The sequence below is a fragment of the Lycorma delicatula genome, chromosome 10 (assembly GCF_047948215.1).
Source record: "Lycorma delicatula isolate Av1 chromosome 10, ASM4794821v1, whole genome shotgun sequence".
NCBI lineage: Eukaryota > Metazoa > Arthropoda > Insecta > Hemiptera > Fulgoridae > Lycorma > Lycorma delicatula.
In genome coordinates, this window is record NC_134464.1 from 108757615 (window position 1) to 108811102 (window position 53488).

Sequence of the window (53488 nt, forward strand, 5' to 3'; positions counted from 1 at the left end):
TGTTTAACTGAACATTTTCATAATCATTCACTAAAAATCAACTAGATGATGTTTATATTATAATGTTTATTCTATTTAAATTCTTTTTTGTCTAAATTGAATAATGCAAATCAAATGTTTTGCTGAATCTGTGTTTACATAGCAATCAGGATCCATTTGGAAAATCATCAAAACTATTACTATTCCAAGGAACTTTCAACGTCAAAAAATAAACTAGGCCAATAAAACAGTTTACTTTAATTGAAACCACCCATATTCAGTATACCAATTATTTTTAAAACGACATTTAAAAACTTGTCAGAAGGTCAACTTATATGACTACATAATTTGGTTGAGTAGGATAAAAATTGTTGTTTAATATATCTTTTATTTCTTCTTCTTTCCAATGATTAAACAGTGTTTCTATCAAATATTAAACTAAATAATTTGGAACATCTATTGTGAACTTCATAAGCTGCAAATTATAAAATACACTCTGAAATATTATATAAAACATAAATAATACAGAATATAAAACTATTAAAAAACATTAACAGTATACAATAAAAACAAAAAAACCAGAAACATAATGCCCCAAAACTTAACAATGCTGTCACAACACAAACTGTCATGACAGATTAAATTAACAGGCAAATTCTTACATACTGACAATTGCCTGATCATCATGCCCCTTCCAACTCCTACCAGAAACATAGCATTGGAGCACTGGACTTGGTTGTCATGACAACAAAGCAAACTGGCTTGTCAACTCCACATATTGATAAGATGTGATGGAACAGAACAAACATTATGATTTTTTCACTTATACCAATCCTGGGCAATTATACAGCACGCAAAAGATGCTCTCACAAGTTACAATTCTAACTTATTTTATTTAAAATTTGTGCTTATGAAATTTTTATCAAGGAATATAAATTTCAAAATTATATATTATAAGTGGACTGTAGAAGAACTACATCTAACGAGCCAAGACTTGAAGAATTTTTTATTTTTTCATACTTATTAAATGCTCAGGAAATCATTACTAATGTACTGTCATGGAAGTGGGCACAGGCTAAGATAATATAACAAGGAATTAACTTTACATCTTTATAGAAAAATCCAAGTTTCTCAAACACTATGTATGAATATTCTTTACTCTCTGGTTGGTCCTTGTGTATCAAATCCTTTAGTAATGATTCAACCAGTATGCACATGGAATATGGATGCCAATCACAAATATAATATAATAATAAAAAAATAGATAATAAATATAATTAAAATCAACAAAATTATAAATCATAATCAATAACAATAGATAAAATCTATATTAAAAATCATAAAAATAAATAATAAGTTAAAAATATATACACATTAAGAAAAAAAATTACTGCAAATTAAATGACCAGAAATTCAGGCATAAAATTACGAGTATAAACCAACAAACAAAATAAAATTTTCAAATTGCCTACCTTGTATTTTTACAGGGGCTAAACCATCCAGTCATTCCAATATATAATTATAGTTCTTACTATTATTCTACACATGAACAATTTATAAACAAGACTGCAGTACAAATTTTACAACTGTAACCGTAACATAATTTAATAACCATTATTAAAGGCATAGTGCGACGGACAATCTTAAATTAAGATTTATTTTACCTGTTCTACTGCTTAAAACCAATCTCTCAAATACAATAATTTAATTTTTTTATGCTAATTTTTTCTTGGCTTAGATAGGATTTTTATGGCCCTTTCTGATACTAATAACAAACATCCTCATCAAATGAATAATCATCATCTGTTTATTAATCACACTTGATTAATAAACTTAAGGATATCAATAAGTTATTATATTAAGAAGATTAAGTTCAGTTAACAGTTAACTAAATAGCAACTTCAGAGCTACACAATTAACTGAACTTCAAAATACATGTTGAAAAATATTATTTTTTCATTCAACCCTCTGTGAGTGGGTGACTGTAACATACTCCCCCCACATACTCAGATCATGACAAATGGTAGTTCATTAAGACTAGATACACATTATCAATTTCTCTTCTGTACTGTAGTTATAAATTAAACTTTAATTAATATAGTTATGTTTATTATAACTATCATTTATATTAAACAGATCTGAGTAATATTACAGATGAACACTCTTTATAAAGAAGCAAAATAGAATTCATCTTACTTTGTCGTAAAATAAATATCACAGAGCAATATTTTTCTAATATGTAAGAATGGGTTAAATAATTTTAAACAGAACAGCTAAGAATGTCTCATACAGTACTAAACAATGTCCTATTTTTTTGTAAATTAAAATTACGTTTTAGATGTTAAACTAGTAAATTTTCCAGCTAGAAAATGTTATCATGCATATCCGACCTAAATAAAAAAGAACTATGCTCTTTATTTGTTATTCTTTTTTTTTAAACATGACATACTGTAATAATTTATTTATTAATTCTGGTACTTGAACAGATCCTGATGATTGTGAAAAATACCACACCTTACTGTCTCTAAAGAAGTTCTATTATACAGCACTACAAGAAATGTAGTAAATACAATTTATGGTTTTTGTTTTTTACATTAAATCTGTGCCACTAAATCTTTTGTAAATTAATGACTTAAAATTAAAAAGAAAAAATACTCTAGCTAATTTCTTTGTATATAAAATGGTTAAAATAACTACAAAAAAAAATGTTGAATGTAAAATATAAGCAAAGTTGCATAAATTAAAATTTCTATCTCTTTTTGAAGCAAACAAATTTTTAAATTTTGAAAAAAGGACCACTTATTTACAAGTGCATGTGGTTTTTCAGATTTTATGGTTACTGTTAATAATGCATAAATGATGAGAACAATGAACAGATAAAAGAGCTGAATAACTGGATTTTCTATCTGTTATTTGCCAAGAATTAATTTTTTTCTACTCTCACAGATTCTCAGATATTGGAGTTAACTAAAGATAAATTGTTCAAAATAGCATTGAATACAAATCCTAATTATTACAGCAATTTTATAATTTTCACCAGAGAGATGTATAATAACCCATTAAATAACTGGTTCATAATTTTGCTACCTAAAGAAGAATTACAATCAAAAGAAAAGATAAATCAGAGTTATACTATTGTTTACACAATGTGTAAATGTAAAAAGTCAATTGATTATCATTAAATTAAATATACATGCAATGTACATTGAATAAGTGCAAGTGAATAGATTAATGGGAAATAAAAACTGCCATGTGACAATCATGTGAAGCCAATAGCAATCGGCTATTTATAACTGCTGGAGCAAAATACAGTTGCCAGAAGCACTAAATAAGTAAAAACCCATGTACTTAAAAAAAATCTAGAAAAAGGGTTGCTGGATACTGAAACAGATCAAAACTTTTCCATCATTGTTTTTGTCTTTTTGATTCACCTATCATTTTGCATGAATACTCCATTGTATGTATAACTCTGTAACCAAAACTTATGTCCAGTTGGAGAGATTTTTTGCATGTTCATTATAAGCAACATACTTTTCATAAAAAAAAATATGTTTGAACTACTATATCACATAATGAAATGAACAAAAATTTTAAACAACTTCTTGTTTAATAGACAAAGTTTCTTTTTCTTTTTTAATTATAGCAGAATCTTTAAAATGAGTTCTTTTATGTTGTATTAAATTACATTTATAAGTAAAAGCATGATTACATAATTCGCAAACAAACTTCTTTTCACCGCTATGAATTTTAAAATGGCTACGCAAATGACTACGTTCGGTAAATTCTTTGTTACATACAGTGCATTTATAATCTTTTTGTCCGGTATGTATTTTATAATGATTACTTAGTGTTTTTTTATCTATAAAACCTTTACTACATATGTCACAAATATAATCTTTAATACCTTTATGACCTTTAATATGATTTAAATAAATGTTTTTATACATAAATTCCTTGTTACAAATTTCACATAAAAAATCTTTTTGACCAGAATGCATTTTCATATGAATTTCTAGACTACTTTTTTGTGTAAAAAACTTATTGCATATATTACATATATAATTTGTCATACCAGTATGAATTTTAACGTGACGATTTAGTAAACGTTGTTCGCTAAACTTTTTAAAACATACATCGCATTCAAATTTTTTATTATCATCATTATTGCCAATATAATGTGTATTTAAATGTCTATCTAAATCTAATTTATTAATAAATTTGTGATTACAAATATTGCATAAATATTTTTTAATATCTTCATTATGTATTCTTCTATGCCAATCTACTTGTTCTTTTGACGTAAAGGTTTTACTACAAATTTCACAAACAAAATCACGTATACCTAAATGATTTTTAATATGATTTTTTAATGTTTTTTTTGATGATAAAATTCTATCACAATAAGAACATTTGAAAATAACATTTTTATTACCTTTATAAGTTTTTAACTCGTTTTCTTTATATAATGCAGCTGATGACGATGAAGTTTTTATAATACAATTATTGATTGCATTTTCTAAACTAAATTCTCCTTTCTCATTTTTTTCTAAATTATCACCACTACTGGAGTTATTTGATATACTATCATTGTTACTGACCGATGATTCTGACAAAACATCTTTATTTTCATTACAATTATTCTCTGTACTATTAGTAATAACAATGTTAGTCACTTTATGATCACTCCTATTAGTAATATCTTCTCCACTATTACTAACACTACTTGGTAATTTGTTTATTATGAAATCACTGTTGTCAACTGCTACTGGCTGCAATTCATGTTGTATTTCATCTGAAGCCTATAAAAAAAAATAAATCAATAAAATGAATAATATTTGGGATTAATAAATTTTTTTATTGAAAAAATCCTAACAAAAATAAGCTGAATAAAAAAATAAATATTTTCATTATAAGTTGATTAGGTAATGACTTATCTGTCTGCTGACTGCATTTTTAGAGTTTAGTTTATAATCTTAAAAAAGTATATTCATTTTATTGCATAATTTGATTATACCCTCAGGTGTACCATGAACATATTTTTTTCTGTAATATATTGCACTCATGTTTTAGATTTTTTAAAACATACACTATTTTGCATTCATGAGATCTCACATCGTGCTACTTTCTGACAGTTTTAAATAATATCTTAATAAAAAATTTATTTTTATCTAATTCTTTATGATTTTTTTTCTACAGTTTAAGAAAGTTTAATAAATAAATTTGATATCCTATGACAACAGAAATATATAATTTTAATTTTATGTGTTTAAAAAAAGTTTAAACATTTTTTTTAATAATTAGTTTTAATAGCAGGTAACATTTACTTAATTATTAGAAGTAAATAACAAAGAGGATTTAGTGGTAATAACAAGTGAAGGAAGAATTTAAAAAAATTACAGACAATAAGAAATTGGGGATATGATGACAGGACTGGAAGAGTACAATGGAAATAAAAGAAAAAATAGCAATGGCAAAGAAAGCCTTTATGAAGAAGAAGAATATGTGGTGAAAGCCTGGCTTAGAGTTAAGCAAGAGATTAGCGAAATACTATATATGGAGCTCTTGTATGCAAGTGAAGCAAGGATGATGAAGAAGAGGGTGAGGATGGATTGATGATGATATTTACTTAATTTTTAGAATTGTTATTATAATAAGAATAATTGGTTACTGTTTATATTAACATTTAGGTGGTGTGATATAAAAATAAAGAGAATTATCATTTTAATCAGAAAGAATTTACTTATTCTTTTACACTTATTTTTCCACCAAAGTAGGTCCCCCACTCTTATGCCAGCGTTTCTTCTAATCCTCACGCATTTGTGGTCATTTTTTGACATAACCTTACGTTCAATTTTTCTTCAGTTTATCTACTGCCATCAACTAATATAATCTTTTTAAGTGTTCCGTTAATCAGTGGAAATAAGAAAAAAGTCACAAGATGCCATGTTGACATCCTGCCACTTCGCAGGATATGGAGGTTGCAGCATCAGTAGGTCTTATTATTTGCTAAATGCAATTAAAGCAAACATCAATTTTACAGATTTTTTTACTACACTGACATTTTAATAAACTACAAATAAATTTACCTCTATTTAATATATTCATACCTCTATGTAACGATAATGCATATTAACATAATACAGCTATGTAGTAACATACAGTAATTTTTACAAATTCTTTTAAAAATAATGACATTAAATTTTGTATTTTGGATATCTCTGTGAATTTAAGGTTATTCTTTTGATTTCCATATCTAAATTGTATCTGTATACAAACACAAAGTATTCTTGCAACAGTCAAGAATGACAGGTTAGTTTTACTGAACTGGTAAAGCAAAAATTCCCAAGATTCTCTTATAACCCGTTAACAATAAAATTCAAAGAAAAAATTTAAACATGTTCTGCAGTTACTGTCAACTAATACAGAGCACAAAAATTACTGTGCGAACTTTCATTCATTTATCTAAATGAGACATTTACCTAGAGAACGTAGACATAACAAATAAATTTTTTTGAAAACATTTAACAAATACTCCCTCTATTGTTCAGTACAAACATACAATTTAACAATAATTTTTCCGAAGAACCTCTATTTAATGAACTTTTCCTGGGATTCTCGATTTCATTATATAGAGGTTCGACTGTAATTATAAATTAATGGTGAGGTGTAAGCTGGAATGTTATTGTGGAGCAAAATTTAAGAATTGTTTGTGCACATTTGTACAATTTTTTTTGGATTGCCTCATGTAATTTGTGTTTCACAACGGTAAGAGTTCATATTGAATGACAATTATAATTTAAAAAAAAAAACCTTAACATTTAATTGAACTTTGTGTCCTTTTTTCAAAATTGGTTCTTCAGGAAACTTCCATTGGGATGATTGAAGTGAAGATTCAATATCATAACTCTACACCAATATTTTGTCATCTTTTATGATGTGTTTGAGTAATTTTGAGTCATCAGATTGTCAACTAAGAATTACTCTAGGATTTCTTTACACTTTTGTTGAAAATTCAACATTTTTAGAAAAAAATTTGCTCTTACTTGTTTCATACCCAAAATATTAGTCAAAATGTTTCACATGAGCCATTAGAAATTCCGACCTCTTCAGTAACTTAACAGTGATCTAATGATTACTGATAACAAAATCCTTTATTTTGTCTTTATTTATATCAGTTGTTGATGTGTTAGTAGATCCAACCTTTTTATCACCTTCAATGTCTTCATGACCTTCTTAAAGGAATTTGTATCAATTATAAACCCTTGTTGTCAGCCTAATATCCTCACCAATACTGTATTCTTTCATCTTTATCCCTTCACTGCACTTTATTCAATTTTTAACAAAGTTTAATGCAAATCCTTTGTTCCATCATTTTAAAAAAAGTTAATTACCTCATAAAATATGTAATTACATGGCTAAATCTGAACTGCACATCTGATAGAGCTAAAAATATTGATACATATTGTAGGCAGTGCTGCCATTGGGTGTGAAAAAACCAAAATAGTTGAAAAAACAGTATGCAAAATAAAAAAAATTCTTGTTAATTTTTTTATCACACCTCATAAATATTGAATGCCTATTTATTGGAAAATTTGATTTTTAAATTCCATAAATTTTTACCTCAAACTGTGAAAATGTTATTAAGGAATAGATAAATAAATTTATACTTTAAAAAATTGATGTTTTTTTTTTTTTAAATTACCTTTACATAAATGAGAAACTTTTTAATATTCTGAATCAAACTTCATTTTTCTAACAAAATTACAATAAGGAGTAAAATGTATTATACAGTGAAAAGGTTACAATACTCACATTATCACAAACTTCTTTCTAACTGTGAGTGATTTTCTAGTCCCTCTACTAGCTGATAAAACAAGCAGTTCAATATAATTTCACTACAAATTCATTAAAAGTTACATGCATGAATAAATTTTTATTAAAAGTTTAGAATATATTTTAAAACAGTAGTGAGTATACATGAACTTCAATTATGTTTTAATTAAAAACTGATCTATTATAGACTCTGCTTTTCTGATTATTATGCGTTTATTAAATGTGTTATTTAATCTGCAAATCATTATTAATTAAACATGTTTCTTTGTACATATGTTCATGAATAAATATTAAATTAACATCATAATTTCTGTAAATCGATTTTGAACTTTTCATTAATTACATAGTTATTTTTCAATTTTATGTCATTTTCATGTGGAATTTTAATTTATTATTGACTTTTTCATTTCTTAAAACAGAATTATGCAAGTAAATAGACACTATACAATTACGTGTAAATAGAGGGCTAACTTTCTGGCTAGAAAGGATGTCATACTCAATTTAATAATTGTGAACCTGGTTAAGTAGTTGGTTAGAATAGATGTCTCTGAAAAAATGCTAGAAAGCCCAATGTATAATGAAGATTTACAGGTTTCTCATACATGAACCATATAAAGATTTACTTTTTCTTACTTACTAACGCTTAACAAGGTGTCTTAGGAAAAATAGTTTTTTTTTAACTAGACAAAGTAATACACAAGTTTCATTTCAAAATTATGTATTTGTAATATACCCATGAAGATAAGACATCTTTTGTCATATTTGTAAACTTAAATATATTACTGTAATTTTTTTTTAATTTCTGCTTACTGTACCTATGTAATATTATTTGTATTTTTTCATACATAATTTTCAATAAATAATACTTCATACATTAATTCATAATTCTGAATACACCTTCTTTATTATAAATGTTATAATAGTTTGATTTATTAATCATTTTATTTTTCTTTACCCATGTTGGTCAGAATTTTAAACTTATAAAATGACAAACCAAAGCAATTTTATTAATATAATGGATTTAATAACTTACTTGAAAGCATTTCCAGATGTTCTGTTACAATCACTAAATACTAGTGTTCTATCCTCATCCTGGTTTCAGCTGGTGTTATGCTGCCAGTTTTTCTTCTCTCTTTTTTTTTTGAGCACACATTTAGAATGTGGCTGAAAATGTGCTGAATTTGAATCTTGTCTGTTCATCTAGTACTAGGCCTATGTTGCATTTTTTATTATTTCACAATATTCAAGCAAAAAGGAAAAGAACAGAAGCCTTCACAATGTAGTGTTACAGAAGGTGATGAAAGTTATATGGATTGATCAAATACAAAATGAAGAGTTACTAAGATCCACTGGTAGAGTTACTAAGTCCACTGGGACGGATGTGCTGGATAAAATCTATAGAGGAATACCAATATTAATATTTACAGAACAGCTAGCTGAGAACATAACCTCCAATAATTATGTTGACGTTAAAAGACTAATAGAGAACAGAAAGGAATGAAGAGTAGCATCAAACTGGTCCAATGAACAACTTACGATTGAAGCTGATGCTCTTACCAATGTACAAATATGTGTGGCCAAAGCAGTTCAGTTTATATATTGCAAGGTTTATGTATTCACAAATGTATTTGTTTGGTAATTGTGTTCTGTATATAATGATTTTTTTTGCAATTCTGAAGGGCAAAATGGTACCTAGAATTGGAGGTTCCATTATAATTCAACAAATTTACAAAAATGTTATTGCATCACTATTTTTGGTTTTGATGATATTTCGTATATGATAACTACTTGTAATAACTACATTACCTTGTAATGGCCAAAGAATTTTTTATATTTAAAAAAATTTTTTTTTCTTATGTAATAGACTACTTTCTAACTTGCCAACTGGTAAAAACAGCCGTTTTCGTCACTTTTTCCATGAGATGTAGTATTCTTGTTTTACATCATACAGAGGTCAAAAAGAGCTTTTTGGAAAGAGTAAAGATGAGACTTCATTTTAGTGTATTCATATTCAAAATTAATTTTTTTACATTACCAAATCTTGTAATGTTTACTGAAGTTACATTTACAAATTGTTGTTTTTTCAAATTTTAGGGCCAAAATAAATAATTAAGGGCTTAAGGTAACAGGCCTGTTTATTACTCTTTTAACTCATAGGTACTAGTAGTAATTATAAAAAAAAGATTGGACTGTTACCAAGTGTCCTTCATTTAAAAAAAAGCCCACCAAATTGTAAGATTTTGAAAATGTCTCATTTTTGGGGTCGAAAACCACATGTGGGACAGATGGCAAAAATCTGAAATTTTTATAACAGTAATTTTTATGTACTTTAAAATCGTATAAAATTTATTTTGTTACTTAAAGGGGTTGACAATTAATGAGGCCATCAAAACCGCTAAAAACACTGTTCCTTCTAATCATGAGCAATGTATTCAAAAACTTCACAGCATGTATTTTCTGAGATAATAAAATAGGCTTACTATACAAAATATTTTCATATGTTTATAATGAGATAGCTTATATTCTAGATAATTTGTTACTTATAGTATTAATCGTTCACACAAACTCATATTTAAATATGAAAGTGAATAGACATGCATGGACTGAATGTAAACATTTTAGAAGGCTCAGTTACTGTTTTGATTTTAATGTGATATGTTATATTGTTGCTAGTATTAATACTGTGGTTAAGTAATGAATACTTGTTCATAAAGTAATTTTATTAACAGTGAACTTCCTTTTATGCGATATCTTATTTTTAAGAGAAATTCTTATCTTAGCTACAGAAAAACCAGGGTAAGACAAAGTTAGGTGCAACTGGTAGTTTTTTTATTTATATTAACTGTATTGTTAATGTAAGAACCCTTGAATTTTATAAAAACAGATTATAGAGTATTCAATTGGCATTCACACTGAAAAAGTGTCACAAATTGACTTACAATAGATCGTCAGTATTGCACAATATTTTAGTCTTTACTGAACAGTAAATAACACTGCTAAGTTTAAGAAGTGGATGTACTGAAGCAATAAATAACTGTATTTTTCATAAAACTGAATATTTGGATAAATATTTTCATATTAATGGGAAAAAATGCTTTGATCCACTTAGCTGTCACTTAAAACCTGTTAAGAAATCTCTTAAGAAATATTTTTGATACTCTCAACAAGCAATCCAGATTTAAAATTAATTCCAGACAGAGCATTGTGCACAAAATGCTTAAAGAAAATACAAAAATCACAAGATGATACAGAAAGTAAGCCAGAATGTCAAGATATATTTGAGCCTCAATGTGTTATAGTCAAGTTGGTGAATAAAGCTTGTTCTGCACTTGGCATTTCCCATGCTAAGCTTCAAAAATTATTGAGCAGCACAAAGAAACCAATTTTAAAAAATGAAGTTACTAAAATATTCGACTCAGTTACCAGTAAATTAAACGATTCCTTTGATTTAAATATTTCTACAGAAAAAACCAGTTTAGTACCACAAAATTTTGCTGATTTAAGTAGGGAAAATGAAGAATTAATTATTAAAATAAAGAATAAAATGAAAACAGTTACTCAACCCAGGAAAAAATTAATATTTTAAGTTTATTACCAAGCAGCTGGAGCATTCAAAAAATTCAAAATGAGTTTAGTGTTCAGTCCATCAGTCAGTATTTAGCCCATCAATCCAAAGAATTAGTTAAAACAAGTGGAATTTTGCTACAAATCGGCAAATAGAAACCCAGTCATGTAACTGATGAAATTGTTATTAAATGTGTCCATGATTTTTACCAGAATGATGAGCACAGCCGAATGATGCCAGCAAGAAGGATTGTGTACGACAAGCTGACAAGAAGAAAATTAATATTCAAAAAACTTATCTTATGTAACTTAAGACCTAAATTTTGTGATCTGGCTGCTGGGTCAGGCATGTACTCACTCTGTGTGTGTGTGTGTGTATGTCACCCACCAAAATGTAAAACTCATGTTATCTGCTCTAAAAATGAAATTTGATTATAAAATTCTGCTTTCAACCATGGTATGTGATATAGAAAATGAAACGTGCATGCTGTCACACTGTGAAAAATGTCCAGGCACTAATGAATTTCTGAGATTACTACAAAAGAGCTGGTATGATTTTTTCTCAGATTATCTGCAAACAGTGGATTTCTGTTGACTGTTATGAAGTAACTACTCATTTCAAGAGTACTTACATAAACTTACTGAAAATTTAAATAAACTAAATAGAAATCATTTTGTTGCAAAGAAACAAGCTAATTTCCTCAACATTAAAAAGGAAAACTTGTTGGAGGGTGAATGTATTGTAACGGAAGGCTTCTCTCAAAATTTTCCTTTTGTGACAGAGGATGAAGTCCACTCATATCGCTGGTCAAAAACGTATGCTACAGTACATCCATTTCTCATAATTTTAAAAAGAAAGGAAAATTACAAAGCCAAAGCTACTGTGTGATTAGTGAGTACTTGAAGCACAATACTACATGTTCTTCTACTTCAAAAAGCAAGTTATAAATAAAGTAAAAACACTGTTACCACAAGTTAAACAATTTTTTTATTTTTCTGATGGTTCCTCAGCCCAGTATAAAAACAAAAACATTTCATAAATTTGTGCTATCATCAAGATTTTGAAATCGCAGCTGAATGGCATTTTTTTGCTTGATACCATGGAAAAGGACCATGTGATGGTATTGATAGAACTGTAAAAGGACTGTGACTAAAGCAAGCCTTCAAAGGTCAGTCAACAATCAGAAGGTCAGGCAACCTCTGAATCAGAAACATTCACATTACTATCGGTACACAAGGACATTAGTGTTTCTGATTCCTTTAGAAGTTTATCAAAGCAAAATGTAAAATTTATGTCTGCTGTGTATTAGGTGGTAAGTGGTTGTTAGGTGAAGTCATTAAAGTCAAAATACATTAAAATGAAGAGAAATATCGAATACAATTTTTCCATCCGCACGATGGAAAACTTTTTTCATTCAAGAAATCATTGAGGAATAATCAAACATGGGTTCAAGTGGAAAATATTTTAAAGATTCTCATGCCTTCAGAGCTTTTTCTATCAACTCATAGAAGAGTACACAATATTACACCAAAAATTAATGAGGACTTATCAATTCTACTCAATAAAAAAAATGGCAGGAGCACTAAGTTATGATAGTTAAGTCTTAATGGTTAGTTAATGGATAGTTCTAATGGAAGTTATTTATTAATAACTTCCATTAGTAGGAGTAAAATAAAGTAAAAGTGAATTGAACAACTTGAATTGTTTATCATTTTAGAATTATTATTTATCAGTCTGTAATTGACAATTTATTAATTATCAATTTATTCATTCTGATGAGTTTAGTTGAAATTTTTATAATCTGAAAAAAAATACATATCATTATTTTTGGATTCGTTGTTTACGGTTGGAAGGAACAGTGTTTTTAGCGGTTTTCTTGGTTTCAATGCTTGTCAACTCCTTTGAGTAACAAAATAGATTTTATATGGTTTTAAAGCACATAAAAAGTACTTACTGCTGTAAACATTTCAGATTTTTGCTACCTGCCCCAAAAAGACATTTTCAAAATCTTACGATTTGGCAGCCATTTTTTTTAATGAAGAACACTCGGTAACAGTCCATTTTTTTTATAAGTACTACTAGTACCTGTGAGTTAAAAAATAGGCCTGTTATCTTAAGCCCTTCATTATTTATTTTGGGTCCAAGATTTGAAAAACAATAATTTGTAAATGAAACTTCAGTAAACATTACAAGATTTGGTTATGTAACAAAATGGATTTTAAGTGCACTAAGAATTTCCAAAAGGAAATAAGAAATGAATTTCCATTTTTACTCTTTTCAAAAACCCCTTTTTTATCATCTGCATGATGTAAAATAAGAATGCTACAACATCTCATAGAAAAAGTGATGAAATTCCTGATTTTACCTGTTAGCGAGTTAGAAAATAGTCTATTACTCAAGAAAAAATATTTTTTTAAATATAAAAAAAATATTTTTTGGCCACTACAAGGTGGGTAATCATCATACCAGATACCAAAAAAATCAAAAATAGTGATACACTGATCATTTGTTGAATTAAAATGGAATACCTCAATTTCTAGTTTGTTAGCAAGCTATTTTCCCTAAATCTTTATAAATTTTTTTTTCTTGTTTTTATTTGCTTTTTATTTAACAGTGTGGTTCTGAAAAATTTTGCATTATAAAATTTGGACTGGTCTGTTTAGTTTTAAATAATCTTTTTATTTAATTATTTGTTTGTATGCAATCTGATAGTATTTTAATAATCTTAATTATTTTTGTTGCTGAATTTTTCACTTTTTTATTAACTCAAGATAATTATTATTCTAAGACTAGATGTGCCCAATTTTAGTGATAAAAAATGATCTGTTGATAAAAAGATTTAGTTAAAATAAATATTAACATAAAATCATAAATATAAAGAGGTTTGGTAAAACATTATTGAAATCAATAGGAATAGTGTTCAAAAACCATTATGGAAATTACATAAAATCTAAAACTAGAAGGCCATTTTGATTGTTAAACAATCGTAATCATTAGGCACTGAGGAATTAGTCTCATCCCAATGGAAGGGACTACTTCTTTAATTGATTTAAGGTTCACATTGGTGACATGTCAGAAAATATCAATTTTTATAATATCAAACTGATAAAATACTATTTAAACTGGAGAAATATTAGTTAATTTATTTTTAGAATTAAGTAACTGTAACTATCCATGTTATCAACCATTTTCAGTATGCAAGATATTAAGTCAGATTATTGAGGTTTCGCTGTAAAAACTATTTTAAGCGGCATTAACTAGTATATTCATTAAAAACTAATAAGTGCAGTGAAAATATATCCAACCATTATTTATCTTCAATCATCCATAAGAACTAGTTTATTTAACAAGACTTAAGCTGCTTATCTATTTCTTACAACATCCTATTCAGTTTCCAAGATGCTGCAGCCTGAGGTGTTCCAAGTCTTGTGAAGATATCAATGAAAACATTGTAGTTTGCTGTCTTACTTAGGATTTCATAATTATAATTTAATAAATTTTTATTAAACCTTGACATTGCCTAAAAACAGTCAACAATATTTGATATTCTAATATATTTATGGCCAATACCAAGAAAATAAAAACATTTCTATTTTACATATCTTTCCAGCAATTACTATACATGGGCAATGATAATCATCATTTAAAAATGTAAATAGAAAAGAACATGGTCAAAAATAGGTTTTTCATTTTTATTGATTCTTGTGTAATTCTGTAAGTTTCCAAGATGTCTACAGCAACTTTCTTGATTAAGAACTGGTAAGCATTCACATCCCTAGTTTGTGCAATGAGTATAGCCATATTTAGTTGTATCCATGATCAACAGATTGTGTATAACTGAGTGTTGTTAATTAGAACCCAACAACAAAATGGTGATCAGGTATTGTTTAGAGTCAATTAGCATTAAAACAGAACTGGTTTAACAAGCACATGAACCATTATTTATGCCAATCAGACACACAAAAATATACATTATGTTTCTGTTAAAAGTAAACTTGTTTTTTTCAGACAAGTTAAACAGATTAATAGCAAAAATTATAAAATAACTAATACCTCACCTGATTTTCTAATTGCTGTACCATTTTTTCTTCATTGTTATTCATGATAAATGGATAAAAACTTGCACTAGGAATTTTTAATTCATTATTCATTAATTTACTGATAATACACTTTAGTATTGTGGCATTACAATTTACACCATCTAGAAAGTGAAAAAATGAAAGCAAAAATTATTATTAACATTCATTTAACTACATTATCAGTGATTTTCAATGATTAATTTGTCATGGTTATTAATTCTTCATTATCATGAATGACTTCAAAACCAAATATGATTTCAGTTAACAAATCACAAACCATCATGCTTATGACTATATACATACACACACGCTTTCAGCTTCTACATTCTAACTAGCAATAGTCACAAATAAAAAATTTAGCTTTCTTGGACACACTTCTTTAAGATGTATAGGCATATCATCACACTAGCATTATCAAGACTGGGCCATTCACAATTTTCTCAAAGACCAAAGAAATGAAGTAATGGAACTTATAAGATTATAAAAAATATTACTTTCAATACTAAAACAAGTATAAATATTTTTATACTAAAAACCCAATTTACAGTATTACTGTTGTTTTTCTGCGTTGTACTTATGTAAACAAAATTCAAATAAATATACCCAAAGCAGAACAAAACTCTGATACATCCAACACTTAAAAGTTTCTTCTTAAAATTGACAAATAATACAAAACAACCACACTTCCCCTCCACCTTCAATTTTGTAAATACATTTTGTGCATCATTTGAATGCATTCAATTAAAGAAAATCGAATTTCAAGTTCTAACAAGATTATGACTGAAAGAAAATATTCATCCAAGTAAATTCAAGAAACCACTCAACTGGGAAAAAATATAAAAATACATCAGGATGTCTGTATTAAATCCTACACTTGTTGTTTGACTTTACTGTAAGATCCAATAATTGTAGCTGAAAGACAAATAACTACATATAAAATTTAAAAAAAGACCAATTAATTGTTTTTTTATTATTTAAAATATGTTTATGCAAATAGCTTATGTAGTAATTAAAGCGCCCTGCTCTGTAACATTTCGTTTTGAATTCAGATCTTTCAAACTAAGAAGATACTCCAGTACTGTTTTCATTAATAGATAAAAGACGAGGTCTGGTTATCACACGTGAATTAAATATCCAAATATTCCAAGCGGTTGACCCCATTTAAGTAGGGAAAATGGCCAATGAAATACGATCAAAATTATAATCACATATGAAAAAACGCAGAATAAGTATTGAAAAAAAAATACGGGGGAAAACATAGGTTAGGTATTTGACAAACTCAAATAAATTGTAACTGTCCACAAGTTTGACGTGCTTAGTATACACAGTTAATTACCGTTAACTTATGTGCAACTCATATTTCGATTTAAGAATGTGGCAATACATAAAATATCTACTGCAACGTTAAATAGGCTGGAACATTAAATGTGATATTAAATTAATTTGTCTTCAAAACTACAAGAAATTAGCAAGAATTACAAATGATCAAACTCGCATAAACATTAAGTGACATTCAGTAATTAATAACTTTACATTAATGTTTCCACCCCCAGACCATCACTAGTTAACAAAAAAATATCAGTCGACAATATGTCATGTTTATTTAACAAGTAAAATACATGTAAAACTTTCATTGCACCAAACACATCATAATTTTTTTTTTAAATGACCCGTTAAAAAAACAAATAAATAAACTAACAAACATTTATTGCAGGTTATCCTTTCTGCTGACAATTCAACAAAACAAACTTCCCCATCCTTAAACAATAAATTGTACTTTATTTAACCTAAATCAGAAAAGAGCCGGAATATGCATTCAGCATTTACTTAAAAATACAACTAAGAATCTAAAATAATTGATTTTATCTGAAAATGGTATAAATTTATTTATATATAAGATACATTCATTTTACTGTTCCTGATTTTAGAAAAAACCTAATTACTAAAATTGGTTTATGATTATTGTATAGGGCTTAAATTTGTTGATATTATATTTGTCAATATTTATTTATTTATTTCCTTTTTCAAGCAAAAATAAGCTAACTACACAGTTACAGACGCTGATGAAAGATACATTTTTGTAGCTTGTGAATAATGCTGTCAGCTGGTATCGAAACCTAAGATCCCGTCAGCATTGGTATTTTATTGTAATTATTTTAACTGATTTTTCACTACACGTTTAAGAGATTGGTTATCCTGCACGCAGAATTAATGGCGGGTGTCAGTTAATCGTATATGTTAGTTTTTTCACTAAGTTTGTAGGTAATTATTCCTCGATTGCCCCATTTTTCTTTTCTTAGAATTCGTTGAACTATTATTTAAATCACCTTTTTAATTTCCAAAATACTAATTTAATTCTGTAAAAAAAAAGAGATTGTATAGAACTTTGCCACACCTAATCAAATCATGCAACTACCACCCTCAAAAATAATTGTATTTAATATTAATGTAATCTTAGTTAAATATAAAAACAATCAAATAGACAAACTCACATTTGACTGCAACTCACATCACATTGAGATTTAATGTATTTTATAAATGGGTCTATCTTCTCAAACAGCAAATGCTTTTCCAGCTCTAACAATGACGGTCGATCATTACCTCGGAATAATTCCGATATAGTCCAATTCCCTGACTGAAATTTCATGGTAATTTGACCTCCAGATCCCCTTAACAAACATAAAACAATTAAGTGTCTTAGGGCGGGCATTTTATTAATTTAGAAAACAAAGTTTAATTTTGTTTAACAATCACTCTTTAATTCCAACTTGTACTGTTTAACACACCACACACCAAAACCATGTAAAACACCATACCATGGAAAGTTTTCAAAGGAGCATCCTTTGAAAATGGTCCATGGATTCCAAATTTTTAAATTATATTCCTCAGTTTGTGCATTATTGTGGTCATGTTGACCATAATCTTCTCCAAACATGATTATCCAACATTATGTCATTATCACTCTCTTCGGGTAGTGATCCAATTGTTCTGCTTGTGGTATTGCAATTGAATTTTATTAAATTCAATTCAAACAACATTGATAAATTTAATCAACAACCTTCAAGGTTAAATTTAGTAAAATTCAATTGCAATATCACAAGCAGTACAATTTAACTTCAAGCTTAAATTTAAAACATTTAGACTAAGAGAAAAATAAATGATAAAAACATGATAATCTGTTAAAGAAAGCTTAGACATTGGTTTGATCTCAGTATTACCTTCATATTTAAAATGGTCAATTCCTATTCACTTATTGCTAAATGATACCAACCTAATGTGGTCTAGAAAAACAAAATGATAAAGGTACAAGAGAGATATACCATTACATGAGCAAAATAATTACTATATTGCCAACATTGCAGAGTTGTTTTGTACTCATCTAATAAATATGTTTTTATGTAGAACTATTTGAACTGAAAATAGTAATGAATTCTTTGAATTTATCTAGCAGTGGTTCACCATTATAATTTGAAATTGTTTCTAACTTAAAGCCAAGTAATTAGGCATCATCCTAAATACATCAACATGTTATTAAGACCAGTTTTATTCACATCCATCGTCTTCAGTATGTTTATTTAATACAACAATAAATATTTATTTTAAATATTACAACATTGAATTCAAAATTCTTCATTACTTTTAAAATAAAACTTTTTTCAAATAATTTAGAACTATTTCATTAATATATTAATAATGAAATCTTAAAATCATATTAATTATAAAAAACAAGCATGTAAAATATCATTCTTGGAGATTTAATCTAAAGATAATTAAATTAAAGAATGTTTTCTTATAATAAATATATTTTTTAAATTTATAAAATGCCTAAAGATTTTCCACTTATCCTTGAAACTCCTTTCATTATCAGATAAGTACGGCATTTAAAATTTATGCAATATTTCTTTCAATATGTTAAAAAAAAAAAATGTAATCAATTACAAATATTATAATACACCTTGAAAACTACCAAGAAAATAAAAATTTTTTTCCAAAAATTATTTTAACTGAAAAAAATTTGGAAATGGATACAAAATGAAATTTATATCTCAAGAAAGTTATATTATTTAGATGTAGTTAGTATAAAGTCATGCTATAATGAGACTGACATTTAAAAAGTTATTTACCTGTCGGTTTACATTGAAAAAATTATATAATTTAGTTATAATGACATTGCTATACAAAATAAAAGTGTAGTACCTGAATTTATCAGTTTATCTTGGTAATTTTGTGATTTATTGAGAAAACTTTTCCAAGTGTCTTTAAATGCAAACACCTTTACAAGCAGTGAGTTCTACTGGTCAACACAGAATTACACATTTCATCTCCAACCAATTCCTTTACTTGTAGGTGAACAAAAATCACTTCTTTAATTTTTGCTTCACTTATGTTTAGGAATTCCTGCCTTATGCACATGGATTCTTGACTGTTATTCATAGTTTTTACAAAATTTTGTTATTAATCCCATTTTGATATGAAGTGGCAGTGGAATTATTTTTTCTGGTTTAACTAAGAGAGTTATATTATGATATGTAATGTTTATGTTTTGACTTAAGTTATTGATTCATGGTTGACAATTAATTAATAGGATTAAAAATATATACTGAGCACATCAAGTAATCATATAAAATAAAAAAACACATGAGAGTCATGTATCATATAATAACCATTTTCAAAAACTTAGGGTGATGGAAAAATTCTTACTTCAAATTCATTTTCAGCTTTAGAAAATAGATTGATTGGTTTCATGTGTCACAAATTAAGAAAAAAAATTGTGCTTATCAGTGTTTTGTTTTTTATTACCTCTTCTAATATTTTTTTAAGTACAATTTTATTCTTTATTCTGAAGTATAATTGTGATTTTTCTCTCCTTTATAGCATTCATTACGTTGATTTGAAACTTAGGCGCTTCATTATTTTTAACTTTTAACTAGTCATTTGCTACTCCACCTTTCCCACGTCTTATAACCACTTACTTTCTTCTACCATCCATTCCAACTAATCTCATGCTACTTAAGTTGTCCTATCTTTAATATTGTAAATTCTTTACTATAAATAGGAACTATAAACAGAAGTTTAAGAGTTCATCTCCTTATTTCTTTTAACCATCAGAGTAGGACCTAGAAGACCTAGCTAGATGTAGTGATAAGGATTAGTTAAGTTGGAGAGTTTAAAATATGTAAAAAATAGGTTATCAAGGTCATCCCCACCAACAACAGGCAACAGGAGGTAGGAGATAGGAGGAATCACGAGCTCACATAGGCAGGATTGCTAGGTCCCTGGGAGAGGTCTGTTGTTCATTGGGAACTTAAGTATTTACACCTGCAATGCCATTTCTTACCTAATTTTTTATTTTGTATATTCAAGATTGTTCTTTATACACATTGAGTATTTAAATAATAGAGTCATTTAAATAATAGGCTTTACTTAAATTCAGGCTGTTAATATTATTCGAAGTGGGCAAAAGTAACTTCTCAACAAAAATTACAAATTAACTCAAAATTAAATTTTTTTCTTTAAGTACAATTTCAGTCAAAACAGAGTTAGGTTTTCAAAATAATATCTTTTAAATGCTGACCTCTTAAGCATTCACAAGTCTAGGCTCTTTTGACACATTTTGTACATTTAAAACCAATATTTCTTCAGGTATTGCTGCTATTTCGGCTCAAATGTTGTTTTTTTAGCTCTTCTAAATTTTGTGACTTATTTACATAAACCTTTTCTTTCAAATAGCGCCAAAGAAAAAAAGGAGTAGTCAAATCTGTTAACCTTGGAGGGCAACAAAAATCTAAATTTCTTGAAATTATTCGATTTCCAAACTTTTACCTAAGGAACTCCATTGTGCCTCTGCTGGTGTGAGCTGTGGCTTCATCTTGCTGGAACTAGGCCTTTTTGACATCACCTCCAAGATCGGGAATGAAAAATTCCTCAAGCATTTGTTTATATCTATCACTGTTCACTGTCACTGAAACACGATTTTCTTCAAAAAAATACAGCCCGATGATTCTTTTGAGAAACAACACATTGCACCATAACTTTGTGGTTTTAAAGTACATTCAAGTGTAACTTGACGTTAACGTGTGATTAGCAGTACTCCCAAAAATGAGCATGTTGTTTGTTGACATAGACATTAAGTTGGAAATAGGCTGACATCCAAAAATTAGGCAAAAAGGAATTGTCAGTGTTGATAAACTACTGGCGCAGGATCCACGTGTAATGCAATTGTTCAAGTCCATTTTATGGGCTAATTGGATTTTGTAAGGAAACATTTTTCAATCCTTGTGCAATATTCTGTGTCATGATGTTTGATTAATGCCCAACTGAGTGAAAAATGTCCGTGATAACATTGTGGCAGCCTCCAATACACTGTTTCTAACAGACTATACAAATTCCAGTCTATTCAAATTTCATAACCGATGCACAGATGGCTGCCTCAGAAGTTGATTTCTAGTTCTATAAAACTTTCAAAATTTTAATACTGTTTCAGAAATACTCCTCTGACTTTCCAAGCACAAAATTACAATGTGATTATTTTTATTCTTTCTTGAAGGTTGTATTTTTACCGAATTATTCTTGTTTATAAGTTTAATTTGAAATAAAATTAATATTTACAAAAAACATTGTAAATTTTTTTCATAATTAGTGAGTGATCTTTGGCCCATCCATTTAATGCTTTACCCACTGTCTAACAGTTTTAATGCTTTCCTTTTACACAAAGATTGAAGTATAAATCTATAATCTGGAGTTAAAAACAAAACTTCTATCAAACCTTTACATGGTATATCAATAGAAATAAACCTACTTTAATTTTTTGATTGTTTACAAATTTTAGAACCAAGTTATTTCAATTGTATGAATTATGTTTGCATGATGTAAATGATTGTATGTTGTAGACATTTTTGAATATTGTTATCAATCATTGTGTATATCCTTTTATGGCATTATTTGTATAAAATGTGTGTGCTATACAGCCTGAATGCAAAAATGCTGTACCATCATATTCAAAACTTGGTCACTGACTACAAGTTGAGTTTTCATGTCATTAGTGTGGTCTTAGTTTAAATGTTTCTAAATTCAATTCTTAATATTTCTTAAAGGAAGTTAAAAAAAATAAAAACATTCTTTAACCAATCCTCTTTTGTTTATTTCATATTTATTTTATTTTAAATAAGTTGATAATTGTTTTGAGAACAATATTTATCAATTTAGAACTGATATAATTAATCTGTCTTCTGTATAGAGCGAGTTTAACCATTTATTTCTACAGGAATCTCTCAGTACATAATGATGTCACTGTACACAGCTAAATTTGTTTATATTTTTTTAATTAACTGTAACTTTTTAAGCATAGATTTGTACGGTTGTTAATACATTAATTTTTTTAAATAACTGTGGGTTGGATGTTATCTATGTTTCTTCATAATAGCTTTTATAATGTATTTTTGCGTGAGAAACAAGTTTTATAAATATCTATCCACAGTTTTACCATGTATGATAATTCCATATTGCAAAATAGATTGAACAAAAGCTTCATAAATAGTTTTAAGATAAATATTTATAGTGCTACATTAATTTGTAAAATTTGTTTACCATAAATTTAAGTTTATTACATATGAATAGTAGTACATTATTTATTCCATCTTAAATATTCATTGATAATAACTCCAAAGTATTTAGTGTGACTAACCTCTTCAATACAGGGCATGAATGATTACACAGACCAACAACAACAAAAAAATTTGGAATCGAAATAGAAGTAGATGAATTAGAATGTATTTTTAATGCTGAATATTACAATGAAATCAGTTTTTCTTCATCACCCTCAGATTTTTAGTTATGACTCTAAAATATTGAGAACTTATAAAATAATAGAATACAAAAATATAGAAAACACAAAATTTGGAACTGAAAAGGCAGTAGGTGTTTTAATTTACCCCAGGAAAGGAAAATGTTGTCAATATTTTACTATTTTACCACCTCTACACATAAAACTAAGCCTGATGAAGAATTTTAAGTAATTTTAATTTTGGCCTGATGATTTAAGTATTTTAGCTGAGGTTTTTTCACAATTAAATGAAGCTAAATTAAATTATTTAATTTGGCTTATTAATTAAGCCAAATTAAATTATGCCAAAACTAAATCCTAAACTAATTTAATTTTCCCTTTAAACTTAGATGATATCAGCGACGAACAAAGTGAAAAGTTCTATCATGATATATTGCAGATGGAACAATATTATCAAGGCAGGTGGGATATATCTATAATGAGCAATTAGTGCTGGATGGTAAAAAGACAATACTTCACTCAACACCAAAGGAAAATAAGAAAAAAGAAATTAAGATAAATGTAAATGTCTGCAAAATAAAGATAGTAATTTTAATTGTAATTAATATTTTTATATTCTATTATTTAAGAAGTTATTTTTTTTGACCTGTTATCATTGCAGTTTAAATTCTCATGTAATTTTAATGTTATTTATTTGTGGTTGATGTATTAGCTGAGAATATCATGTATTTTGTCTTATTAGAATTTAAACTGAAGATGTCATCAAAATAATTGCAGTATAATCCTGCAAATGATAGAGTAGAACTTTCCCCGCTGTATATCCAATCTCAACAAATCATTCACGTACAGTAAGAATAAAATAGGCGAGAGAAGACAGTATCTTGTAGGAGGCCGTAGTTGGTTTAACTGTCTTTACATGAATGATCTTCATTCATTATTATTTATAACCAGTTCTTGAGATAATTTCAAATAATTTACAATTTTTTCTAATTAACTTAATTTGTTTGTCACGTTTGTTTAAACAGTCAGTGATTATTCTAACAAATTCAATTAAGGTGTCCTCCATTCCTCTATATTCTTGAAAACCATATTGATTGGGATCAATTTATCTTATGTTTCAATAAAAAATAGTTTCACTAGTCCAGATTTTATTACTTTTTCCATGACTAAGTTGAGAGATTTGTAGTTTTCTGATTTTTCATGTAGCCTGTCTTAAAAAGCTTTTATTTAAATGTTTTAAATGCTTTTAAGCTACTTTAAATACTTTGGTTATACCCCCTTTTCAAAGCATTATAAATGATAAATAAGGATTCCTATGTTCTAAAATACTTTACGAGTTATGGCTAGTAAAAGATTTCACTAGTCATTTTCAACCTTTGATAAACTATTCTAGTTATTTCACTAGTCATTTTCAACACCTTTGATAAACTATTCTAGTTATAATTAATCTTATTAAATTTTTATTTTACTATTCTCATATTCTTTCACTAGCTATAACTCGCAAACAACACATTTTAGGGCATGTTTATATTAAACAAAATATTAATGTTACATATTTCACCAGCAAACCAATGAAATTTTACATTATTTTTATGAGTAGAATAGGTTATGAAAGTCCAGGGAGAATAAATTTATTTTACAATTCTCATAATCTTTCACTAGCTATAACTCACAAACAAAGCATTTTAGGACATGTTTTATCTTATTAAATTTTTATTTTACAACTCTCACTAACTATAACTCGCAAACGACACATTTTAGGACATGTTTATATGAATTTCCATGAGTAGAATAGGTTATGAAAGTCTAGGGAGAACTTCATGATACAGTGAATGTATACACTATATATGTGTGTGTGTAGAGTGAAGCGGGCTTCACGCTCTACACGTTCATGAGCGTGAAGCCCGCTTCACACTACACGTTGCCAGTTCCAGTTTCAGTTTCTGTCAGATGGTGTGCTCATGTTTTAAAATTTTAAAATATTACCTTAAAATTAAAAAAAATAAAATACCAGAATTAATAACAGCAGCCAATATTTATTTGAAAAAATTTCATTAATTTTTATATAATATTACACAAATTTACATAAATTTCATTATTACTCTGATTTGATCCTGAAGTATATGCATATTTGTTCATTTTCCTGTAATAAAAATTAAGGTTATAATTAAATTGTTATAATGGTAAAAAAATAAATCAATAATTACACATATTCAGGGACTAAAAATTTATACCATATACAATTTTAAATATTTTTTCATTACAAAAGATAAAATATATTTTTATAAATCAGATGAAAGAATCAAATTTCATGTATTTGGTGAATCTACTTTGATAAAAGATCAAATTTTTATATATTGTGTCCTAATCTTTCTTCCTGCATATATATGTTATATAAGATATCTTTATTTCCCCCATACGTAGACAAACGTGAATGAAAAAATAACATTTTTAGTGCTCTAAATTACACACACACACAGACAGACATAATTGAGATAATTGCATGTGACGAATAAAACTACAAGAAAACCTATATTTACATTTTTTTTTTGAGATCCCAATCAAATTGGATGTGACAGAAGATATCTTCTCATCTTTGGGGTCACCCAGGAAGTGTAAGACAATTCCTCTCCTCTTCTTAATAAAGACACTCTGCAATCCCGCTCAAACTGGAAGCAACTGAAGAATCTTCTCATCTTGAAGGTCACCCTGGGAGTGTTAAGACAATTCCTTTATCCTACTCAAACTGGAAGCAGCTGTAGAATCTTCTCATCTTGAAGGTCACCCTGGGAGTATAAGACAATACCTTTCATCTTGTTACTTAAAGACATCCTGCAATCCTTCCTCTTTAGATGAAAATTGAAGATACAGTTGTAATGAAATTTTAAATCTGAAAAAAGTTATTTAAAAAAATTATATTGCATTTATGTAAAGAATTATTCATAATGTATGATAATTTATGCTTTTCATTCACAATTCTTTCACATTTACTTTTGAGTAGCAATTTTATATTGAATAATATTTTATATTACATACTTACATATGTACCAGAAAGAAAATTGTTAATAACCTGAAAAGAAATTTTGTAAAAAATAAAATAAATATATATTTTTTTTTTGTAAAAATAATATAATAATTATTAAAATAAAATTATGTAAAATACAATATAATAATTATTATATAATTTTTATTTCATTCATAATTCATTCACATTTACTTTTTAAAAGAAATTCCATCGGTTAATTTGTTTTTTATTACATTCTTTTCATTTGTACCTGAAAGAAAATTATTCATAACCTGAAAAAATTGGTTATACAATAAATAATTAATATATTATTAATTAATAGCAAATTTATATTGAATAATTTGTTTTTATATTTCATTCATTACATATGTACCTGAAAAAGAATATTAACCTGAAAAAAGAAACTTTGTTAAACAAAAACATAAAATTAGTTGACGTACAATCTACTTTTAACAAATATCTATATTACGAATATAATTTTTATATTGAATAAGTTGTTATGTTACATTCTTTTCATATGTACCTGTAACAAAATTTTTAATATCCTGAAAAATGAAATATCGTTAACCAAAACCATAATATAAGTAAATTGTTTGCTTTATTATTAATTTATAGTTTTACCATATTAAACATTATTTATATTACATTCATTTTATATGTATCTGAAAGAAAAATGTTAATATCCTGAAAAAAAAATTATTAGAAACTACTATAAGTATACATACACTCTTTGCATTTATCGATTTATAGAGTATCATTTATATATCAAACAATTATTTCACATTTACATTAAAATTCAATTATATATTAAATAATTTGTTTTACCCTGAAAGAAAAATTATAATATCCTAAAAAAAGAAATTTTATTAAAAACTGCTATAAGTATACATACACACTGCATTTATTGGTTTATAGAGTACATTTTTATTTCAATCATAATTCTTTCATTTACTTTTAATAGCAATTATATATTACATTCATTTTATATGTACCTGAAAGAAAAATGTTAATATCCTGAAAAAAGAAATTTGGTTAAAAAAAGACTAAGTATACGTACACAATGCATTTATCTAATTATAGTTTATGATTTTTATTTCAATCATAATTCTTTCAACTTTACTATTAATAGCAATTTCATATTAAATAATATTTTATATTACATTCATTTTATATGTACCTGAAAGAAAAATGTTAAGGTGCTGAAAAAAGAAATTTTATTAGAAACTACTATAAGTATACATACATTATATCATAATTCATTCTCATCTACTATTAATAGCAATTTCATATTAAATAATTTTTTATATTACATTCATTGTAAATGTACCTGAAAGAAAAATGTTAATATCCTGAAAAAAGAAATTTTATTAGAAACTAGTATAAGTATACATACATACGTATATCTTAATTCTTTCATATTTACTATTAATAGCAATTTCATATTAAATAACGTTTTATATTGCATTCATTTTATATGTACCTGAAAGAAAAATGTTAATATCCAGAAATAATAAATTTTATTAAAAACTGCTATAAGTATACATACACTCTGCATTTATTGGTTTATAGAGTACATTTTTATTACAATCATAATTCTTTCACATTTACTTTTAATAGCAATTTTATATTAAATAATTCTTTATATTACATTCATTTTATATGTACCTGAAAGAAAAATGTTAATATCCAGAAAAAATAAATTTTATTAAAAACTGCTATAAGTATACATACACTCTGCATTTATTGGTTTATAGAGTACATTTTTATTACAATCATAATTCTTTCACATTTACTTTTAATAGCAATTTTATATTAAATAATTCTTTATATTACATTCATTTTATATGCACCTGAAAGAAAAATGTTAATATCCTGAAAAAAGAAATTTTGTTAAAAAAAATCTAAGTATACGTACACTTTGCACTTATCAAATTTTCAATCATAATTCTATCACATTTAATTTTAATAGCAATTTTATAATAAATAGTTTTATATATTACATTCATTTTATATGTACCTGAAATAAAAATGTTAAGGTGCTGAAAAAAGAAATTTTATTAAAATAATTATTATACGTAGACTATTTGCATTTATCAAATTTTTATCATTTTATCATTTCATCAGTTTATCATTTTATTTAAATCATAATTCTATAACATTTATTTTTCATAGTAATTATTAAATAATGTTTTATATTACATTCTATTTATAAAACCTGAAAGGAAAATGTTAATATCCTGAAAAAAAAAATTTTATTAGAAACTACTATAAGTATACATGCATAAGTATATCATAATTCTTTCACATTTACTATTAATAGAAATTTCATATTAAATAATTTTTATGTATTACATTGATTTTATATGTACCTGAAAAAAAAATGTTAAGGTTCGAAAAAAGAAATTTTATTAGAAGCTGCTATAAGTATACATACACTCTGCATTTATTGGTTTATAGAGTACATTTTTATTACAATCTTATTAATTACCAATTATTTTTTATATTACATTCATTTTAAATGTACCTGAAAGAAAAATGTTAAGGTGCTGAAAAAAGAAATTTTGTTAAAAAAATTCTAAGTGTACGTACACTTTGCACTTATCAAATTATAGTTTATGATTTTTATTTCAATCATAATTCTATCACATTTAATTTTAATAGCAATTTTATATTAAACAGTTTTATATGTAGTTAAATAGTTTTATACATTCATTTTATATGTACCTGAAATAAAAATGTTAATATCCCGAAAAAAGAAATTTTATTAGAAACTACTACAAGTATACATGCATAAGTATATCTTAATTCTTTCATATTTACTATTAATAGCAATTTCATATTAAATAATTTTTTATATTACATTCATTTTATATGTACCTAAAAAAAAAATGTTAAGGTGCTGAAAAAAGAAATTTTATTAAAATAATTATTATACGTAGACTATTTGCATTTATCAAATTATAGTTTATCATTTTATTTCAGTCATAATTCTATAACATTTATTTTTCATAGTAATTATTAAATAATGTTTTATATTACATTCTATTTATAAAACCTGAAAGGAAAATGTTAATATCCTGAAAAAAGAAATTTTATTAGAAACTACTATAAGTATACATACACACTTTGCATTTATTGTTGGTTTATAGAGTATCATTTTTATTTCAATCATAATTATTTCACATTTACATTAAATTTCAATTATATATTAAATAATTTGTTTTTACCCTGAAAGAAAAATGTTAATATCCTTAAAAAAGTAATTTTGTTAAAAACTGACTATAAGTATACGTAAACTTTGCATTTATCAAATTATAGTTTATGTTTTTTATTCAATCATAATTCTTTCACATTTACTTTTAATAGCAATTTTATATTAAATAATTTTATATATTACATTCATTTTATTTGTACCTGAAAGAAATATGTTAATATCCTGAAAAAAGTAATTTTGTTTAAAACAGACTATAAGTATACATACATAAGTATATTATAATTCTTTCATATGTACTATTAATAGCAATTTCATATTAAATAATTTTTTATATTACATTCATTGTAAATGTACCTGAAAGAAAAATGTTAATATCCTGAAAAAAGAAATTTTATTAGAAACTACTATAAGTATACATACATAAGTATATTATAATTCTTTCATATTTACTATTAATAGCAATTTCATATGTGTTACATTCATTTTATATGTACCTGAAAAAAAAATGTTAAAGTGCTGAAAAAATAAATTTTATTAGAAACTACTATAATTATACATACACTTTGCACTTATCAGTTTATAGTTTATCATCTTTATTTCTGTCATAATACATTCATATTTTCTGTAAATAGCAATTTTATGTTAATTTGTTTTTATATTACATGTACCTAAAAGAAAAAGGTTAATTTCCTGAAAAAAAAATTATTAAAACCTACTTAAGTATACGTACGCTCATTACCTTTATCAGTTTACAGTTTATCTTTTTTATTTCTGTCAGTGCTTTCACATTTACTGTAAATAGCAATTTTATGTTAAATATTTTGTTTTTATATTATATTCATTTTATATGTACCTGAAAAAAAATTATTAATATCCTAAAAAAGAAATTTTGTTAAAAACATACTGTATACTTTGCATTTATCAATTAACATTATATAATTTTTATTTGTTATTCTATCACATCTACTTTAAATGGCAATTTTATATTTTTATATTACATTTTTTTTTATATGTACCTGAAAGAAAATTGTTAATATGCTGAAAAAATTTTGTTACAAACATACTATAAGTATACGTACACTCTCTGCATTTATGAAATTATAGTTTATAATTTGCATTTCATTCATAATTCATTCACATTTACTGTAAATAGCAATTTTATATTAAAGAATTTGTTTTTATATTATATTCATGTTATATGCACCTGAAAGAAAATTGTTAATATCCTGAAAAAAGAAATTTTATTGAAAACATAATAGTATATGAACCCTGTTTGTATTTAATGCACTTTCTAATGCACATTTAATGCTCTTTTTTTGTAATGCACTGTAGTTCATATTGGAAAATAACATTTTAATTTTTTATTTAATATATTACCTGAAAAATCTTTATATAACCTGAGGAGTGAATTTAATACAAAATACATTTTTATCATAATATTAAATACAGAAATTATATTAGATAATTAACGTAATTCATATACTATTTTATTAATAATTTCTACATTCATATTTTTATTTTCAAATTCATAAAGTTTCAACTGTCTTAATTTCAATCATAATATGCATAATTTAATATCAAATGTTTACCAATCTAAAATTCAATATATAGTTTTCAAAATTCACTACATAAATAAAACCTGAAAAACACTTAAAAATTAGTAAGAAATGACGATTTTGATTACTTTAAAAATTTACTTAAAATAGACGTGTAGAAACATAAATGTGTACATTTGTATGCTTACTCACCCAAGTAGAAATTTCATAGTAGTTGACTTATTCTAGATTGCAGTATTCAACATATCCTTTCAACTTTAATTAAGTACATGTCAAGACATTATTATAACTTTATGATAGATTTAAATAAATGATTAAAATATAATTTTTATATAGTTACGGTTGTTATGAAAATGAACTTTATAATTTCTATTGTTATATTAATAATAAATACAATTCTTTAATCCTTTTTTTTTTGTTTGATTACTAATTGGGTAAACGTGGAATATTACTTTTTGTTTACTTTTGCATAATTCCCAGTTACAGTCTGTAGAGTCTGTAATGAAAATTTCACAAACCTAATTATATTTATCAAATAGATTTTTTTTTAACATGATTACAAAAAATTTATGATCTAAAATCATTCATAAAGCAACTGAATTCTTCTTTGGTAGTATTATTTAACTGTAGTAATTTTATAATCAAAGCAAGATTAAACCTTCTTCCAGTTTTGTTTAAAGCCACTTCCAATATTATTATATTCATCTTTTGTTATATAATCTCATTAAAAGGTTACATAATTTTAAGAATAACATTGAAATTTATACATTAGGAGTGACTGACAGGTCTAGTTTTTACAGGATAGTAATAACACCTAATTGTGCACAGGAAATTAAGTTCCTGAATTGATCTATAGTGGTGGTTTTCCAAGTCTGGTGTAAACTCCATTGTGGTATTCTCCATTCTGAACGATTCTGAGCAGGGCCGGATTAAGACCTGTAGATACCCTAAGTACTTAAAAACTTTTGGTGCCCCATATATATATACTTGGTAAAGGGCATACATAAAAATTTATTTATCTTTTTTTATGGTTTCAAAGTTTATTTACAATCAGTTACATTTGTATTAATCTTGAACAAATAGGACCATGCTCCTAACAATCACATTATAAGGAGTTCCCAGCAAGACTTCTCAAAAATTACACACTAGTATTACAAAGAAATTTTGTGGCGAGCAGTGCATATACTAATTATGAACAATATTTAACACCTAACAGTAGAACAAGTGAAAGCAAAATAAAAGAAATCATTAATAGCAAGAAAAACGATGAAACAATGAAAAGAAAAAGAAAAGAACGTGCAAAAATAAAAATTGAGATAACGCACAACAGTACTCACAACTGAAGTTAAACTTACGACATTATAAGAGTCACTAAGGTCCAGAATGTGTAGCTGTTTTAATCTTCTAATGTTTTCCCAATTGTCCATGAGATTCAAAGTTAAGTGATACATGTGATTAAGTCGCAGTTCGTACTTTAACTGAAATGAACTTCCTCCCGGACATATTGTAAACCTAAAAATTCATGTATTTCACTGTTTTTTGCGAACCAAGGTGCCTCTGTTTTATACCTCACTAGTTTATATTGAAACCGCTAAGATTTCGACACTGGACTTGTTTGCAGTACCCCAAAGTTGGATCCCATAGGTCCAAACTGGTTTTAGAATTGTTAAGTATACAAGGATAAAGTATGCTTAAGATAAAGATAATTAAGAACCTCTGCCCAACAACCAGAACATTTCCTTGAACTTCATCAAAGGCAAAGATGAACACCCCTGACTTGATTTTGAAAAATGTAGGCAATACCTGGTTATATTTTACCTGAGGAAAAAGTTGCTCTAGGTAACAGCATACAATAAGGTTGAGGAAGGCTCACTTCAATATATACAAAAAGGCCAGAATGCCAGTCTTTGTCAAGGGCCTGTTGAATGTCAAAGAAGGTTGCCGAACAGTGATTTTCTCTTCAGTGTTTCTGCTGATTACACTCATGAGTCTGCATGTTTGCTCTATAGTGGAATACCCACAATGGAAGCCAAATTTATAGTCAAGAATTACATGGCCATGCTCCAAAACAGACCACACCCTCCTAAGGAACAACTTTCTATAAAACAGGTAAGGCTAATTGGCCTGTACGAAGCACATCATGTTCTGTTTGCCTGGTCTTGGGACCATGAGCATTTCCAACTCTGTTGTCTGGAGAATTCCATTAAATAGGTGTGTTATATATACGCGATGGATTGAAAAGTGACATAAAGAGCATTTTGTTTGTGACTAAATCAAATCCAGGGCTCCTTAGTGAGGTTTTCCCATCTTGATCACATGAATAACTTCAGCTGTAATGAAAGGTTTAACAGGAAAACCCACAGGGATTGGGCTATCTAAGAAACCAAAAATTTCTTCCTCATGAAGACTTTGTATTTCTTTTGGTTGAAAGACATTGCTCAAGTATGTGGAAAATATCTCAGCCTTCTCCTTATCACTCTTAACCCAAGACCTATCAGATGTTTTCAAAGAGGATGTAAGGATGGTGGTTGACGGAAGCTCCTCTTGGCCCTCCACAAGGAATAACTGTCTATACATAAAGGTGATAGACTTTCAAAATAATACTTAAATATCTCATTCTTATAGCTTTGTAATAGCTGTTTCAACTTACGAGCGTTCCTGTTATTGTTGTATTGATGTCCTACCCTATCGGCTCTCCTGTACTGTTGCCACCTTCTCCTGTGTCTCCTTTTCATAGCAATAAAGACTAACACCTCCCTCGAGTGAACTGTATTCGTTTGACCCTCACGTTTAACCTCCGGTATCAATTGTCGAGCAGCCTCCTGATAACTGCATCACGTTATCGATATCATCAAAGGATCTCAACCGAACAGGTATTACCAACTCATCCCCAATCCAGCTATGGTACGAATTCCAGTCTATCCTGTTATTATGCAGTATTGGTGGCACCGCCTTCTTAATTACTAATGTGATGATAGTGAGCAAAAAAACTAAGTATTCAAAAATTGAATCAAAGTTGTTATCAATTTTGATGTATATCCGCAAAATTCCCATGAATACAAATAAAAACAAAAAGATCAATGATCTTATTAGGAACTGACAGCCAGTTGGTGGATTGCATTCTGGAGATCACATTAAGACGCGATGCTAAACGCAGTCCAAAGTCCTGCCTCTTGGTGAAATTAGTAGAGATCCCCAGAAAGGATACTTAGCATTCAGACTGCTGTGCACAATAAAATGTGAACTTAAGAGTTGAGAAGAAATCAGACAAACTGGCAACAGTCATCAAATGTCAAGGAGGAACTGTCCTCCTTGACATCTGCAGTATATTGTCAGTATAGTGTCTGCAGTATACTGATACTGCAGACACTATAAGCGGTCCAAGCTAATCCTGGATCTCTACTGAGCTCACCTGAATGTGATCTGTTTTGTACTCTGGCAGTTGATGTTTTATGACATCTTGTGATGTTTTATATTTGTACCACGGTTATAGACCATTGTACCTTTATGTGCTCTGCCATTGGAATGGTTAGTACAGTAGATAGAATAACCTCATATACGAAGACAATTCTGATCTGTAAAATGCGTTTCCGAAAGCAAACCAATGTCTAAGGCTTCACTAATGAATAAAGCTTCTAGTTCTTCTTTCCTACCTGCTAGCCCATTAATATTCTATGCTGTAAATCTCAGGAACTCAGCCAACAAACAGAGTTTGGTAAATACTTTCATTAGAAATCCTATTAGGTCTTCTATTTGTTGCATGTGAAACTCTGTATTGAATGTTTGCTTACCTACCTTGTTCTCAGAAATATTCTAGACATCGTGACCAACAGCTGTAGCGTAAGATCTTGGAAGAGTAGAAGCATTCGTGTTTGGATCATCACTCGTTTTCCTATCGATTGATAGAAGGTTACGTAATCCAGATTCAAGGAGATAGCTTGCCTGTCTTGATTTCCAATAGAAGTATTTAGTCTCCTAGTCGATGTAGCTCTTTGTGCCTGTTCTCTCTCCATAATCTTTTTGTAACCCTTACATCCCCAGTAGTTTGCCAGATATGACTACAACGACAATATAGCGTACAAACAGCTGGATGATCCCTTTAAGGACCATTGCGAACTTTGGCGTTTTGTCTCTGGATGTTTTGTTTTCCAATCTATTTCAATTAGAATAATCTATATTTTATTTGCTCTTTATATTTGTACAGCACTTTATTTGTATTTAGCGATCAAAAAAATGTATTTATTTTATCTTTGAAGGATTATTTAATGTTTTAAGGTACTGAGAACCAAAATTAACAGTTCAATAACAATTATATGTTTTGAGATTGAGAAAGATTGTGAAACGTTTTTGCATTTGCTTGCAGGTATAGCAAGTAGGCTACATCTTCCCTAGTGAAGCAAATAGAAACAGTTAATCCCATCTGATGACATTAAATTGAATTATGAAACAAATGAAAGTACAGAAAATCCAAACTACACATACGAAAAGCAGAGTTAGCGGCATATGAGCAAGAAAAAATGCATATGCATGATTAAACTATAAGCACACAAGCATATTTTGGCAATAATTATTCATTTTAAACAGGAACATGCTACATAATCATAATAGAATTAGCAGGTAATACGCATGAAGTTAGTTTCAAGGAAACATCCACAAATAACAAACAAGAGCTAAAAGAGTGGAAAACGGCTGAAAATGAGTATTTTTAAAAAGTTAAAGAGAAATGAATGTTTTCTTGAGCTCAAAAAGGCAGAGCTATATAGTGATTACAAAGTCAGTATTTACCCGTGCATAGAACGGGAAATTCAGCTTTTAGCAATAAATCACTACCAGCAATACATTAAAACCACATAAGACTAATTTAATGTTCGCTACCAGTTAGAATCTTAAAACAGTAATTACAACTTTCCCACAGGGGTCAATATACTAAGTTTGCATGACAAAAAAAAAATTATTTTAGAGAACTTAAAACGATAATCTAGCAATGCAAACAGTTTTAAGAAAATCTTACTCTCATCATTGTAAGTGCTTAATGTCATAACTTACCTTCATAACTCGGTGGTTGAATGTTAATCGGTCCATTATCATTCAATTTTAATGAAATTTTTGGTTTACTGGCAGTTTCTTGATCAGAAATTTTCTCAGAATGTGTTGAAGAGGAAGATTTCCTTCTTTTTTCACTTCCAGCTGATGAAGTCCTAATTCGAGGAGTAGAACGTGTTGTTGAGTGTGGGGTTGGAATTTCTTCAACGGCTGAAATTCTTCCGGAACGATCAAGATGTACTAAAAATGATAATTCTAAGTCTTCAGAAATGTCTTGTTGTCCAATTTCCTCAACTTCTTTATCTTCCGGTGACTGTATATCAATAACAGGTAACATGAAAAAAGAAACTGTTGGTTTTGTTTTAAAAAAAAATTTTTTGTTTTAATTGAAGGATATTAGATTTATTAACTAAAAATGTGTGCTTTTACAAATTTTTTATTAAGCATATAAATGAAATAAATTACTTAACATAATATAAGAATAAACTAGTGTAATACAGAATGAATATATACTGCATAGTCAAGTTATCTTTTTTTTTGCTTAATCTGTCATTCTGAAAAAAAAGTAAAATCAATCATGACTATTTCATCATCCTTCTTTTCACTGTAAAAAAAATCTTGAAAATATATAAAAAATAGATTTATTTTAAAATTAAAAGTTAGACAATATAAGGCAAGTAGTGTTTTTTAATATATAAATAACTTTATGGCAATTTTTACAATCAAGAGTTATTAAATAGCATTACGCTATCCATTTGCTGCTCAAGGAACCAATTTTTTTTAATCACTTAAATATGTTATAAGTTTTATAAATGTTTCAAAACCAAATACAAATTGTGGTCATCTGATTAAAAATTTTGTAAAGAACTAATTTTGACTAATCTACCAAACTTATTTTATTAAGATAATAAAATACATGTAAAAATTATAAGTAAAATTTATTTAAAATTTTGAAGGGACCAATTACCAGGTAACCGTTTCACTCCTCACTTTCCTTTATACAGTAGGATAATACATAAACCACTGTGTATGATATGCTTGTATTATGATTAAGTTACTGAGTACATCTTCTTAATGGTTGGCATTTTCAGAAGTAATAAATGTCTGGTAGCATAAAACCATAGTGATTGTGGCACTGACAAGTAGTAAATTGCCAAAAAGTTTTTTTACTTGTATTTCATCAGTCACCAATTTCATGAAAAACTCAGAGCAATAAAATTTTAAAGACTGTATGATTTTTATTCAGATTAAATTTAATGTCTCGCTAGGACACCAGTTTATGAGAAAATGAAGGAATACCACATCATGGTTTTGGATCAACAAGTTTTTCTAGATGGAATTTAATTCTGATAAACAGAAACTTTTTAGAATCAATTGCTATAAAGTTCACAGATCAACATGTCAAAGTTTATAAAATCCCAATAAAAAAAACTTTTTGAATACATGGAAATGCAACTGCTGACAAAGGAGGTTACAATGTTTTCTGATTAATCTTCACAAAACAGACTTCTATTTTTCTAAAAAATAGTCACGTTTAGTTTTTTTTTATGTAACAACCATTCCAAAATTCAGTTTTTGGACATTTTTTCAGACACGTAACAAAAGATATTGTATAGGGAAGATAAAGTTATTTAATTTATGGTCCTCAATAGCATTAAACAATTGACAAAAAATGAACACTTAAATTATAATAATAATATTAAGTAATAAGTATATTAACTAATATAATAATATTAAGTATAATTATATGCACTTGATATTTAAAAAAAAATTAAATAACAATATTTTCAAATGAATAATTAACACTATCTTTATAATACATTTTTAATATGGTAAAAAAAATCTGTTTATCAGACATACAGTTGGCACTGGTAGTAGTGGTACAGGCTCAGGTTCAAGCAGTTCATATTCTCCACCCCTATAAAACATACAATTAATTAAATTATAAAACTTGTATAACTTGTAAAAACTTATAAGTGTTATGTGCACAGACTTAAAAGTTGATGCATAATCCTTACATATATAATATTACATATAATAATATAATATTAAGTAAGATTTACTTACTCTCTCTCTCTCTCTCTCTCTCTCTCTCTCTCTCTCTCTCTCTCTCTCTCTCTCTCTCTCTCTCTCTCTCTCTCTCTCTCTCTCTCTCTCTCTCTCTCTCTCTCTCTCTCTCTCTCTCTCTCTCTCTCTCTCTCTCTCTCTCTCTCTCTCTCTCTCTCTCTCTCTCTCTCTCTCTCTCTCTCTCTCTCTCTCTCTCTCTCTCTCTCTCTCTCTCTCTCTCTCTCTCTCTCTCTCTCTCTCTCTCTCTCTCTCTGTGTGTGTGTGTGTGTGTGTGTGTGTGTGTGTGTGTGTGTGTGTGTGTGTGTGTGTGTGTGTGTGTGTGTGTGTGTGTGTGTGTGTGTGTGTGTGTGTGTGTGTGTGTGTGTGTGAAATGGCTGATAAAAGGGCCTACATGAATTCATAAATTCATGAAAAAACAGAATTCATAGCAAACAAAAAAAACTGTACACAAACATATATAGCCAAGGTATAGTAAATTCAAGAGAGCTAACAGCTTCAAGTACTTGGAGAAGTAATAAAGCCCTTGAGCCAAATAAAGAAAACAAAAATATCATAACCATACATCTCACAAAAGCCTATAGAATAACCAAGAATATATAAAAACAAGAAAAGAATCTCAAGGATGGGGAAAACAAGGCCTTCCACCACAGGTAAGACCCAAGGTCTACATGCTGTGCACAACCTTACACCAGGGAGAAATAAACAAATCTTTCTTAGAAAGGAAATTACTAGGATCTAGAAAAGCAGAAGATGGTTGGAAATTAGGAAAAAATTAAGAACTTTCTGGAAGGTAGACAAACTATCAGACATGATCAGGAAATACAGACTTTCTTTCTACAGAGACTTGATGAAAACAATTTAAATAAAATATATTTTTATGAGTTATGGAGCGAGTTATGAGTTATGGTAAACCAAAACCACATCCACTCTATTCGAGTGGATGTGGTCGAATAGAGTGGGTTATGGTTTACCAAAGGCTTTTTGTATTACTAATGGTTTTTTCATATGGAAAAACTTTAACATCAGTTGGTTTCAATAGCACGTACTGCAAGTTGTCATTCTTTTCATCTATATGAGATCTATCGATATCTGAAATATTTGTGAGAAAACTTGATCGGGTGTGTTGATCAGGTGTGTGATACTTGCAGTTGAGAAGGCTGTGAAAATATTCGAAATGTCTCTATATAAGTTTGAAGGTTCAAGCAAACTGCAAACATGTACAAAAAAAAGAATGAGTCAAAAGGAATCAAACAGCCCATAATGTCAGAGACTGAACATTATTGAAGCTATAAGCAATAAATGAAACCCAAGCAACATGTTTAAAATAAACAAATTCTCTACACCTAAATTCTACATGATTACTTATTTCTAACACACATCCAACAGTCAATCTATACATTCTATGTCCAAAAGACATGTGGCCATGGATCCAATGCAGCCCCCCTACCTGCGCTTTTTTCCTTTTCCTTGGTATATGTCAAAATAAATTAGAATTTTTCCGATTGAGTCTAGTGTTTCCGACTGATTATGACTAGTTTAAGAGAGAAGCATGGCCACAGAGTTGGCAATTCAAGATGTCATTTAAAAATAATAAGGATATTCATGTTAATAAGAATGTTTAATTCACTACTGCTTACAGTTAGATATATAGTCCCCAGTAAATTTTAGCTTGATATGCAACGTCAGTTGCTCTGGATAACTTTTACTTCATTAATGAATTATTTATAGATAGTGCTGTGGAATCATTTTCACTATTAAATTGTGATATCTTGCGCTATTTTGCCTACCTTGTTTATGTAAACTACATATTTTATTATATCTGCATAGTATAAGTAAAATTGTAACAAAATATTTATACAGAAATTTCAGTTCTGCTCAGGTATGTATTACAGAGCGACCAAGATGTTAGGAAAAAAGAAAGCAACTGGAATTTATTTCAGCCAGCTTCCTTGTAAGATACTTAAATTACAAAATCTTGTATCAAAGTGCAATGACGGTGCTAAGGTACAAACATCCTCATAACTCAGTTTAATGAAAACTGTTGAAATTTTTCTAATGAAAACTTTCAACAGAAAGTTTTCATTAGAAAAATTAAAGTGTTGAAAGTTTTTAAAGAGAAATCTAAAGCGTTATCCAGAAGATATAATTGTCCATTTGTTCCTTTATAGAATGATGACTATAAAAAGGTAATTTAAAGATTATAGAAAAGAACTACAAATCTTTAATCACAGACATACTCGTACATCTCACAATTGCAGAATTTACCTTAATGCAAAATTGAACATTTTGAGAATCAAAACGATGTTTCATTTACTCCATCAACCCAGAATTTCAAATATATAAACCAAGTAACATAAATGTTGCTTACAATTAAGTGCTTTGAAGATTCCATTCAAAGTTCAAATTTATGATATCCATAATGTACCATTTAAAAATTGACAATTTCTTTAAATTGACTAAAGTTAATTTTATTTTCAGGTGAAATTATACAAACTTTACCGACATCTGAGCTAGCTTTCACTGGATTAAGTTTCTTTAGACTAGTTTCTGAAGAGCATCACTTGGAGAGAAAGCTACCTCAGATATAAGAAAAGCATAGCTTTCATCTTAAAATAATTTGTGTTGTACCATCTTTCAAATTCTGCATTAAAATATTATCGGAATTGTTTCAATAAAAATTTTAATGAAGTACAATTCCTAAATCATAATATAAAACAATTGTAATTTATGCATTAAAGCCTATCAATAAGCTTCCTTTGATTATTCCGTTTCTCCTCCAGCTATTTATCACATTATATCTGCAACACATATTTTGTTCAGGCTGACATTGAAGAATCACAAGCAACAAAAGCAATGGTATAGCTTATAAGAAAACTTATTCTTAGCAAACTTTTATAGTTCCTGATTAATCGAATCTACTTATGCTACATGAAACATCAGTTAAGATGGCTTGGTAGAATGAGTTTGACAGCAGTCATAGATAAAATGTGCCATATTTTTTATTATAATAAAGTCAAACTTTTTTTTATATACATTTATATATATATATTATATAATACAATAAATTTAAAGTTAATAAATTGCAGTGGAAGTTGTCTATGTGAGAAAATTGCCATGAAGAATTAGTTGTTCTCTCTATCATTTAGGGCTCAGGCAGGTTTGGATTTCATTAAACTGACTAATGATCAACAACAAAAATCTCACGTTAAGAAAACTAGACAAAGATAAAGTAGAAATAAAATGATTACTTCAATACAATAATAATAATACATAAAATTTTTAAACAACTACATATTAGACCACTTTTTTTTAGTTCAAAACAAAAACTGACAGTACTTACTTTAATAAATTCAATATGAGTGTATCACCAGATTCTAGGATTGCCCGCTGCGCATCTAAATGTGTAAATTCATTTGTAGGAACATAATTAATTCCCCTTACAAGATAACCAACTTGTACACCAGCTAATTCAGCTATACTTCCTCCTACTACCTAGAAATTAAATTACTTAAAATAATTTTCCCAATTTTATGTTCTATTTATGCTCAATAAGAAAAAGTAGAGGTCATAAAATGTAGTAAGTAAGGTTGAATTTCAACAAAGCAAAAAATTATTTTTTAATTAATTTTATTTCAGTGAAATATATTTTAGACATGGATGTATACAGCCAAAATAAATATTTAATAATAATGAGAAGCTTAGTGATCAATTAATATTAATCAAACAACAGAATATCGTTTCAGCTTCCATGAAAATTTATCATCTAACTAGAGAAGGATATCAATTATGATCAAAGAATACTGCAATGATTTTTCCCCGTAATAAAAGTTAGTTACACTTCATCTTATAATGACTTTTTAAAATTTTTAATGCAGAATTCTCTAATCCTATTAAGTAATTATCTTCTAATCTATGTCATGTACAGCGATATCATCTGCAAAGAAGGTAATAATAAATAATGATGTTATAAAAATCACAGAAGAGATATAAATTATCATCAAAATACAAACATCACATATATTAAAAAAATAATAAATTATTAATAATAAAATTCATAATAATTTACTTTAAATATAAATCTTCTGTTGTGACTGAAATTAACTAAAATTCAAGTAAATCACTAAAAATTATCTTTGTAACAACTTGTGATTAGAAAAATAATTTATTTATTTATTATTTTTTTTTTTGTAAAACATTGTAAATTATATAATTTTCCTTCAAAATAACCCATAAAATCTTTTTTTCAGAAAAATACTTTTTACTGACTACTAATACTATTATTACTGAGTTTTTTGAAAAAATAATAAATAAGCTGATGAAAAAATGAGGAAGCTCTAAGAATGTCAATTTGATCTACAATTAATTATTATAAAAATAGCTAAAGAATCATATCATTCATATTTTTAGGACTTTTTTTTTAATTTTACTTTTTGTTTAAAAAAAAAATATTTATTTTTAAAATATATTAATTAGCCTACAAAAAATTACAAAAGAAAATAAAAGGAATGAAAAAAAGTTATAAAGAAACGGCTACTGAGCGTGAGCTAAGAAAATTTTTTTATTAATTTTCTTTCAGTTTTTACTTCCTTGTACGAAGTAAGTAAGTACTGTATCGCGAAAAATTTCGGTCTTCAAATTTCATCTCCTTTTTTCTTTTTTTTTTTACTTCCTTGTACGAAGTAAAGGAAGAATTGTGATCGCGAAACATTTCGGTTTTCATATTTCAATATATCAATTCTGATCATCCTTGAATCCAGTTTTCTGGTTTCGGCGTGACTTCTGTAATTTATTCTGATCGTTACATGATAATATATTGTGGAACGGGTAGATACACTATTCAACGGATGAAAACAAGGAACTATGGACCAAGAGAAACTGTCATAAAAACTTCATCACAGCAACATCATATAAGACACAAAATTAATTATAAAATAAAAAAGAAACTGATTATCAATGAATAGTCTACTAAGTCTCTCGAACGAACGTTCTTATGAATATTACTATTCTTTCAACTATTAATTCATTTCTAACAAAGTTAGTATCTTTTTTTTTAACCTCAGAGTCCACCGTTAGGCATTGCTTCAGAGGATGAGATGAATGATTTGTAGCGTGTGTGAAAATGCCATGCCTGACCGGGATTCGAACCCGGGACCTCCGGATACAGGCCGACACCAGACGCTACCACTCGCGCCACGGAGAACGGCAGTTAGTATCTCTTAGTTTCTACTTACGGATAGCTACGAGGACCGTTGAGAAGATCAAATCATGGCTTCAGACGCAGGGGCTGCAACTGTCAGCTAAGAAAACTGAAATTATAGCAATGACGGGGAGGCGGCGAATACCACCTTTTGCTATCCAAGTCGATGGAGAAATGATCGCCCCAAAGGAAGCGGCAAAATACTTGGAAGTGTGGCTCCGTAGGTCAAGGGGTTTCTCACTTCACGTGCAGCAAGTGGCCATGAAGGCGGAAAAAATTTCTCAGGCTTATGGCCAATGCCGGGGGTCCTAAGACAATTAAGCGCAGAATGCTGGCGTCTACCGTGGTATCGATGATTATGTATGCGGCACCGGCATGGTGGGAGGCCTTTGGATAGGTTGAGAAATGTCCGGGGATTGAATTGCATATATAGGAGGCCTCCTCTATGAATCATGAGACCTTGCCGTTGGTGAGGGGGCTTGAGTGCTCAGGGATACAGAGTAGCTGGACCGAAGGTGCAACCATATCGGAGAGGTATCTGTTGAGAGCCAGACTAAGGAATGATTCCTGAAAGAGGGCAGCAGCTCTTTCAGTAGTTGTTAGGGGCGTGAGTCAGGACGACTTAAACGGCCGTATCAACATCACTCAGTCCTCTGAGTACTGCGCAGCTGAAAGCAATGGAAAACTACAGCTGCTTTTCTTCCAAGAAAATGTGGCTCTCTGCATTTTCACATAGAAATAATGGAGGCGCCTTCCTTGGTAAAATATTCCGGAGGTAAAATAGTCCCCCGTTCGGATCTCCGGGTGGGGACTACTAAGGAAGGGGTCACCAGAAAATTAAAAAATAACATTCTACGAGTCGGAGCGTGGAATGTTAGAAGCTTGAAAAAGGTTGGTAGGCTAGAAAATTTAAAAAGGGAAATGGGTAGGACAAATGTGGATATAGTAGGAATTAGTGAGGTTCGGTGGGAAGAGGAAGGCGACTTTTGGTCAGGTGATTTTAGAGTAATTAACTCAGCGTCAAATAATGGGCAGGCAGGAGTAGGTTTCGTGATGAACAAGAAGATAGGGAGGAGAGTGGAGTATTTCAAAACGCATAGCGATAGAATCATTGTAATAAGGATAAAATCAAAACCTAAACCGACAACGATTGTTAACGTCTATATGCCTACAAGCGCCCATGATGATGATGAGGTAGAGTGGGTATACGAAGAGATTGATGAAGCAATTAAACACGTAAAAGGAGATGAAAATTTAATAATAGTTGGAGATTGGAATGCAAGCATTGGAAAAGGCAAGGAAGGAAATATAGTGGGTGAATACGGGCTGGGCAAAAGGAATGAAAGAGGGGACCGACTTATAGAATTTTACACGAAGTATAATTTAGTAATTGCCAACACCCAATTTAAAAATCATAATAGAAGAATATACACTTGGAAAAAGCCAGGCGATACTGCAAGGTATCAGATAGATTATATCATGGTTAAGCAAAGATTTAGAAATCAACTCGTTGACTGCAAAACTTACCCTGGAGCAGACATTGATAGCGACCATAATTTGGTGATAATGAAATGTAGATTGGGGTTTAAAAACCTGAAGAAAAGGTGTCAGATGAATCGGTGGAATTTAGAGAAGCTTGAGAAAGAGGAGGTAAAGAAGATTTTTGAGGAGGACATCGCAAGAGGTCTGAGTAAAAAAGATAAGGTAGAAAATGTAGAAGAAGAATGGGAGAATGTTAAAAAGGAAATTCTTAAATCAGCAGAAGCAAACTTAGGCGGAATAAAGAGAACCGGTAGAAAACCTTGGGTTTCAGACGATATATTGCAGCTGATGGATGAACGTAGAAAATATAAGAATGCTAGTGATGAAGAAAGTAAAAGGAACTATCGGAAATTAAGAAATGCTATAAACAGAAAGTGCAAACTGGTGAAAGAAGAGTGGATTAAAGAAAAGTGTTCAGAAGTGGAAAGAGAAATGAACATTGGTAAAATAGACGGAGCATACAGGAAAGTTAAGGAAAATTTTGGGGTACATAAATTAAAATCTAATAATGTGTTAAACAAAGATGGTACACCAATATATAATACGAAAGGTAAAGTCGATAGATGGGTGGAATATATTGAAGAGTTATATGGAGGAAATGAATTAGAAAATGGTGTTATAGAGGAAGAAGAGGAAGTTGAGGAGGATGAAATGGGAGAAACAATACTGAGATCTGAATTTAAGAGAGCATTAAAAGATTTAAATTGCAGAAAGGCTCCTGGAATAGACGGAATACCTGTAGAATTACTGCGCAGTGCAGGTGAGGAAGCGATTGATAGATTATACAAACTGGTGTGTAATATTTATGAAAATGGGGAATTTCCATCAGACTTCAAAAAAAGTGTTATAGTTATGATACCAAAGAAAGCAGGGGCAGATAAATGTGAAGAATACAGAACAATTAGTTTAACTAGTCATGCATCAAAAATCTTAACTAGAATTTTATACAGAAGAATTGAGAGGAGAGTGGAAGAAGTGTTAGGAGAAGACCAATTTGGTTTCAGGAAAAGTATAGGGACAAGGGAAGCAATTTTAGGCCTCAGATTAATAGTAGAAGGAAGATTAAAGAAAAACAAACCAACATACTTGGCGTTTATAGACCTAGAAAAGGCTTTCGATAACGTAGACTGGAATAAAATGTTCAGCATTTTAAAAAAATTAGGGTTCAAATACAGAGATAGAAGAACAATTGCTAACATGTACAGGAACCAAACAGCAACAGTAACAATTGAAGAACATAAAAAAGAAGCCCTAATAAGAAAGGGAGTCCGACAAGGATGTTCCCTATCTCCGTTACTTTTTAATCTTTACATGGAACTAGCAGTTAATGATGTTAAAGAACAATTTCGATTCGGAGTAACAGTACAAGGTGAAAAGATAAAGATGCTACGATTTGCTGATGATATAGTAATTCTAGCCGAGAGTAAAAAGGATTTAGAAGAAACAATGAATGGCATAGATGCAGTCCTACGCAAGAACTATCGCATGAAAATAAACAAGAACAAAACAAAAGTAATGAAATGTAGTAGAAATAACAAAGATGGACCGCTGAATGTGAAAATAGGAGGAGAAAAGATTATGGAGGTAGAAGAATTTTGTTATTTGGGAAGTAAAATTACTAAAGATGGACGAAGCAGGAGCGATATAAAATGCCGAATAGCACAAGCTAAACGAGCCTTCAGTAAGAAATATAATTTGTTTACATCAAAAATTAATTTAAATGTCAGGAAAAGATTTTTGAAAGTGTATGTTTGGAGTGTCGCTTTATATGGAAGTGAAACTTGGACAATCGGAGTATCTGAGAAGAAAAGATTAGAAGCTTTTGAAATGTGGTGCTATAGGAGAATGTTAAAAATCAGATGGGTGGATAAAGTGACAAATGAAGAGGTATTGCGGCAAATAGATGAAGAAAGAAGCATTTGGAAAAATATAGTTAAAAGAAGAGACAGACTTATAGGCCACATACTAAGGCATCCTGGAATAGTCGCTTTAATATTGGAAGGACAGGTAGAAGGGAAAAATTGTGTAGGCAGGCCACGTTTAGAGTATGTAAAACAAATTGTTGGGGATGTAGGATGTAGAGGGTATACTGAAATGAAACGACTAGCACTAGATAGGGAATCTTGGAGAGCTGCATCAAACCAGTCAAATGACTGAAGACAAAAAAAAAAAATATAGGAGGCTGGCGATAAGAGTTGCGCGGCTCTACCGGACGGTATCATTGGATGCCTCGTAAGTGGTGGCTGGTATGCCACCGTTGGACTGCTGGCCAAAGAAAGAAGAGATAGATACCACAGATGGTAGAGAGGAGGCGAGGGCCCTCTTACTGGCGACTGGCAGAAGAGGTGGCGGATTGCGAAGGAGGGGCACTAGACCTACACCTTGATCCCAGAGGTGGGGTTTGGGTCAATAGACTGCAAGGAGAGGCGGACTTTTGGATGGCTCAGTGGTTGTTGGGTCATGGATCGTTCGGGATCTACCTCTGCAGGATCGGAAAGAGGCGCACAGAACTGTGCCAGTATTGTGATGAAGTGGATACGGTAGAGCAAACCCTCTTTGTGTGCCCCAGATAGAGACAGGAAATATCACGTGACGATTTGAACTCGCCGGGGGAAGTTATCCGGGTGATGCTCTCTTCCGGTGAGGGATTTACTGCGTGTGCCCGGTGGTTTAAAAGGATGCTACAACAGAAACTGATGGAGGAGGACCGCGAGGCTAACAACGGAGATGTCGGTTGAGGGCAGCGATGAGCGCCAGCCTTCGGGGGCAGGAGGCGGGGATGCCTCGACATTGTCGTCACCAACGGCTCCGCGGGACGCGTTCCTGTTGTCTGAGGCCGGCATAGCTGTGGTGTATGTATTCTGAGCTGTACATATTATTGATTGTAAATGTTGAGTGTAAATGTGTCTGAGTGTATATATATATATATATACACTATATTACATTTTTCGTTTTTTACACGATATCTTTCTAAGCTGATGGGAGTCTCGCATTCAATGATTTGCAGCACACTTAAACAAAACAAGCTTTATCCTTATCATAAGGAGCCAGTTCAACATCTTCACCTACGAGACGGTCCGTTTCGCTTGGAGTTCTGGAACTGCTGGAATACAAACTGGCAACTCTATAAGTATGTTTGTTTACGGAAGGGACCAATTTCACTCGTTATGGCACCAACAACTTACGCAATGAGCATACATGGCCGGAAATAAAGCTTGATAAAAGATGGAAGGAATTTTTAAAACCGATTTAGCGTCAATGTATGCCGCTGGCTTTTTCACAATCAGCTGTTTGACTATTCAAATTACTTGGCCGATTAAATGTTGAGATCTACTTGCACTTTCTTCAAGATGTTCCTGTAGCGCTGAGACGCAAAGAATACTTCCAGGACGATGGCGTGCCTTGTCACTTCTCTTGTGCTGTTTCCACCACTTAAGTCACAATTTCCCTGAGAAACGGATCGGTCGAAGAGGTCCACATTCCTGGCCACCAAGATTGCCTGATCTAATAACCTTTAGATTTTTGCATCTGGGGATGGATGAAAAGTATTTTATGTGAAATAAAAAATAAATTCTTGTGAGGAATTAATTTTCTGCATTATTTTCCGGCTGAGCAACTTAAGGACAGCCTTATTTTGCTTACAAGAGCCTGTCAGAATGGTGACAGGTTTGGCGTTTTGAGGTGAGAAGGTATGTCTGATTTTTTATTGCTCATTATGCTCATAAAAAACCTTACGTCTTCAAAAAATTGAGACCATATCTTTCTGTGTGTGTTCCAAATGGTGTTAACTTACAACAGGAAATATTCCTCATTGAATAAGCTTTCCATGAGGATAATGAGTACACACCTACAGTGAAATACCTTTCCATTAGATTTCTAGGTAAACAGTTTCTAATCAAAAAAGTTTAGCAGCACTAATCAAGAAATTTAGTGCCGCAGGATCAGTAATGAACAATGAACACAGTAGTAAACCATCAGCACTCGATGAAGAAAAACTGAAAGCCATAACAGCTACTGTGCAGGTCGTCTCAAAAAGTGTTTAAAAGTTGGCCTGAGAAGAACACTAGCACTCCAGGCAACTGGAGTGCTAATGTTCACTAGCAACTGCACTATCGCAACTGCACTCCAGGCAATTTGTAAGAAACTCAGTCTCATTCCATATAAAATGAAAGCGGTTCAAAAGAAAGTTACTGGCCGTTGACTGTGGAAAATGAATCCAGTACTGTGAACGATTTCAACAGTTTCTAGCAGAGAATTCTGATGATATTTTGGGCTGTATTTTCTATACCAATGAGGCATGGTTCCATTTACCAAGGTATCTGCATGCACAGAACTCACATTTATGTTTACCAACAGCACATATGCAATACATGAAATTCCTGTACATAACTAGAAGATTGATGTGTGGATTGCAATATCCAGGAGAAGAGTAGTCAAATGCCAGGTTGGTCTAGTGGTTAACGCGTCTTCCCAAATCAGCTGATTTGGAAGTCGAGAGTTCCAGCGTTCAAGTCCTAGTAAAGCCATTTATTTTTACACAGATTTGAATACTAGATTATGGATACCAGTGTTCTTTGGTGGTTGGGTTTCAATTAACCACACATCTCAGGAATGGTCGAACTGAGAATGTACAAGACTACACTTCATTTACACTCATACATATCATCCTCATTCATCCTCTGAAGAATTATCTAAACGGTAGTTACCAGAGGCTAAACAGGAAAAAAGAAAGAAAGAAGGAGAAGAGTAGTCAACCCATATCCTTCACAGAAACAATAAATTCAGCTTGTTATTGTGAAATCATTCAGTAGTTCATGGGAGAGCTAACCAAGAATGAAATTATAATGCTTGAATTCAACAAGGCTACAAAACTTTACATAGTCAGGCAGACCATTAAATCTGACTGAAAACCAAAAACCAAATTCATTGAATCATTTTTAGGGCTTGGACCCAGCTCATTCTCTGAACTTAAGCCCAGCAGATTTTTACTTCCGGTGTTATGCAAAACGTAATTACCTAGGAAATCCCCACAGCCTTCAGGAACTTCAAACTGCTATTCACAATTTCACCAAAAACACTCCACAGAATAACTTGTGAGAGTCTTTGAGAATAAGAAGAAAGGCATGCAAATATGTTTGGATGGATATTCACAGGGACCGTTCCAACAAACTTCTATAAGGTAAGTTGATGTTATGTGTTGTACTACGTTAAGTTGTTGTATCAGTGCTTGACAGGTGTATAGTTAGTTTTTGAACATTCTATAATAAAAGAATTAATAATAAAAAACTCTCTAATAAAAGAATGCATTTATATAATTGAATTGCAAACATCCTTGTTTTTTTAAGTCTGTTCAAAACACATTTAATTTTCATTGCATAATTTCAAATTATGGTTTGAATAGAAGAGCTGCCAAAATAAAATACAATAAATAGTAATTTTACTTGCGTACCTTAATAAAAATGCACACATTACACACATTTTTACAGGATTGAAACTGAAATCAAACCTATTTTTATGAATGAATTTCCAAAATATAACATTTAGACCATTCTACTGCAATAGCAATAAATACTGTATATACAGTTTTAAAATAAATAAATTTTTGATAATAAATTATACTTAATAATAAAATTGTACTTTAAAATAATTTTTTTTTTTTTAATTGTTCTATTTTCTAATTACCTTTACAACAAGAAGAGGAGTTCCAATATCTCTTCCACCAGTGATTTGAAAACCCCAGGGGGAGTTTCACCTAGGTCATATCTCACAAGACGAATTTCATCACACATTTTCTATGAAATGAAAAGTACTATTAGTTATGAAAAGTGATAAGTTTTATATATAACATCAAGAACAATCCAGAGAGTTAAAAATAAAACTGTACAAGTTCCTGTAATAAGATTATTTTATGAACAAAAAATAACGAAATAACTATCATTTATAAATATCAGTAATTTTAATCCCTTTTAGTCTGAACATTTAACCATCTGATCTGTCAATTTTGTAAAATTTCAGTCTTCAGTATCAATTATAACAGATACTGAAGACGGAAATTTAAGTGTACCATTCAAGTGATGAGCCAGTCATTAATTATACTCTATGAACTGCACAATTAATGAAGCTTTATATTTTTCCAAAAAGTGACTATTGTCAATATCAGCTCATATCTAGCGTATTCTAAATTGTTTTGCAAAATAAAACCGACAGTTTCAAAAGATTGATCCCAGGAATACATGTTTAAGTTCTTGAAGTGAGAAAAATTTTACTTGACCCACCAAAATAATGTGTGATGCATAGATGTGAATAGTAACAAAAGAGTATTACTCATACCATTAACTTCAATTAACTACAAATTTATATAGATAGAAAAAAAAAGTATCATAAATATGTATTTATGTTAAGTGGAATTCAGTTACCTGACATGAGTCACACATTACTTCCAAAAAATGAGTCATTCTCATAAATAACAAGCTCTCGTGCCAGTCCTATTAGGGTTCTAATAGATTCAGAACAGATTCGATTCAATCGCTTCAAGACTTAATTTACAATTTATAGCACAGGCAAGGCGGTCAAACTTTCTGATAGAGATTACATTATAAATGTTTTGGCTATATTACTGAATCTCTTAACAACAGGTTGAAAAAATAAAATATTTAGGGTTGATTATTGGTCACAACCTAAATTGTATAGATCATTAGTTATCTAAAAACTAATGATATAAAGACCAAATTTAAAGTCTGCAATTAATCATCCTTTATCTGAACCCAGAAGTGAAATCTTTCAAAGGAATTTTTGTTATTTCACTCCTAAGACCTATAAAAAATTGCCAGTTTATTAAGAAAAGTATGGCAATGAGTAAATCTCTGCATTATTCAAGAGAATCGTTATTTTAATTTCTTGACTATCTTTTTTTCACTCGAGCTAAATTCTTTTGTTAGTTATTTATATGTATAATATTTAATAATATAAGTTATATATTTTTTTACGTATTGTACGTATGGAAACTTATGGAACACTCTGTACAACTTTTTTCGTTTAATTAAACACCATACATCATTCAGTGCAAATTTTTCAGGAGACAAAAACTGTTTTTCTTAAAAAGTATTAAAAAAAAAAATCATGTAAAATCTATTGTAGAAACCTTTTTTAACTATGTACTTGCCTATTAAAAAAATTGTTCCTTGGTGTTTTAATAACATTTTAAATATTGGTGACTAATGGAGTTTCAAAAATAAACACATTAGTTGTAACATATTTTTAAAGAACAAAAATCATTGGATAACAGTTAATTATTTAATACTTACAGTTCATATTGTTATTAAAGGTATTTAAATTGTCCAAAGTGCACAAAACTCTTAGATTATGATTTACAGAGTTAACATTAAAAAAAATAACTTTATGATTATAAAGAAAAACTAGGATCAACTAATGATACAAAAGAGTCAGTATTACTTTAAACAAAAATGAATGATACATAAGAACAAAATTTGATAAATTTAAAGTATATCAATTATTTTAATTAATCTTCTTCTTTACGGTTCTTGCTTTTATTGGCCAATTTTGTATTATCAAAAAATCTTTTTCTATCTTCTGGCATGTACTGCATGTATTTTTGTAAATAATTGATTTTATCTTTAAGTATGGCACATACTTAAAGCTTCATAAGCTTTGTTTGATGGTTCTTCTAGTATATTTATACTGGAAATCTAATTTAATTTAAGGTACTTTTATTATACCCATTCACAGATCTACTCTGATAACTCCCTATTTTTGCGAATCAAAATTAAATTGATGATAATCAGAAATTTTAAACAAGTCCTTTTTTGGTTGTTTTAAAATACCACAGCCACCAATTTTTTAAATCTATAATTTTTTTGTTTAAACTATTGATAAAAAATTTATTTTTCTTCTGCGAGTTCTATTATTGTAAATATAATTTTTTTGAATTGCTCACCCTCTGTCAAAAAGAGAACACCAAAGAACTGAGTGGTTCATATTTTGGCCTGCACATTTATCACTGTACAAGTGCAATTCAGTAATGTTCTTTAAAACCTCAAAGTTAATGTACTCATAAAGGAATGAAGATACTTCATTTGGACCTTTCCAGGCTTCTCCTTCATGATGCAAAAAGAACATTGCGTTGTTATTCTTTGTGTTATGAACAGAAAAAGGAACAGCTGATATTTGATGCAAGTAATACATTTCCTGAATAGGAATACATGGCAAAGAAATTTTTTGCATGCAGTCAAAAGTTAAGCGCGAGATGCTTTCTTCAGTTTTGCTAAGTTCAGTAGACTGACACAAAGAAGAATAAAATTCTTTTATGGACTAAAATCTAAACAGTTGCAACATGTTTCACTACAGCATTAAGTTATCTTTTAATTTTAAAGTCAGTCTTTCACATTCACACGTATCTATCTGTGAACGACCCAAGTGGTAATCAGGGTTTTGTAATAAAAAACAAATATTTGACTTCGGAATATTTTTTTCTTAAATAATTCAAACATAACCTTAACATTAAGTGATACATCAATATATTTGATTTCTTTGCTGGAGTAGTGACTAATTTTGAGAGGAAATGATTGAATATGGTTCATGACAGTGG

At 29.2% G+C, this 53488-nt stretch overlaps 1 protein-coding gene and 2 long non-coding RNA genes across 3 annotated transcripts; all 3 read right to left on the reverse strand.

Annotated features, from left to right (window-relative positions):
* Positions 1-237: 237 nt before the first annotated feature.
* On the reverse strand, positions 238-17238 carry LOC142331634 (uncharacterized). Its single transcript, XM_075377659.1, has 4 exons — positions 17160-17238; positions 15436-15578; positions 4412-4778; positions 238-454 (listed from the first exon to the last, which is right to left on the reverse strand). Exons 2-4 carry the CDS (start codon positions 15526-15528, stop codon positions 390-392), a joined length of 525 nt encoding a protein of 174 aa, XP_075233774.1. The 5' UTR covers positions 15529-15578; positions 17160-17238; the 3' UTR covers positions 238-389.
* An 8029-nt stretch (positions 17239-25267) lies between these two features.
* On the reverse strand, positions 25268-36383 carry LOC142331503 (uncharacterized). Its single transcript, XR_012758011.1, has 4 exons — positions 36081-36383; positions 31227-31530; positions 25780-26129; positions 25268-25382 (listed from the first exon to the last, which is right to left on the reverse strand). It is a non-coding gene; the product is annotated as an uncharacterized LOC142331503 (long non-coding RNA).
* Positions 36384-36506: 123 nt separating this feature from the next.
* LOC142331343 (uncharacterized) lies at positions 36507-50683 on the reverse strand. The gene is made up of 3 exons (XR_012757966.1): positions 50566-50683; positions 41485-41636; positions 36507-37995 (listed from the first exon to the last, which is right to left on the reverse strand). It is a non-coding gene; the product is annotated as an uncharacterized LOC142331343 (long non-coding RNA).
* Between the last annotated feature and the right edge of the window lie 2805 nt (positions 50684-53488).

Excerpts from the sequence above, each read along its gene's own strand:
- LOC142331634 (XM_075377659.1), bottom strand. The coding sequence starts at position 15,528 with ATGAATAATGAATTAAAAATTCCTAGTGCAAGTTTTTATCCATTTATC. Across the intron at positions 4,779-15,435 it reads TACAGCAATTAGAAAATCAG|GCTTCAGATGAAATACAACA; the intron begins GTGAGGTATTAG and ends TTTTTTTTATAG. Across the intron at positions 455-4,411 it reads CGAGTTAAAAACTTATAAAG|CTTATGAAGTTCACAATAGA; the intron begins GTAATAAAAATG and ends TATAATTTGCAG.